The following is a 72089-nucleotide window of genomic DNA, read 5'->3' as shown; positions in this document are numbered from 1 at the left end:
TCTTCAAACCTAAGGGAGAAAAGAAACAAAAACGTAACAAAACACAAAAATAAAAATATTTTTGAAGTTTTGGATTTTTCTGAAAAAGAATAAAAACAAAAAATAAAATATTTTTGGAGTTTTGGAATTTCTAAAAAAAATAATAAAAACAGAAAATAAAATATTTTTGGAGTTTTGGAATTTCTGAAAAAAAAAAAATAAAAACAGAAAATAAAATGTTTTTGGAGTTTTGGAATTTCTGAAAAAAAAAATAAAAACGGTAAATAAAATATTTTTGGATTTATAGAACGAAGATAAAAGCGAAAGAACAGCAAGCGAAAAGATATACAAAAATATACAACCAAAACCAAACGTTAGAAAAGATGAAGTGAAATGGGTCGAGCATTCGGTTCATTTCGATCCCCAAAAATTCCGGAACCGAAATAGACCGAGCGTTCGCTCTATTTCGCTTCTCCAATTTTAGTGAGACGGAAGGGGTTTCGGTACTGACTCAGCTTTCATCATTCCCAAGCCTTGTAGAATTTTATTAAAGCTTGCTTCTGGTAAGGCCTTAGTGAAGATGTCAGCCAGTTGATCTGAGGACCGAACGAAGTGAACTTCAACATTACCATCTTCAACGTGGTCCTTAATGAAGTGGTATCTCAGTGCAATATGTTTAGTCTTGGATTGTTGCACTGGATTGTGACAAATTCGAATCGCACTTTTAGAGTCACAGTAGAGGGGAATCTTCTTCATTATTAAGCCATAATCTCTAAGTTGGCTTTGTATCCATATGACTTGTGATGTACAGGATGTTGCAACAATGTACTCAACTTCGGCTGTGGAAAGAGACATGCAAGTTTGTTTCTTTGACTGTCAGCTGACGAGTTTACCATCAAGGAACTGGCACCCGCCAGTTGTGCTCTTTCGGTCCAATCCACATCCACCAAGATCGGCGTTAGAGAAGGCTTGAACAAAGAAGCCAGATTTTGCAGGATACCAAAGACCGAAAGACGAGTTCGCTTCAAATACTGGAAGACATTTTTCACTGCAACCATATGAGGTTCTCTTGGATTTGCTTGAAACCTTGCACAATAACAAACAGAAAACATTATGTCCGGTCTACTAGCTATTAGATACATTAGTGACCCTATCATTTGACGATATAGAGTCACATCAACATCCGGCTTCCCCAGAGATGGAGTTAGCCTCATGCCAAATGCCATTGGAACCTTCACTTTGGAATCTCCTGTCATGCCGAACTTCGTCAACAGAGTCTTCGTGTAAGCCTTCTGCTTAATGAAGATGCCTTCTGGTCCTTGTCTAATATTCAGTCCAAGGAAAAAGTTAATTGGACCCATTGCACTCATTTCAAACTTAGTCTCCATCAACTTCCTAAATTCAGCTGTTAAGCTAGGATTCGTGGAGCTGAAGATGATTTCATCGACATAAATTTGAACTATCATTAAGTGTTCGCCTTCTTTCTTGTGAAAGAAGGTTGGGTCAACCGAACCTTGTTTGAATTTTGACATTTTGAGAAAGCATGTTAGAGTTTCATACCAGGCTCTCGGGGCTTGCTTCAAACCAAACATTGCTTTATCCAAAATGTAGCAATGATCAGGATACTTCTCGTTCACAAATCCAGGTGGTTGTTCTACGTACACCGTTTCTTTTAGTTCTCCATTCAAGAAAGCACAATTTACATCCATTTGGAAAACTTCGAAGTTTTTATGTGCAGCGTAAGCCAGAAAGATTCTTACTGATTCCAACCTTGTTATTGGAGAGAAGGTTTCTTAATAATCTATTGCTTCTTTCTGACAATATCCTTTTACCACCAGCCTCGCTTTGTTACGAATAACATTACCCTCTTTATCTAACTTATTTCTGAAGACCCATTTTAATCCGACTACAGATGCATCCTTTTTTGTGGGAATTAGCCTCCAAACACGATTTCTTTCAAACTCATGAAGTTCGTCTTGCCTAGCTTGCACCCAATCAGAGTGATCAAGAGCAGCATTTACCGTCTTCGGTTCAATTTTGGAGACAAATGAATTAAACATGCAAAATTCTACTTTAGAGAATAAAGCAATTTGCTTCGCTTTTAATTGAGAGCGTGTAAGAACTCCCTCCGATGATTCACCAATTATTTGAGTTTTAGGATGATCTTTTGTCCATTTTGTGAGAAGAGGGTAATTTGGATCATAGGCTGGGTCTAACTCAGCATTAATTTCTTCTTCATGTTCTGATTGCTCGCCTTCATCATTTGTATTATCATTCTCCCCCTCAAATGGGGAAGCGTATCCCATGTCATGTTCAGAATTCTCCCCCTCGGGTGGACTTGCATGAGTTGAGGTTTGTGATGGATTCTGCTGCTAGAGAGGCAATTCGGTTTTTTTTGGCGTAGTCGAACCCTCCCCCTAGAACATAGAGCTTTCTCATGGAGGGTCATTGGAAGTTGGATGATCACTTGATTCGAGAGGTTCGTTTTCTATGTCTTTTGCAGCTTCGTCGATAATATTCTTCAAGTTGTCTATTTTATTATCTGATGGTTTAGTTTCTGAGTGAATCGCCTTCTCTGGTTCATCAAAGAGCAGCATGTACTCTTCAAACAAATTGGAAATAGGAACCGAGACTTGACCTGATTTTGGAAAGATTTCCTCCGTTGGACTTTTGCGTGTTCGAATCTTCTTCATGTAATTATCATCAAAAGTAACATAGTAGGTTTCTTCAATCTTCTTTGATCGTTTATTCAAAACCCTATATGCCTTTGAAGTAAGCGAGTAACCAAGAAAGATCCCTTCATCTGCCTTTACATCAAACTTGTTTCGGTTCTCTTTGGAATTGAAAATAAAGCATCTTGAACCGAACACATGGAAAAACTTTACATTAGGCTTGCGATTATTCAAATCTCATATGGAGTAATGGAAAATCGCTTGTTGAGGAAGGATCGGTTCTGAGTGTAACAAGCAGCAGCTATTGCATCAGCCCAGAAATAGAGTGGAAGAGAAGCGAAGCTCAGCATGGTTCGGGCGGCTTCACATAATGACCGGTTTCGCCTTTCAACGATCCTATTTTGTTGTGGAGTATAGGGAGTAGAGAAGTTGTGAGTTACTCCCTTTTCTGCCAGAAAATCTTCAAAGTCTTTGTTTTTGAACTCTAGCCCATTATCGCTTCTTATGTTTCTTACCACCTTTCTCAGTTGCAGCTCCACTTGCTTGATAAAAACCTTCATCTTGGGAGTGGCTTTTGATTTCTGTTTAAGAAAGTAAACCCAGGTGAAGTGTGAAAAGTCATCAACAATAACAAGTATGTACTTACTACCACCAATGCTTTCGATAGCCAAAGGGCCACATAAGTCGATATGTAGAAGTTCAAGTTGTACTAACTACCACCAATGATATTTGTATTGATACGAGTAGGGTGACTCTTTCGGCTTTGCTTTCCCATCTCACACGCTGCGCACAAATGTTCCTTATCAAACATTAGAAGGGGAAGTCCTCGCACATGATCACCAAGCACCAGCTTGTTTATATCTTTGAAGTTTAGGTTCGAGAGCCTTCGGTGCCACAACCAACTTTCATCTAAGTTCGCCTTCGTCAGTAGGAAAACGGTTGGTTTCCCTCGAATTGGATTGAGATATAGATGATACATCTCGCATTTGCGCTTGGACTTCAACAGAACTTTCTTCGTTTGCTTTTCAATTATCTCGGAACCCTCATCATCGAATGAAACCTTCAAGCCAGTTCCCACAACCAGTTGATACATACTTATGAGATTGTGCTGCAATCCCTCCATGTAGGCTACTTTTTGTATTGAGGATTCACCGTTTGTTATCATTCCATACCCTTTGATCGTGCCATATGAGTTATTCCCATATTTAACACATCCACCATCCTTAAGGGACCGAAACTCCCTTAGCTCTTCCCTCCTTCTGTCATGTGACGAGAGAAGCCACTTTTGATATACCATTCATCGTCAAACTGCTCGTCACTAATAACCTGTAAAATTAAGCAGACTTAGGAACCCAAAGTTTCTTAGGCCCTTGTGAGTCTTTTACAGAATAGGGAATTGCAACTGAAAGATCAACCATATATGTTCTTTTTATTAAAGTGGTTTCATCTTTTCTTTTGATGGTATAGACTTTGATTTTATTTCTATCTAGTTTTTGTTGTGGTGATTCTGATGATTTATTTTTAGTTGGAATCTTAATGGAATTTGTCGTTTGAATCCTAGGGTTAGTTGACGTTTTCTTAATGTGAGCTTTATTATTCGAGATGAACTTTCCCTTTCCTTTGATAACCTTCACCAGGTTCGGTTTTGGCCCTTCTAACTACATGATTGGCAGTGGTTGCAAGAATGAGATGTGACTCTTGATTTCTCGTTTACCTTGAGATTGGTCGCCTTTTTAGAGTGAACATAATTAAGGTTTTGGGACTACCAAAACTGTTTTCTCTCATTGAGGCTCTTCATGTATCTCTTGTTCCTCTACCTTTTATGTTCAACGAGTTGCTCTTGAGACTTGTGAATATTCGCTCTAGGTTTCGGTCTCTCTTCATAAGCTTCAGTTGTTGTGGAAGATATATTGGATGCTTTCATCGGTTCGTTTGGTATCTCTTTCGTACCACTTGAACTTGGTTTATCGAAACTTGAAGGACTATTGATAGGTTCAACCACGTATCTATCTTTGACCCTCCATGAGATTCGCTCCGATATACCAATTGTTTCGTCTGCATTGTCAATGGGAGCAGACCAGAAGAAGTTTTCACAACCTTCAGCATTATCTTTATCAACCAAGGATGTCAACTCTATTGTTTGTTTCTTAGTTACTCCTTCAAAGGCATACACTTTGTTCGGAACTGTTTGCACCATTTGAAAAACAGCCTCCTTTTCTTTGAGGACCTTGGACTTGTCCTTGGATATGCGAGCGAACACAACAGAATTTTCAGATATAGGTGGTTTTGCTGATTTAGGTTCGCTCTTAAGAAATTCTGAACAATTGACCTCGTCTTCTACAGAGATTTCTCTCATCTCACTATACTCATCAAATTCAGAAGTGGTTTCTATATTCATTTTATGTTCTGAACTTAATTTAGCATTTGATGAGTCAAACTTCTGTATCGTCTCGGTCTTGATTTTTAAATTTTCATTTTCGTCCAGTAAATTCCTAAGCATGCATTTATGTTCTTTGGATTCAGTAAAGGCCTCAATTTTGTCTAGTCCATATTTGTACGTTTCTGAAACCTCATCTAAAGACACAATGGATTCATATTCAGAAATGACTTCGTCTTCCTTAAATTCAAGGAAGGGCAAAATCATTTTATGAATCTTCTTACCAATCTCACAATCTAAATGCAACTGAGTGATATTTGTGTATAAGCGTTTAGCTATCAAAAAAACATTCCTTTGTTTTAAAAACTTCAAATTGTCACGTTGCAAATAAATAAGTTCATCCCTAGCCCTAACTAACTCTGTTTCCTTCAGCTCTATCCACAACCTTCTCTCCTCGCTCTTGGAAGTCACCCTGTTGAGTTGATCAGTTAGGTTAGAAAATCTATCATCCTTTGAAAATAATACCCGCTTCTTAGTTGGAAAACAAAATTTTCCAAAAAATTCATTAAACCAACCGAACACTATTTTCTCTTTTCTCCAACTCTTAACATATTCACCTGAATGAAATTTTTTTTGAACATTATTGACTTCAAATTTTTCACAAGCATTGGACACTTGTACCTTGGGCATCCAAAGTTTCTTTATTTTATTTTTGTTCTTCCTCTTCTTCTTCCTTTTCTTATTTTTAGGCTTCAAAAACGAATTTTGGATCTGAACAACCTTTTCACCATTCTGAATCTGAACATTAGAAGACTTTGAGACACAAACTTTTGGAGTTTAATAAATCTGAATTTATTGAAGAATTGGCTTTCTGTAAGGAATCATTCCTTCAAAGATATCATCAGTACACAATAAGTCATTTGTTCTTGTTCCAATAGAACAAAATGTCTTTACTTTCATGATTTCCAAGGATTTTCTTTGAGATTCATCTTCAGAACAACTAAATTTGGATTGTAAGTCATCTGAAACACATGAGCCACTTGACTCCCCCTCAACAAGAACATCTGGAGTCACTTTTTCTTCAGAAACTTGAAGAATAACATCAACTTCTTTTTCTTTTTCAACCCTTTTCATCTTCAACATCTGTTTATTTTCTCGATCTAAATGTTCATAGATAATACGAAATTGTTCTACTATTCTCTCAATCTCTCTTAACTCGTGGTGATTAACAGATGAGTATCCAGATATTTTCTTATCAACAAGAAGATTATACAACTCAGGAATATCATTCAACATAGATCGACCACTGATTTGAAATATGGTCACTTTGTTAACACCATAGATTGGTGTAGTTACCTTTAATCCAAGTTCTAAAATGGAGTCAAACAATAAATTCATTTTATCCATTAGATCTTCAACAAATGATAGAACTTGAAGAGAGAGAAAGTAGATCTGATAAGATTTTTCTATAGAGAGAAAAACATATCTGAAAGGGTTTTTAGTGAGAGAAAACAGATCTAAGATGGATTTTAGAACGACAAAGTGGATCTGAACACGAAAATTCAAGTAAACACGAAAATCTTCTTCTAATTCTCTTCCAGAACACAAATTAAGAACAAATCATATGATAGAATGGGTAGAAGATAACATATCTGAACAAGATTTGGCAATAAAACAAAGTAGTAGACGTTTTCTTTTCAAAAAACTTACAAAACTTGAAGAACAAGGTGAGATTCAAGATAAAATTTCGCCATAAACAAGATCAATTCTTGCAAAAATCGTTGAGATCTACAAGAACCCGCTCTGATACCACTTGTTGGGAATATTGCGCTAATAGATCGATAGATTCCAAACAAATAAACAATATTGATGAAGTAAAGAACATGAGAATGGATAAAACGATTTCAAATGATTAATATTCTACACCTCAGAAGTGCTCGATGAAGAACTTCGACTGTAGATGTGTGCTAGGGTTACAATGCAGCAAAAGCTATTAATGAGAAGCGTAAAAGTGAAAACTATAAATGCATGCACTATATATATATATATATATATATATATATATATATATATATATATATATATATATATATATATATATATATGCTCACCCTAATAATAATCCACGGTTGGACAGGACCAAACCAGGTATTCAAAATAAACAATAGCATCAGGCCCAATGACGCAACATTGTTAAACCCAACAAACCGAACTTGGGGACTGTCCCCTCCTACTACCACTATCACATATAACATAATCATGCTAGCACATAAACATATCAGGTAGTAGCAAACCAGACAATTATCACAAAGACAATCATCTTGACTATAATCAACTACTAGTGGGTCGGCCTTGGTGCCTTAGACCCACTTCTACTAAAAGGTAACTCACCTCGATGCCGTGTAGTATCTGCACAGTCCTCAGCATGGGAATCAATTCGTTCTACTCCTTATTACCTACACAGCGGCCTTTCTCGATTACTATTACATACTTATAACCCTTATAAGGGTCAACCCAAATCCAAGTCAAAGTCAAGGTCAAATCCTGGTCAAAGTCAACTTCTAATTGACTCGAATCGCCGAGTTAGTCCACCAATTCACCGAGTCCCCTCGTCCCCTTACTGCCATAATCTCGTCCTTACTCGTCGAGTCTAGCAAGAGCTTGATGAGTTCACCTTCAACCACACCTTTTGACTATCTTCAACTAACTCGCCGAGTTCGCTCTTGAACTTGTCGAGTTCATCTTCATCCGAATGAATGAGTCTAGCCTCTGACTCGCCGAGTTCTCCATGAACTCATCGAGTCCGTGTTTATGAGGTTGGGACATTTCCTTGGACTCGCCGAGTCTTTTCATACACTCGCCGAGTACTATGATTTCCAGGTCCAAAACAAACCCCTAGCAGGCTTAGTTTTCCTACCACTCAACCAAAACCATTTCCAGAAGACGTTTTGGGGGGAAAGCTACCAGACTCACCGATTCACCCAAGTGACTCGCTGAGTCCTTCTTTGTCCAAAACTATATAGACAATTATAATGGGTCTTAACGCATCAAAACTATAGATCAGGCCTCCTAGGGTCCCTTTTCATGTAAAGCTACAAACTTGACGTCCAAGCATGGGGCTTTCGGCTCAAAAATCCATAAAAAGGGGTTTATATGATGCATGGGTCTCCCATGGCCATAAATTTGGCACCTTTATGCCATGGGAACCCTCAATGGTTCTAGATCTGAAGTCCTTATCCCAAAATCATGGTTGCATCCAAGAATGGCTCCAAAATGGCTTCCAAAAACCTTAAATTACTCCAAGAGAGTATCTAATGAAAGAAGAATCAAAGTCTGGACCTTTTACCTCCAATAAACAGGAAATAAAGCAAAACATCTGTGATGATAATAAAAACTATAGATCGATTAGATCTTTCATAGGTAAGAATATGAAAATCAAACAAGACAAACACAATAAGAATATGAAAACAGAATAGAATCAAATATGTGATTATGATTCCAATAAAGTCATGCCTCAACAGAGCTCGACTAAGAACTTCCACTGTAGAGGCGAGCTAGGGTTTTACAAGAACTCAATCAGAAAAATAATTAAAGCGTTAACTAAAAAGACCGCATGCATGCAGCTTATATACTAAACCCTAGAACAAAACATACATGGTTGGACAGGCCCAATACCGGCAATCAAAACTGGGCTAAGGACCGAGCCCATGACGCAACATAATAATCCCTACAATCTCCCCCTTTGCGTCAAATGAGGCGAGAGATTATTTCTTCTGTGTAGGCTTCACTGTCTTTATCACTTTGAACAGCCGAGGAATTATTGCAAGAAGTGTCTGCCGAAACTGGATATACCACCTTAGCATATCAATGAACAACTTCTTGTCAGCTGCACTGTTCTGATCACACCTCTGAATGATCTCCAAAATATGCTCCAAGCAGGAAGTTGAGAAGAGGTGTTTGTCAATGAGAGTGAACAGACATTTCTGACCTTCGCCTCTGACGAACATTACAGTGTGGTATTTCGAATCAATCTTCCCCTTGACCATTGTATTGACATTGCCTGCTTTGCCCATAGTCTTGATCGTGGTTCGCTTGTGAATGGCACAAGCAATCTCTTGGTCCATCTTTGCTACCTCATGAATGTAGCACACAAGCATTCGCTTGACATGGTCAATTATTGGCTGGTACTCCCGTGGATTTGACAATAGAATATTGTTAAGGAGTATCTAGTCGTGGGGATTAAGGTTCGGTAGATCAGCAAGTGTGAAGTTCTGAACTAAGCCTTCGGTTCCTCGAGTCACTTTGAATTTGACATTAATAAACTTCCCCGCTGAGTAGGGCTTCAAAACCTTGACGGTAGTAATTTTCTTCGAACTCCAGGTCAAGTACTGGGGTTGAGCAAACTCTAAGTAGAACTTCAACAGATCTCTATCTACCTTCGGGTCTGGAGAAGGAATGGTGGCAGTTGAATTAAAGCAATGAAAAATGAATGCCTTTCGCGTGATCGGCATGTCAAACTGCGCATCCTTGGAGTTATCGAGCCCAAATGACATTACAGGCTCAAGCCAAAGTATGCTAGGCTCATCAATGGCACACCTTTGAAGCGAATCTATAGTCCAAACAGGAAACATGGACTTCTTCTTTTCTAGGAGCTCCGCCTCCATTCTCTATTGCTCAAGCTCAGCCTGTTGTTTCTTGTACTTTTCTTCCAGCTCTTTCTCAGAGGACTTTTCCTTCTGAAAAGGCTTTTCAGGATTCTCAGCATAGACATCATCTTCATCGTCCGTGTCATCCTCCCCAATTTTCTTCTTCTTCTTCTCCTTATTACTGACCGAAGATTTATTACCCTTCAGTTCAGTGGATGGTTTTGGTGCAGGAGGAGGTTGAGTTGTTCCCTTTTCTCCCCCTTGTTTCGGCTGGACACCAGTCACCGGAACACCCTCAATATGACTTAGGATGTCCAATGTTCGCCTGAGCTTGTCAGCCAAGTGTCGTCTGATAGTAATGGTGATGACTGGATCATGCGCTTCAAGGAGATGAAGGAGGATGGAGTGAACATCAGCAACAGAACTTCTAATAACCTCCCTTTCTAACTTCAGGTCATTGAGCTCAGCAGTGGCAGTACGCAGCTTGTAATTTTGCATCTTCAGCTGAGAGGTTCGTCTGTCAAGCTCATCCAAAATACGATTCTCTACAGCTACTTCTGCCTAAAGTTGAGTCAGACGATCATTGTAACATACACGTTTTGAAATCGTGTTTTAAGTAAATAATATTATGAAATATTAAGTGAATTTGAATGTTGAGTTCTAACAGATAGTTTTTACTAGAAATGAAGTAAAACTATGTTTAGAATCACTCATAAAATGTTGGAAGTTTTATGAGATTCCAATTAAAAACCAAATAGTAAAATATAGCGAAAATATAAAATTGGGAATAAGTAAAATTTTATTATTGAAAGTTGTAGATAATCTCGTTAGAAACATTTAGGCGAAAACCTCATCGAAATCCGAGTTATAACGAAGAAGTTATGACCAAACGAAGATCCGTGATAAATCCGGAAAATACCTTGTCGCGTAAAAATTTAGTTTTCGATAAACTAATTTTTAGCCTTGGTGATATAAATGAAAGTTGTAGAACTCGTGAAAACAATCAACTTTCATATAAAGACCGTTTGAATCTGACTTCGTATGAGGAAGTTATGATTTTTCGAAGTTTCAGCTTAGCAGTAGACAGCTAAAAACTCGAATTTTAGATCGAGTGATTTTTAGCCGACACAACCTAAACGAGAATTGAAGGTCTCGTCATTAGTAGTGCAACGGTAAAAAGTCTGACGAAAACGGACTTCGGATGAAGAAGTTATGAATTTTTAACGGATTTTCCTGTCCCGGTCTGTTAAAAATAATAATATTAAAATTAAAGTCAAAATTAGCCGACGAAGTCTAAACGAAAGTTGTAGAGCATAATTTTAGCTTCGCGTGCATATAAAGAACGTCAAAAACGGAGCTCGTATGCGAAAGTTATGGATTTTACAAGATTTGGCACATTTTTTGAGAAAATTCGCATGAATAGTACTGCCACATCACCCTCGTATGCGAGGCTTCCACGTGTCAGACAGTTGTTTGCTGCTGATTGAACTGCAACCTTGCGTGTTGCCTTCTGATTGGACCAAGCCCGAGGACCACTAAGCTCGGAACACCTTCGCAGGAGACACCCCCTTGATCACCCTCGCACCCTCGTGTCATCCTCCCATTGGACCGAAGCTGCGTCCAATCCGAAGCTACCATCTGCGAGCCAGCTGTTCCGACCCTCGCACCCGAAGCCTCGCCCTGCTGCCACCTGGTCCGAACCTCGCAGACGCGTGCCTTCTTCCCTTCGCTTCGAATCCGAAGCTCGGCCCTATATAAGGGGTGCGAGCCCTCTCGGCTAATTTTAGAAAATTTCCACTTTCACCCCCTTTTTCAATATTTTTACTATCCCGACATTCCCCGAAGCCCCGGTACTGATTCCAAAGCCCGAAACACGCCCCGAGACTCCTGAGAAGCCCGAAAAATTTATCTTTTTGATTTCGAAGCTCTACCTTCGCAGAGCCCGTTTTTCAAGAAAACTCCCGATTTTCAACGACAAAAGTCATATTTAGAGCCGAAGTACTGCCCAAATTAATATTTTAGCCCCCGGTTATTTCACGGTGAGTTTAATATATAGAAATAATTGTATGTTATGTGTTATATGAGCTACGTGCTTTTCAATGTTATTATTCCGGGTTATTTTTAATTGCTATTTTTAATAGCAAAGAAATACCTTTGACCATGTGATCAGTGAAAGGACTTAGATTCACGTTGGTACTGGTATGTAGCCTCTGGCCATGTGGAACATCTCTTCGTAAGAGAATGAATTTTATTCTATGGTAGTGGCAGAAGGTTAGACAGGGCTATAAGCCTGAAATCTACCGAAATGTTAATCCGAAGTTGTATATCTTCTGTGTCGTTTGGGCCAAAGCTTTATTGATGTATATCAAGCAGGGAAATTGTTATGTCTCATTGATTGTATATCTTTAAATCAAATCAATGATTGATATGGAATGTTTGTCACATGATTCACATATGCCCTTGTTGTTCCTTGTTCCTCTTTGCTTCTGCCCTATTAAAGTATATATATATGGCATAACGTTATATTGTATCTATTATTGAACTCACTAAGCGTCACCGCTTACCCTCTCGATGTTTAACAAATTGCAGGAGATAAACATCCAGTATAGTTATATACTGGTAGAAGATTTTTGAATAGTTTGAAACTATTGTATCGATAGAAGCTTATGAATAGTTTGAAACTATTGTATTTCGCACTCCCATATGTATCAAACTATAGAATCCTGGGAAGTTATGTAATATATAACACTTTAAAATAGTCGGTTTGTATCCAGTAGTTTGTAATCTCTTTATCATTCTAAAATATTGTTTTTGTGAATATGCAAGTAGCATGTTTTGGAGTAACTATATTGTCGAGTATGAAAGTTTGGGTCTTACATAAATACGAAAGTTAGGGTCTTTCAATCATGGTATCAGAGCAGTAGTTTGAGTGAACTAAATTCCACGGATTGGTATTTAGACTTAAACTATTGGAAGTTCAATATATGAACTAAATCATTGTAAGTATAGGGATACAAACCATAGGAAATATATAAGTAAAAGTATTAGGTAATAATAAACCCTAATATTCTAAAACACAATGTTACTCCATATTGCAGAGCAATGGCTGAACAGGTTAGTAGCCATACCCCTGAGGTTGGTGGAGGTCCTCAACCCGAGGAAGTGAATACTCCAGTATCTCCTCGTGAGGAGTGAATCTTGGGTAAACTTACCGGTGTTATTCGACAGACTCTCGAAGAACACAAAAAGAATGGTGATAAGGGAAAAGAGAAAGCCACTGGAGAATCTTCAAAAGGAGAGGTGAAGCGTCCCTCGTTCAAAGATTTCAAGAGTAGTGGTGCTACAGAGTTTTCCGGTGTTCTCAATCCCATTATTTTTCTTACTTGGATCCAGAACACAAAGAAAGTGTTTCGTATTTCTCATGTGGATAATGAAGACAAGGCTAACTATGCTTCCGCAATGCTCACCGGAGAAGCCTTGGTCTGGTGGGAAGCAACATATGAAGCTCTCAACGGGTTTGACCAGGAGAATTTAGCCTGGGAAATGTTTAAAACTCGTTTGCTAGAGAAGTATTGTCCTCTAGACATGAGGAGGAGATTGGAGAAGGAATTCCTCGAGCTTAAACAAGGAGGAATGACTGTGAATGAGTATGAAACTCAGTTTAATCAAAGAGCAAGGTTTGCTACAAAGTATATTCCAACTGAAGACGAGAAAATCAGTTATTCATGGAGGGACTATGACATGAGATCCATGATTTCGTTGCCAATCGAGAAGTTATGTCATTCGATAAAGTCGTTGAATATGCTCGAAGACGTGAGCATGACATAGAAATACGTGGTGCCACTGTTACTGCTCCGAAGCATCCACGTACTGAAAGAACTGTTCCTTCTTTTCTACCAGCTCAATCCGTTCGGACTGAGCCTGGTAATCAAGTTCAAACTCAAAGTGTCTCTCGTGGACGCGGTAGATCACAATCTTTTTCTATGCAATCGCCTTCATGTTGTATTTGTGGAAGGAATCATCCGGGCCAATGCAAAATAGACAAGGAATCCATTGTCTGTTATGGATGCGGAGAAAAGGGTCATATAAAGCCAGCTTGCCCAAGAAAAGATGTTACTTGCTATGCATGTGGTATTACTGGCCACAAGAAGTGTTTTTTCCCTACTCTTACTAGTCAGATGACGGGAAGTCAAGCTTCTGTTCAACAATCGGCGAGAAGCCAAGTCCCTGTTCAACAATCAAAGGGTACTCCAACTAAAAAGGAGGATGTGCCAAACGCTAGGGGTCGTGCATTCCAGATTACCTCAGAGGAGGCACGCGAGGACCCGAATGTTGTGACGGGTACATTTCTTGTCAACTCTAGACCTGCTCACATCTTATTTGATTCTGGTGCCTCAGATTCTTTTGTGTCTTACGAATTTGCGCATTCCTTTCAAATTGCATGCTTTGTACTTGCGCAGCCATTTCACGTAGATACTGCGGGAAGTATATCATTACTTGCTGATAAAGTCAATAGAGATTGTGTTATAGAAATTGAAGACTATACTTTTCTCGCTAACCTGATCCCTATCTCCTTGCCCAACTTTGATATTATTCTCGACATGGATTGGTTATCAAAGAACCACGCAGAACTCTTGTGCTATGAAAAGATAGTACGTATTCCTATTGAAGGGGAGAATCCTATCTATGTCTACGGTGAACAAAGACTCTTAAAAATAATCTCTTTCCTTAAAGCTCATAAATTCATATCGAAAAGGTGTTCTATCTATCTGGCCTACACAGTTGATGTCTCAAAAGAGGAGAAGAAAATTGTAAATGATGTTCTAGTTGTTAACGAATATCCTGACGTTTTCCCCGATGACTTGCATGGTCTTCCTCCGGATAGGCAAGTAGAATTCCGAATTGACCTTGTGCCTGGTGCTGCTCCAATTGCAAAGACTCCTTATCGTCTTGCGCCAGCTGAGATGAAAGAAATGATGATCCAACTGCAAGAACTACTTGACAAGGGTTTCATTCGACCGAGTACCTTTCCCTGGGGTGCTCCGGTACTATTTGTCAAGAAGAAAGATGGATCGATGCGGATGTGCATTGATTATCATGAGTTAAATAAGGGGACTATCAAGAACAAGTACCCACTACCTCGCATCGACGATTTGTTCGATCAACTTCAGGGCGTTAGCTATTTCTCAAAAATTGATTTAAGATCTCGCTATCATCAGTTGAAAGTTCACGAGCAAGATGTACAGAAGACTGCTTTTCGTACTCGGTATGGGCATTATGAATTCCTTGTTATGCCGTTTGGTTTAACAAACGCTCTGGCTGTATTCATGGATATGATGAATCGGGTATGCCGCCCAATGCTCGATAAATCAGTCATCGTATTCATTGATGATATTCTAATCTATTCCAAGTCTGAAGTTGATCATGCCATTCATATTCGTGCGGTATTGGAACTTCTTCGAAAGGAGAAACTATATGCTAAATTCTCGAAATGTGAATTTTGGCTTCGCCAAGTTCAATTTCTCGGCCATGTTATTTCTAGTGATGGTGTATCCGTAGATCCTGTCAAAATCGAAGCCATTCAAAATTGGGAAGTGCTCTGTAATGCTTCCGAAATTCGTAGTTTCTTAGGTCTCGTGGGATATTACCGAAGATTCATTAAAGACTTTTCTCGTATAGCCGTACCTCTCACGAGTCTTACACAGAAAGAAGTGAAGTTCGAATGGGGTGAAACCCAAGAAAGAGCTTTCTCAACTCTAAAAGATCTTTTGACTCATGTTCCAATCTTATCACTCCCAGAAGGTGATGATGACTTCTCCGTATATAGAGATGCTTCAAGATTGGGACTCGGTTGTGTGTTGATGAAACGTGGCAAAGTGATAGCCTATGCCTCAAGACAACTGAAAGATTATGAAAAGAATTATCCCACTCATGATCTCGAACTCGCTGCAGTGGTATTTGCCCTAAAACTTTGGAGGCATTATCTTTTTGGTACAAAGTGCCAATTATTTACCGACCATAAAAGTCTCAAGTACATATTCAGTTAGCAAACTTTGAATATGAGACAACAACGAACCATGGAGCTGATCAAAGATTATGATTGTGAAATCTTATATCATCCTGGAAAAGCTAACGTGGTTGCTGATGCACTTAGCAGAGAAGTTTATTGCAATAGTGTGTGTTATGCCATTACTCATACTACAGTAAAGTTCACTATTTTAGATGAATTAGAGAAATGGCAAGAAGAGGCCCTAAAGCCAGAAAATGTGAAGAAAGAAGGGATGATACATTATAATGATGCTCTACTTGATGATCCGCGAGGATTAAAAGTATTCAAGAATCGGCTGTGGATTCCAAAGATCGGTGGATTGAGACAGAAGATTTTAGATGAAGCTCATATATCTAAACTGTCAATCCATCCTGGTAAAAGTAAAATGTACTATGATGTAAGAGCTGATTATTGGTGGCCTGGATTAAAGAAAGACATTGGAAGATATCTACAGGAATGCTTAGTATGCTTACAAGTCAAAGCAGAGCACCAAAAGCCTTATGGAACCCCAGAAAGTCTTAGTGTTCCTGTATGGAAATGGGAAGAATTGTCCATGGATTTCATTACCAAATTGCCTAAGACTGCTAGACAACATGATAGCATTTGGGTAATCGTCGACTGCCTGACTAAAAGCGCTCATTTTCTTGTCAGGCGTGAAACGGCACCAATGGAGAAATACGCACAAGTATACTTGGATGAAATTGTGGCAAGACATGGTGTGCCACTAAAGATCATCTTCGATCGTGATACTCGCTTCACTTCTCACTTTTGGGCGAGTATGCAACGTGAATTAGGATCTCGAGTTGCTCTCAGCACAGCATATCATCCCCAGACAGATGGTCAAATGGAGAGACCAATCCAAACAGTAGAAGATATGCTTCGTGCATGTGTCTTGGAGTTCGGTGGTAACTGGGATAAATACTTACCTCTTGTCGAATTCTCGTATAATAATAGTTACCACGCTTCAATCAAAATGCCACCATATGAAGCATTATATGGTCGCAAGTGTCGTACTCCATTATGTTGGCGAGACATAGGACAGAAGATCCTTGGAGGCCCTGAAATGATTCAAGACACCACCGACAAAATTCAAATCGTACGAAAAAGAATGAAAGCGACCCAGGATCGACAGAAGTCCTATACAGAAAAGAGAAGACGACCCATAGAATTCCAATTCGGTGATTTCGTGATGCTGAAGGTATCTCCATGGAAAGGCCTTATGAGATTTGGGAAGAAAGGAAAGTTAAGTCCTAGATTTGTTGGTCCTTTCAAAATCATCCAGAGAATTGGAAAGCAGGCATACCGCTTAGAATTACCTAAAGATTTGGCAAGTATTCATGATGTGTTTCATGTGAACTATCTGCGCAAATGCTTGAGCATCAATGATGAGACAGTTCCATTATCCGAAGTGAAATTGGATGAGAAGTTAAGATATGTAGAAGAGCCGGAAGAGATCGTGAATGAAAGAACAACTAATCTACGTAATAAAGAAGTGGAGTTGGTGCTTGTCAAGTGGAAACACCATCGAGGCCCAAATTATACTTGGGAAAATAAGAATGAGATAAGAGCCAAATATCCCCATTTATTTTAATTGATGTAATTTCGGGGACGAAATCCTCAAAAAGAGGAGGTATTTGTAACATATACGTTTTGAAATCGTGTTTTAAGTAAATAATATTATGAAATATTAAGTGAATTTGAATGTTGAGTTCTAACAGATAGTTTTTACTAGAAATGAAGTAAAACTATGTTTAGAATCACTCATAAAATGTTGGAAGTCTTATGAGGTTCCAATTAAAAACCAAATACTAAAATATAGCGAAAATATAAAATTTGGAATAAGTAAAATTTTATTATTGAAAGTTGTAGATAATCTCGTGAGAAACATTTAGGCGAAAACCTCATCGAAATCCGAGTTATAACGAAGAAGTTATGACCAAACGAAGATCCGTGATAAATCCGGAAAATACTTTGTCGCGTAAAAATTTAGTTTTCGATAAACTAATTTTTAGTCTTAGTGATGTAAATGAAAGTTGTAGAACTCGTGAAAATAATCAACTTTCATATAAAGACCGTTTGAATCTGACTTCGTATGAGGAAGTTATGATTTTTCGAAGTTTCAGCTTAGCAGTAGACAGCTAAAAACTCGAATTTTAGATCGAGTGATTTTTAGCCGACACAACCTAAACGAGAATTGAAGGTCTCGTCATTAGTAGTGCAACGGTAAAAAGTCTGACGAAAACGGACGTCGGATGAAGAAATTATGAATTTTTAACGGATTTTCCTGTCCCGGTCTGTTAAAAATAATAATATTAAAATTAAAGTCAAAATTAGCCGACGAAGTCTAAACGAAAGTTGTAGAGCATAATTTTAGCTTTGCGTGCATATAAAGAACGTCAAAAACGGAGCTCGTATGCGAAAGTTATGGATTTTACAAGATTTAACACATTTTTCGAGAAAATTCGCATGAATAGTACTGCCACGTCACCCTCGTATGCGAGGCTTCCACGTGTCGGACAGTTGTTCGCTGCTGATTGGACCACAGCCTTGCGTGTTGCCTTCTGATTGGACCAAGCCCGAGGACCACTAAGCTCGGAACACCTTCACAGGAGACACCCCCTTGATCACCCTCGCACCCTCGTGTCATCCTCCCATTGGATCGAAGCTGGGTCCAATCCGAAGCTACAATCTGTGAGCCAGCTGTTCCGACCCTCGCACCCGAAGCCTCGCCCTGCTGCCACCTGGTCCGAACCTCGCAGACGCGTGCCTTCTTCCCTTCGCTTCGGATCCGAAGCTCGGCCCTATATAAGGGGTGCGAGCCCTCTCGGCTAATTTTAGAAAATTTCCACTTTCACCCCCTTTTTCAATATTTTTACTATCCCGACATTCCCCGAAGCCCCGGTACTGATTCCAAAGCCCGAAACACGCCCCGAGACTCTTGAGAAGCCCGAAAAATTTATCTTTTCGGTTTCGAAGCTCTACCTTCGCAGAGCCTGGTTTTCAACGACAAAAGTCATATTTAGAGCCGAAGTACTGCCCAAATTAATATTTTAGCCCCCGGTTATTTTACGGTGAGTTTAATATATAGAAATAATTGTATGTTATGTGTTATATGTGCTACGTGCTTTTCAATGTTATTATTCCGGGTTATTTTTAATTGCTATTTTTAATAGCAAAGAAATACCTTTGACCATGTGATCAGTGAAAGGACTTAGATTCACGTTGGTACTGGTATGTAGCCTCTGGCCATGTGGAACATGTCTCCGTAAGAGAATGAATTCTATTCTATGGTAGTGGCAGAAGGTTAGACAGGGCTATAAGCCTGAAATCTACCGAAATGTTAATCCGAAGTTGTATATCTTCTGTGTCGTTTGGGCCAAAGCTTTATTGATGTATATCAAGCAGGGAAATTGTTATGTCTCATTGATTGTATATCTTTAAATCAAATCAATGATTGATATGGAATGTTTGTCACATGATTCACATATGCCCTTGTTGTTCCTTGTTCCTCTTTGATTCTGCCCTATTAAAGTGTGTGTATATATATATATATATATATATATATATATATATATATATATATATATATATATATATATATATATATGGCATAACGTTATATTGTATCTATTATTGAACTCACTAAGCATCACCGCTTACCCTCTCGATGTTTAACAAATTGCAGGAGATAAACATCCAGTATCGTTATATACTGGTAGAAGATTTTTGAATAGTTTGAAACTATTGTATCGATAGAAGCTTATGAATAGTTTGAAACTATTGTATTTTGCACTCCCATATGTATAAAACTATAGAATCCTGGGAAGTTATGTAATATATAACACTTTAAAATAGTCGGTTTGTATCCAGTAGTTTGTAATCTCTTTATCAATGTAAAATATTGTTTTTATGAATATGCAAGTAGCAGGTTTTGGAGTAACTATATTGTCGAGTATGAAAGTTTGGGTCTTTCATAAATACGAAAGTTAGGGTCTTTCAATCATTAACATTAGCATGCAAAGTTTCATTGGCAGCTTCAATCGCTTGGCGTGCAGCTTCAAGATTGGACCTTTCAGATTGAAGCGAACGTTGAAGGTTATCCACCGAAGAGTTGACAGTTTCAGCATTCTTCTTAGCAGCCTCCTGCAAAGAATATAGAAAAAGGTGAGCTTCAGAAACTAGTTTATCGACTTTTGCGGTTGCATCCTTGCACTCCTTGGTGGAAGCCTCAACAGCGAGAGAGGCTTGCTGAAACTGAGAAGTGGAGGCTTCAATAGCCTTAGCTGCAGCAGTGAGCGAGGCGTTGTGTTCTTGAACAACAGATGAGAACAAGGCCTTTAAAGCAGCTTTAGAGTAAGCTCCAGATGAAGAAGATGAGAGCAGTTGATCGAGTTTTTCGTTTACTGCCTTGAGATGGCGCTTTGTAACAGGCTCATCATCAGCATCGTAACTCTGTACACGGTAAGGACTAAAATACATGGAATCAAATTCCAAGTCCTCAACGCCTAGAATAGGGGTGGTTTCAGTAGATGGAGTAGGAGATAAGGGTTTAGAAGTGGTTGGAGGTTCGGTGGTTACTGGTGGTTCGGTTGTAACGGGTGGATTGGAAGCTGTAGAATGAGCCCCTGTGGTAGTAGTGGTGGTAGTAGTGTCTGTAAATATAGGAGTAGGGATGGGAATTGTAGTGGATGGTTGAGTGGTTGGAATAGGAAATATTGGAGGGATGGATACTGGGATGGTTACAGGTGGAGGTGAAGGAGGGTGGGAGCGAACTGGGATTTCTGGGGTAGGGGAGCGAGGCGGAGTATCACCTCGACCCGAAGCCTCATCATCAGAGCTTTCGCTCTCGGATTCTGAAGGAGGAGCAGACTTATGTTTGGGAGGAACATACTCTGAATCTGAATCACTGGAAGATTGGAGTATAAGCTTCCTAGCATGCTTCTTTTGCTTCTTCGGTTGAGGCTATGATGGAGCAGCTTTGTCATATTTTCACTTCTTAGGGGTTTGCCCCTTGGTTAATTTGGAAACATGTGCCTCCTTTTGAGTTTCAGTTTTCTTGCCCCTTTTCGCTGGCTCGTCAGCTTCTTCAATGGAGCGAACCATGGCTGGCGTAAGCTCCCTTGGACCCGAAGACGGAATCTTCTTGTATTGTTGAAGAACATTACTCGCTGCAGAGACACGAGCAAGCATGGTTTCAGGAACATATCCAATGAAGGAGTACTTGGTGGGATCTGTGAATATGATTTTGGTTGTGTGAAACGTAGTGATGGAGGAGAGAAGAGAATCCACCATGATTGGAACATGAAAGCGATCCATTGCCCAATTAGTGATTATGGACCAAAATCTCCCACAAGAAATCTCTGAGTGCCTGGATGAAGAGACCAAGCTTTGTACCAGTTGCTGCTAGATAATAGTACTGTAATCCAAATCTATCCCATGGTACAGTCCATATAGCACCGTCATGAAAGACTTGCTTGCCCCATCTGAGTCGGCGCTTCTCTCAGAGAGTCCTTTAAACAACAAAGTGAAAAGGCCATTCCATTGAGGAGGAAGACAGGACTTCTTGAACTTGGTTATTGTGGTGAGAATTTAAGTATACCCCATTTGATAAAACATTGAAAATAGTTGACCAGTAGTGATGGATTCAGGGTTTACCAGGGTTGGTTCTTGAGAAAGACCAATTAGGGAACAAAAGCAGTGCTTGGAGATGGAGGTCTTCTCATTGTGGATTTCAAAGTGAATCCTTTCATGAACCTTGTCGTAGTAAGCAGTGGAGTAGACAAGAGAAAGACAGGACACTGGTACGACTTCAACTTTGGTCAGAGCTTCGACGAGAGGTGAGTATTTGAGACACTCGACGACATATAGCATGTAGGGTTGATAGATAAAAGGAGTGAGATCGATGATCAGGTTATGTTGAGGTTCGATGGTGAGAAGGGGTTGATGAACAGAATTATCATGAACAGACGAAGAATCTGCCATTGTAGAAACTTGGATAAGATGATGAACAGTAGGAGAAATCACCTTTGTTCTTTGAGAGAAGTTAGTAAGTGATAAAAGGGTAAAGAGTATCGTTCCAATTGCTTTTATACGTACAAGGAGGAGAGAGAAAAATCCGGCTGAGATCTTGGATTATTTCAAAAATAGCGCTTGACTTGACGGATGAACAGTTGGCATACCGATGATGACGTAGGAAAGAGAAAGGACATTTCCTTTTTGCACGCCATTCCATAAAATTCACTTTTTCAAATCACCAAAACGATTAGATAACCACTGAGTCAGCTTCCACTTTATCCCAATCATCACCCCAAATTTCATTTGAATCGCTATTCCCTGTTGTGCATTATTGAACAGCCTTAGAAGAACCAGAGGTTGGAAAATTTAAAATTTTCGTGAAAAGAGTGTAAATGATAAAGAACTAAAGCAAACTTTTTGTGATAATTTGTGATGTCTTAAAGAGACATAAAACAATTGATTATAGGCACGAATCACTTCCTTCAAGTCAAGAGAGACATTAAAGTGCTTGTTTGGTTTCCCATTAAATAACGATCAATAACTTGTTAAGAAGTATTGAAAGGCATCTTTTTGAAGGTAATAAAGGGTGGCTTTCGCTTCAATTCATAATTTCGATACTGGACATAAGACCAAAACTGAATGAAGTACTTGTGAGATCAATGTGATCTGTTGAACAAGTAGGTAGGATATATTTTATAGTGACAAATGAAATTATAGAAATCTCAAAAATAAAAATAAATTGGATCTTTATGGAAAGAAAAGCCTTGGTTTTAGACAAATTCACAAAAGATCACTGAAAAATAAAAAGAGATTTCATTAGGTAACAAGTAAGATCTTGAATATGAGAATTCACCGTCAATTCATTATTGGTGTTGGATTGTGGGTTTCACTTAGTTCATAGTGGCATGAAACTAAGATCATTAACATAGATTTAGGATAACCATAAACCTCAGTGATATGTTCTGAGAGTCTCAAGGGTTATATTGGTGAAACGAAGTTTAATGGAGAAAGATGATGGAGATGGTAAAAGAAGCGAATGTACCTCTGCTATAAAGAAAAAGGACCAAGCAGAAAACTCTAAACTCAATGTGAGTAGAGTAAGGTAGCTCATGATTAGAGTGAATATTGCAGCCTAATTAGGGAAAACATGATTTGTATATATCATGTAATTAAGGCTTCACTCAAAATCTTTTGAGGCTTTAGTCAACATACAGCAGCATGCTTCTTGGGATGCCTAACTAATGAAAATTTACCTGCCGTAGCTTCACCATCGAGAATCACACTTATACAAAGAAAAACATTAAAAAAAATGAAAAAAAATAATTTTTGTATTTTGTGAGAATTGACCAATTGAACGAAAGAGAAAAATATTTTTGGATTTTATGAATATAAAAAGAAGTATTTAAAACAGTGTACAAAGGAATACAGTCAAAATGCCTGGATAAGAAAAAGAAGCGAACGAGTTCAGAAGGACCGAACCCGAAATAGACCGAACGTTCGGTTCATGGTCAAACTTCACCCGAAATAGACCGAACGTTCGGTTCATTTCGGTTCGCTCTATTTCGCTTCTTACCTGTATTGGAGCGAAGGCGATTTTGGTACGGATTCGGCTTCCATCATTCCTAGGCCTTGTAGAATCTTATTGGAGCTCGCTTCAGGTAAAGCCTTGGTGAATATATCTACCAGTTGGTCGGTTGTTCTGACGAAGTGAATTTCTACGTTACCATCTTCGACGTTATCCTTGATAAAGTGGTACCTCAATGCTATATGTTTAGTCTTTGAGTGTTGTATTGGGTTGTGACAAATCCTAATTGCGCTTTCAGAGTCGCAACATAGTGGGATTTTCTTCATGTTTATCCCGTAATCCCTAAGCTGACTTTGTATACATACCAGTTGAGATGTGCAGGATGCTGCAACAATGTATTCAGCTTCTGCAGTGGAGAGAGAGACACAAGTTTGTTTCTTCGATTGCCAGCTAACTAATTTGCCATCTAGAAATTGGCATCCTCTAGTGGTGCTTTTACGATCTAATCCACATCCATCTAAGTCAGCATCTGAGAAGGCTTGAACAAAGAATCCTGAGTTGGCTAGATACCACAGACGAGAGAGGAGGTTCGCTTCAGATAGCGAAAGATGTTTTTCACTGCTTGCAGATGAGGTTCGCGTGGGTTAGCTTGGGATCTTGCACAGTAACATACTGAAAACATGATATCAGGTCTACAAGCTGTGAGACACATCAAAGACCCAATCATTTGACGATAGAGTGTCATATCAGCAACTAGTTTCTCCAATGAGGGTGTAAGCTTTGTCCCAAAGGCCATAGGCACTTTCTCTTTGGAGTCTCCCGTCATCCCAAACTTAGCCAATAGTGTCTTGTTGTATGCCTCCTGATTAATAAAAATGCCTTCGGGTCCCTGTCTAATATTTAAGCCAAGAAAAAAGTTAATAGGACCCATTAAGCTCATCTCAAATTTAGTTTCCATCAAATTCTTGAATTCAGCTGTTAAGCTGGGATTCGTGGAGCCAAAGATGATGTCAACAACATAAATTTGGACTATCATAAGGTGGTTACCTTCTCTATTGCGGAAGAAGGTTGGGTCAACAGAACCTTGTTTGAATTTAGACATTTTTAAGAATTGAGATAGAGTTTCATACCATGCTCTGGGAGCCTATTTTAGGCCATATATCGCTTTGTCAAGGACATAACAATGATCTGGATACTTCTCATTCACAAAGCTTGACGGTTGCTCAACATACACATTCTATTCAAGTTCTTCGTTGAGAAAGGCACATTTGACGTCCATCTATTAGAATTCAAAGTTCTTGTGTGCAGCATAGGCAAGAAAGATACGAACGGACTCTAATCTTGCAATAGGAGCGAAGGTCTCTTCATAATCGATGCCTTCTTCCTAACAGTAGCCTTTGACAACCAACCGAGCTTTGTTACGAATGACATTCCCCTCCTTATCCATCTTGTTTTTGAATACCCATTTGAGACCGACAACCGAAGCATCTTTTGGAGTTGGAATAAGTCGCCATACTTTATTTCTTTCAAACTCATTTAACTCATCTTGCATCGCTTGAACCTAGTCTGAATGATCAAGGGCAGAATTAACGGTCTTCGGTTCAACTTTGGAAACAAAGGAGTTGAACATGCAAAACTCTACTTGTGAAAAGAGTGCAGCTTGTTTTGCTTTGATTTGAGAGCGAGTTAACACCTTTTCTGAAGATTCCCCAATAATTTGACTTTGAGGGTGATCCTTGGTCCATTTGATAAGCAGTGGGTAATTTGGATCACAAGAGGGATCCAATTCTGCATTGATTTCTTCTTCCAATTTTGACAGATTGTCATCATCATTGACGTTGGTGTTCTCCCCCTCGAAGAATGACAACTTTTCAGTATCTGGATTGGTATCACCTCCTTCGATATAATTCTCAGAGGAGCTTGAACATTGTGACGCTAGATTCTCCCCCTGGAACGATGAACCTTGATCATGTTGAAGTGATGGACCCTCCCCCTGGACATTAGGAAGATCATTTGAGGGTTCACTTGTTTCAGGTCTTTCGGTTTCCTTGGGTTGATCATCAGTCATCTTTTGAGCAGCATCGTTGATGATTTGTTTTAGATTATCAACTTTATTGTCTTTTGCCGTTGATTCAAAATCAATCGCTTTTTGAGGCTCATCAAACAGAAGCAAATATTGCTCAAAAAGATTTGAAATAAAGGTAGTAACTTGACCATTCTTTGGAAAGATTTCTTGCGTTGCCCTTTCTGTTGATTTCATCTTCTTAACATAACTATCATCAAAAGTGACATAGTATGTTTCTTCAATCTTCTTTGAGCGCTTATTCAGAACTCTATACGCCTTGGAATTCAGGGAGTAACCTAAGAATATTCCTTCATCAGCCTTAGCATCAAAATTATTTCGATTCTCTCTGGAGTTGAAGATGAAGCATCTTGAACCGAACACATGAAAGAATTTCACATTCGGTTTACGATTGTTTAGAATCTCGTAAGGAGTAATAGAGAATCGCTTGTTCAAATACGATATGTTCAGAGTATAACAAGCAGCAGCAATTGCATCAGCCTAGAAATACAAAGGCAAGGATGCGAAGCATAGCATTGTTCGAGCTGCTTCACACAGAGATCAGTTTCGTCTTTCAACGATACCATTCTGCTGTGGAGTGTATGGGGCTGAGAAATTATGAGTCGTTCCCTTCTCAGCAAGAAAACCTTCAAAATCTTTGTTCTTGAATTCCAAGCCATTGTCGCATCTCACGTTACGAACGATTTTCCTTAGTTGAGTCTCTATCTGTTTTATGTAGAGCTTAAGCTTTGGAGTAGCTTCAGAATTTTGCTTCAAGAAGAACACCCATGTAAATCGAGAGAAATCGTCCACTATAACCAGAATGTACTTGTTTCCACCAATGCTTTCAATGGACGAGGGTCCACACAGGTCAATATGTAACAGCTCCAATGGTTCTATCACTTTTGTATTTATAATAGAAGGATGGTTTTGCCTGATTTGCTTTCCCATTTCACAGGCAACACAGAGATGTTCTTTGTCAAATTTTAGAATTGGAAGGCCTCGAACATGATCGCCTAAAACCAGGTTGTTGATATCCTTGAAATTCAGATGGGAGAGTCTTCGATGCCATAACCAGCTTTCATCTGAGTGAGCTTTAGTAAGTAAGCAAACTACTGGTTTACCTCGAATTGGGTTAAAGTTCAAAGGATACATTTCCCCCTTTCGTTTTGACTTCAGCAGAACGTTATTGGATTTCTTCTCGACAATCTCTGATCCTTCATCATCAAATGATACCTTCAATCCAGTGCCAACTACCAGCTGTGAGACGCTGATAAAGTTGTGTTGGAGCCCTTCAACATACGCCACTTTTCTTATAGAGACATTGCCATTAGTGATCATTCCATAGCCTTTGATAGTACCAAATGAGTTGTTGTCATACTTCACAATACCACCATCCTTGAGAGACCAAAACTCCCTCAGCTCTTCCTTCCTCCTTGTCATGTGACGCGAGCAGCCACTATCAATATACCATTCTTCGTCAAACTGCTCGTCACGTATAACCTGCAAAATATTAAGAAGATTTAGGAACCCAATGTTTCTTGGGTCCTTGTCAGCCTTTTACAGAACAGGGAATAGTAAGAGAAATATCAACCAAGTATGTACGTTTAATTAAAGTTGTTTCATCTTTTCTTATTATTGTGAAAACTTTAATTTTGTTTGGTTTAGTAGGATTTGGATTTGTGGTGTTGACATCAGCATTCTTTTGGATCTCTTTTGGAATTCTGTTATCTTCTGGAAAGAGTTTTCCTTTTCCCTTTAAATCAATTGAAGGAAGAGATTTAGAATGTGAAGTGTTGGTTTCAGAAGTGGCATTAGATCTTCTATGTGTCTGATTGGACTTGTAGGGATGGGGACCGAAACTGCTCTGTCGGTCGCTGTTGGGTGGAGAGCCGAGACCGTTCTTTCAGTTGATATTGCTTCGAGGACCGAAACTCTCCTTTCGGTTCCTTTCAGTTGAGGGACCGAAACTCTCCTTTTGGTTCCTTTCGGTCGAGGGACCGAAACCATCCTTTCGGTTCCTTTCAGTTGAGGGATCGAAACCATCCTTTCGGTTCCTTTCAGTTGAGGGACCGAAACTACCCTTTCAGTTGATGTTTTTCTGAGGACCGAAACTACCCTTTCGGTTGATGTTGTTCTGAGGACCGAAACTACCCTTTTGGTACCTTTCGATCGAGGGACTAAAACTCTCCTTTCGGTTCCTTGATTCCTTTTGAGATTTGTGCTTCCTCTCGATCCTTACAAAGTGAGGATTTTGTGATCTCCAAAACTGTTTTCTTTCTGAGAGATTCTTCTTATATCTCAGATTTCATTGGTGTTTTCGATCAGCCACCTGTTTTGGATTTCTGTGGATGTTAGCCTTTTTCTTTGAAGCAGGAGCATAGTTGTCATTCTTTGTTGATGATGTTTCACTAGTGGTTTGCGAAGGATCGCCCAATGAGGTTTTGGTTCCACTTGTGCTTGGAACATCATATCTTGTAGGCTCATTTAGTGGTTCGGGTATATACCTACCTTTCACTCTCCATGAAGTCTTCTAAGATAGGCCCTTCGTTTCATCAGCGTTGTCTATTGGTGCTGACCAGAAGAACTCGTCACATCCGGCGGCGTTATCTTCTTCTACTATAGTTGTCAATTCTGCAGTTGGTTGTGGAGTGACACCAGGGACCGTGTAGACTTGATTTGGAGTGGTTTGTACCTTTTGGTACACAACAGCTTTTGCCTTAAGAGTTTTGGTCTTGTTTCTTGACGATCGAGCGAACTCAACAGAATTTTCAGAAATCAAATTTTTACATGTTTCGGGTTCGCTCTTGAAAAATTCTAAACAGTCCACCAAATCTTCTACAGAGATTTCACTCAGATCATCATCCTCATTAAGTTCAGATGCATTTTCAACATCAATTTTATTTTCTAAACTTAATTTGGCATTCAAAGAGTCAAATTTCTGCACAGTTTCGGTTCTTAATTTCAATCTGTCATTCTCGTCTAACAGATTTTTAAGCATGTCCTTGTGGTCTTTGGACTTAATGTAGGATTCAATTTTTTCCAGACCTATTTTATATGCAGGAGGGACCTCATCGGAAGATACAACGCTTTCACAGTTGTAGGCTTCAACATCGATTTCATCCTCCTTTAACTCAAGGAAGGGTAAAATCATGCGATGTATCTTCTTTCCTATTTCACAATCAAGATGCAACTGAGTGATATTAAAATAAACTCTTTTAGCAATCAAACAAAACACATTTCTTTGTTTAAGAAGTTTAAGATTGTATATTTGCAAATAAATTGAATCATCCTTAGATCTAATCAACTCTTTCTCCTTCTGCTTTATCCACATTCTCCTTTCCTCACTCTTCGACGATATCCTGCTGATTTGATCAGTTAGGTTAGAATTTGTGACGCGGGTTTGGGTGAGACTGCTACTTATGCTTGAAAATTTAGATTTTAAGTTATTTAATTCCTTTTCATAGTTAGTAACATGTGTATTTAGAGAAGCAAGAATATTTTGTACCTTCTTGATCAACCCATCACATTCGTTGATCTGTGCACTGATAGGTTTAGCAGCTGTGACAACCCAAAACTTTCCATTCTGTTCAACCATTCACTTCAATATGAGTTAAAACTATTTCTGCTAACTTTCAAACTTTTTGGAATAATTTTGAGTGGTTTAAAGTTAGTGCTTCAAGAGATATCAGGAGAGTGGATACCCTAGGGTGTACTATGTAGCAAAACATGCCCAAAACTTCAAGAGTTTTGAGTTTACGGTCCAAAATGGTATTAGGGCCGTAAACCCAAAAGACTATATAAGTGTGACTTAGTTATTTTAATCACTTTTTCACAATTCCAAAAACTAAAGCCATTTCTCTCTCAAGTACCATCCCGTTTTTCTCCAAGATCTTCAACTAGTAAGTGCTTCTAGCCTTAGTATGTTAAGATCAAGTGTTAAACTCCATGAAATCATCAAAATACCTCAAGAACAAGGTGTTCACGGCCCAAGAATCTTCTTGGACCGTGAACACTAAAAATGGGGCTTAAATGTGCCCTTTGTCCCTTTAGACCTTTGAAACAAGCATAGAAACAACCCCTAACATGTTTAAACCATAAGAGCCTCAACAAAACACCCAAATACCACAAGGATAAGGTGTTTACGGTCCAAGAATCTCCTTGGACCGTAAACCCTATTAAGGTTGCTAAAAGTGTGCCAAAGTGCCTTAAACTCTTACCAAACCCTAGAAGCAAACATGGAACCTTCCTTGGATGTTTTTAGCACATGTAAACCACAAAAATGTCCCATATATACGTGTGTACGGTTTGGGGATCTCCCAAAACCGTAAACACCTCTTAGACATGTTTTGATGCCCCAAACTCATTCCTTAAGCTTAGAAACTAGCCTAGACCATTACCTAGAAGTGTTTAGGACCTGAAAACTTCATTTGACCATAAACCATTTGATTTTACGACCGTAAACTCAAATTCATATGGTCCAAAAACCGTAAACCCTATAAAAGGGGTGATATGATGCCCTAATCACTTCCTAAGGCTAAAACTTGAAGTTAGGATGCTTCAAAAGGACTTCTAGGACTTCAAACCACCATACGGTCAAATTACCATGAGTTTACGACCGTAAACTCATGGTTTTACCACCGTAAACTCAAGTAGAGTGGGTTACAAAACCGTAAACACCATTTCGTGCCATTTCACTTCCCTTTGTTGAATCACATGTGATTCCAACACCTAGCCAAGGTGTTTCCTAGTCCCGGAAGGTGTTATCTTTCATATAGTTGTTTCCTAGTCCCGGATGGATCAGATCGGACCTACGTGGGGCGTAACCTCTTCGGACGCGGGGCGTACTGCGAGGATGGCGTGTCACAATCCGAAGCGAAGCCTTGATCAACAAGCGACGGCCCAGATGCAGCCACGTCATCCATCTCGCATCAGATTTCGCAATTTCCACTCCCGACTTCTAAAAATCATAACTTTCACATACGAGCTCCGTTTTCGACGTTCTTTATATCCACGCGAAGGTGGGAACATACTCTACAACTTTCGTTTAGACTTTGTCGGCTAATTTTGGCTCTATTTTAAATTTTATATTATTAACGGGCCGGGACACGATTGGTCCGTTAAATCCTCATAACTTCTTCATCCGACATCCGTTTTCGCCCATCTTTTTCTCGTTACGCTACTCTCAACGAGATCTTCGATTCTCGTTTAGGTCGTGTTGGCTAAAAACCACTCGATCAAATATTCGAATTTCGGGCTGTACACTGCTAGTCCGAAACTTCGAAAAATCATAACTTCTTCATACGAAGTCAGATTTGGGCGTTCTTTTTATTGATGATCTTAGTTTAACATATTCTACGACTTTTGTTTAGATCGCTAAGGCTAAATCTCGCTCTATCGTAAATTGACTATTTACGCTTCCCGGTGTCGTGCCGGTTTTGCCGTAAAACTTCGACGGCCATAACTTCTTCGTTATAACTCGGATTTTGGCGTTCCTTATATGTACGGAAACCTTGTGACATATACTACAACTTGGTTAAGATTATTTATTATAAATAATCTTTTGTCGAAAAGGCGTTTTTTGACTCCTATTGCCTCTAATTTGATTAGCCCGGATTTGCGGGCGTTACAATTATCTCCCCCTTAGGATGATTACGTCCCGGAATCATCAACGAAACAGGGTCGTATAATGACTCCATACGTCGTCTCTTCATCCTAGGTAATAATTATAACTTCTACATTCCTTCAAGTCTATCTCTCAGACTTATTGACTTTATGCAGTACTCGATCGTGCACCTGCTCTCTACCTCAGGCTAGACTCCAAATTATGACCTTCAAGTCAAAATCTCGATCCTTACTGGATACGAACTTGAGATGACTTCTTTTATTACTACTATGGATCGATGTGTCATATTCTAATGACCTATCATCGTATGTTGCAACACTTAGACTTAGGTCTCTTAGAGTTAAATTCTAAAACAGACTATGCCTTCCTTCATGTTCTAATGTGATATAATCACACTTTAACATTAGGCATTTCTAGCTACCAACTTCTTTAACAACGAGCGCGATATTTCTATTGATCGCTTTGATTTCAATCGTTTGGTTTAAGTCGGACGCTACATCAAACTTGGTTCTCTAAACCACACAACATACTCATCGTAGTCGGACTCGATTCGATATGGCCACTAGGGTCGGAATACCAACAATCTTCTTAGTCATTACCGAAACGATGGTAACAACACACTTGAATAAAACGAAATCAATTACTAGCTTCTTCGTAACCTTGTGACTTTCCCTGATCCAAGTGTGAGTCCTGTGCTTCCGGTAGTATAGGCCTCTACTACCATTCACACCTACTCATACTCGTCCCAAGTATTGTCTCGCAGTTTTTCCAAGTCATCATACATCAAATCACACAACAACTTAACACATCAGATAACAAAACAAAGGTTTTATATTATTTCTTGAAACGATTACATAGGTGTTCAAGTTCACCCTAGACTTTGCCTCTACTAGGCTACATCATACGAAACTATGGCTACTGCATAATTTGATCTTCGGGTAAGAAGTCCTCATTCTTGATTCCTCGCATGGTTCTCTGCTTCGTCAAGGATCATGTGAAATGCTCTTGCCTTTGGCGGAATGTTTGGTTTTGCCGCCTCTTTCTTTTTCGGGCAATCCTTAGCAACATGCCCTTCTTCACGGCATTCATAACACACCCTTTTGCACTCGTTGGCGTAATGTCCGGTCTTCCCACACTTGTAGCAAGTCACTTCTTCGCTACATTTTCCAAAGTGATTCTTCTTGCACTTCTCGCACCATTTCACTTTGTTTCCTCCTCCGCTAGACTCCTTTGAACCATACTTGATCTTCTTATTGGGCCTCGTAGATTCCTCAAACTTCCTCTTTTCGCCAACCTCAATCTTGTTGGTAGCTCTTCCCTTAATCATATCTTCCACAGACTTGGCAGCCCAGATAGTTGTCTCCAGAGTAGGTGCCTGACGCACTGGCACCGCGTACTCCCATGGAAGTCCCTTTGCGTACTTGTCTATTTTCGTCAGCTCATCCGGAACAAGGCGCAAGGCAAACTCCATCTTCTCTGTGAAGTTGTTGGTGTATTCATCGATTGACATGCTTCCCTTCTTCAGGGTTAGAAACTGGTTCTCTAGCTCGAGCAGGTTTTGGGCTGAGCAGTACCTACGTTTGAACTGCACCAGAAATTCTGCCCATGTTAGTTGCAGGGGCTCATTGGGGCTCAGAGTTTTCCCCAAGGTATTCCACCAACGTACAGCGCCTCTTCGAAACTGACGCACTGCAAATGTGGTCTGTTGTTTTCCTCTGCAACCGCACGTCATGAAAGCTAACTCCATCTCCGAGATCCAATCCATGACCCCGATCGGATCCTCCTTTCCAGTGAAAGTCGATGGCTTGCAAGTCAGAAAATCCTTGTACTTGCATCCATTCCTCTCGACTTTGTCATCTTGGTTGTTTTGTCGAACTATTGGCGGGTTGAATTGACCAACAGTCCCACTGTAGTTCTCCTCCTCAGTCTGCCCTTCATTCAACTCGGGCCGTTCGATCTGAATAGTGGCTTCCTCTCGATTTTGCTGGAGCAAACGTCTAGTTTCCTCCATTTGACGATCCAACATCGCTTGGATCATCGCTTGCACTCCGGCCATTGTGACTGGCTCAGCAATGGCTTCCATCACCGGTATTTGCTCAATCACTGGGGGCTGATCTCGGTTCCCATTTGCATTCACGTTTCCGCTACGTGTTCTTACCATCTTGATCTATACACCTAATAAGGTGAATCTAGACCTTTACTTAGGATTGACGTTTAAATCATCCTTATCACTCTGAAACGTTTATATGCTAGTTCTAATATCGTAGTCGTACGTTTAGAATCCTACACACATAAGGTTTCCAGATCCGGTCGGCAACAGACCATAGATCCGAACAACTAACAGCATATCAGGCACAAGTATTTAGCACATAAAAGCATTTTAGACATCATTCCTAAAATAAGCTAGTGCTCACACCTCACAATCATCGCTTAGCATTCTAAGTTTAAGTCTAGAAATAAATCCATATTCCTAGTTCGCTTAAACTAATGCTCTGATACCAACTGTGACATCCCCAAAATCACGGCCAGAAAAGACCGGTTTGTTTATGCTTTGTTTAAAAATCAGAGTACTTCATTTCATAAAAATGTTGCGGAATTTGTTCCCAGAAAAACATGGTAAATACGTTATTAAAACATTTTCGATGAAACGTATTTATTTCATTTTAAAACGTTTGGGATGTCATCGTTAATATAGAAACATAAGCATAAACAGAACTTACAATTATTTTCACTAGTGATCTACATCTCTTTAAATCTCTCAGTGTGGTGTCACTTCATATCAACACCTGTGATATAAATAAACTGAGTGGGTCAGGTTGGGAAACCTGGTGAGTACATTGGGTTTTCAACCCACAATAATATAATTATTATTTTTAAACATCAAACAATCAACCCAATTACCCATTCCCGTTATCCTCACATTACGTCCCTAAAACATCTAACACAAGGGACCTAGTCAAAGGACTATCATTGGGATGGAGTATACCTGGTGAGCACACAGTTCGAATAAACACACAGTTCGAATAAACACACAGTTCGGTTAAACACACAGTTCGAATAAACACCTACAGGTTGCGAGCCTGCTAGTGTTCCACTGGACTGTCTAGAATAGTCCGTGGTCGTCATCTATACTCCGCTAGATGACTAGATCATCAAGAACAGCTATAACGAGGCCTCTCATTATTTTATTTTGTCACACAGCAACTATTATATCTACCCGTGTTTTACCCCGCACATTATGTAGATATAAAATACTTATACAGTTTGAATCACCGAAAACATGTATAAAACGTTCTTCCAATATAGATAGCAAGTATACAGATAATATACACACACAGCACGTAAAATACTTCATATCTATGTGTAAGCTGAAAGTAACTATGCACTCACCTGAGTAGGTGGTGACTCAGCACTCGGACAGCGCTTCGATACTCTCAAAACGATATTCCTTCGATAAAACCTAGTACCGATACCACTAGGGTTTAGTTTAACAATAACCGCGACAAATTAATTAGTCTGACTATTATTAAGCGTTAATAACGCTCAATATAACTCGAAATAATAGCCCAAATAATTATTTTAAGGACCTAATAACATTCCTATAATTATTTGAAAGCTATATAAAAAAATTGCGTAAGCGTAGCACACTTACAGCGAATTTTATCGAAAACCGGGACTTAATTGGAGCAGCGTTTCGAAACCGAAAAACTCCTTTTTCTCGGGACTTCGGGAGCCTCGGGGCTTCCCTAGGGTGCTAGGGGTTTAACTAGGGCTTAGGGGGCTCCAAAAGGGTTAGAGAGAGAAAGTAGTTTAGAGAGAGAAGTGAAAATGTGTGAAAAATCCGGAAGAATTCGCATGGTATTTATAGGGACCGAAGCTCGGAATTACGCTGGGCGTACCGAGGGTACGCTGGGCGTACTCCTCGGATAAGATCACCAGCTCGGACCCAGCTGTCTCGCACCCATCGGATGGATCAGATCGGACCTACGCGGGGCGTAACCTCTTCGGACGCGGGGCGTACTGCGAGGATGGCGTGTCACAATCCGAAGCGAAGCCTTGATCAACAAGCGACGGCCCAGATGCAGCCACGTCATCCATCTCGCATCAGATTTCGCAATTTCCACTCCCGACTTCTAAAAATCATAACTTTCACATACGAGCTCCGTTTTCGACGTTCTTTATATCCACGCGAAGGTGGGAACGTACTCTACAACTTTCGTTTAGACTTTGTCGGCTAATTTTGGCTCGATTTTAAATTTTATATTATTAACGGGCCGGGACACGATTGGTCCGTTAAATCCTCATAACTTCTTCATCCGACATCCGTTTTCGCCCATCTTTTTCTCGTTACGCTACTCTCAACGAGATATTCGATTCTCGTTTAGGTCGTGTTGGCTAAAAACTGCTCGATCAAATATTCGAATTTCGGGCTGTACACTGCTAGTCCGAAACTTCGAAAAATCATAACTTCTTCATACGAAGTCAGATTTGGGCGTTCTTTTTATCGATGTTCTTAGTTTAACATATTCTACGACTTTTGTTTAGATCGCTAAGGCTAAATCTCGCTCTATCGTAAATTGACTATTTACGCTTCCCGGTGTCGTGCCGGTTTTGCCGTAAAACTTCGACGGCCATAACTTCTTCGTTATAACTCGGATTTCGGCGTTCCTTATATGTACGGAAACCTTGTGACATATACTACAACTTGGTTAAGATTATTTATTATAAATAATCTTTTGTCGAAAAGGCGTTTTTTGACTCCTATTGCCTCTAATTTGATTAGCTCGGATTTGCGGGCGTTACACACGGCTTGTATGGATTTGCTAGGGTCGCGTTGGGTTCCGTCAATCTCCTTACATAAGAGCGTTTAGTAGGGGTTCTAGTTTTCACATTGTGACCGTAATAAAACAAATATGTTTTTAGGTTAATAGTACCTCCGCATGTCATTATAAATGACATCAGGGTACTCACTTCTCCCATTACTTTCATAAAGTGTCGGTAACACTTGAAGGTTAATCTATTTTCTATTTGAAATAGTTATAAACTAGGGAGAATAAACTTTACATTTGACAAAGGAACAGTCGGGTTTAACTCATAACAGAAGATGCCTTGGTAGAAGGCTACGATTAAAGGTTAGGATCATAGTGCTACCTTTATGATTCCTTAATGTATACACTATAGACTACATATATGCCAATAGATTCCGACAGCTAATAGGATGTGTGCCTTCGCTTCATTTCCTGTTCTCGTTTGATGTGGTCTTGAACCGAGTTCCCCCAATCTATTATCTACCCGAATATATATATATATATATATATATATATATATATATATATATATATATATATATATATATATATATATATATATATATATATATATATATATATATATATATATGCTTAGTATACATTAAGTCATCATAAGGGTACCAAGTATGGATCAGGTTATAGGACACAGAGTCAAAGCATAGTTTTTCTAGTACAGAACTTACTTATCAAAGTCAGTGTTTTTGATAGACAAAACTAGAGATTTCCCAGAAAAGGGCTTAATTCATTTTATTAAGGAGTACAGTTTTAAAAGACTTTAAGTGAGTTAACTCTATAATACCTTAGTTTATACACCATGTTTATATATAGAACTAATATCCGATAGATAGTTAAATGTGTGTTTTCCCCCAACGTCCTGTTCTCGTTGGATTGTGGGCATAGGGCAGATTCCCCCAATTAACTATCTACCCGATATCAGATTATATATAGCAGTATAAACAAAGCTATTATAAAAGTAATCATCGTAGTCATTATTTTACTATAAGAAATATAGGTTTTCTTAAAAGAACTCTCCATTAGATATAAAGGAACCATTACAAATAACTCCATGAGTAACAAGTGAATACACCAAGGTTATATATGACAACGATCTAACAACCAATGGAATGTGTGTTATCCGCCTTACTTATTGTTCCCCGTTGGGTTGTGAGTTTAGGGCAGATGCGCACAATCGATTGTTTATTTACTCTAAGTATATATGACTTGTACCCACTTAGTATGCATAGAAAGGCTTGTAGTTTCATTTTACTTAACATTCATTAAAGTAGGAAATATAGGATTTTCTAGAGGAACAGGCGATCATTTCAAAACAGAACTTACAGCTTACATCACATGTGCTTATACATTTTCAACCACAAATTTACAGCCTACTCACATCACTAAAATCTTATGAACTCACCAGCTTAATTGATGATCAACTCTTTCAAATAACTTGTATTCTCAGGAGACTATTAGACAGGTGCTCGTGCTGGGACTTCAGAAGATGGAGCATTATAGCTTCAAGTCTTGTTTTGTTATTTGTTTATGACTACTAAGTTTTGTGAACCCATACATTGTAAACACCTTCTTTCTAAATGAAATGGTTGTTCATTACTTGCTTACCATATACATATCTCGTGATACTTGACATGACGTCCTCCACCCCCAAACATTTCCGTCGTTCCGGTTTGGGGGGGGGGGGGGTAACAGCAGCAAAACACCTATCCTCTCGCTCCTTCTCATCTTCTATTCCCTCATCGGTTGTATATCCTCTCATTTGAGACACACCTTCGGTCACCACAAAGCACCTTCCTATTACAGGTTCTTCTTTTGCCAGCATCGCCTTCCCATGAGTGGGCTTTCTGACTTATTCATCCTCTGAATCTGTGGACCATACTTCCACACCACCAAATTCATCACGGTTGTCTGTATCCTGCACAATTAAAGTATTCATAGTAGTATTGTTAGCAGCAGACTTTCTTTTCTTGATTTCCTCCAGTCTTCTCAGGAGGCTCGCTTCCTCATCGTCATCATTTATATTTTGTTCTTTCTTTTTCAGCATACAATCTTTTGCAAAATGGTTCTTGCCTCCACAGTAATGGCAATCAAATCCTGAGTCTCCACCAACTTTCCCTTCTTTCTTTGACTCTTCAGACTTCGACCCCACATCTTCGGTTCCTTCTTGATCTTTTTGGCGCTCTAACTTCCCTGCTAGTTTCGGTTCTTGTTGGCTGGGAATTTCTTCTTAATGAATTTTCTGGGATTGGATACCATCATGGCATATTCTTCACCTGTTAGATCATAATTGGCAAGATCCAATTCCTCTTCTTCTTCAACTGAGCTTTTTCCTTTAGAGACAAGGGCTAAAGAACCCAAACTGGAAACCACATTCGTTTCCTTAGACAGTGCACTTTCGTGGGATTTCAAAATACCCACTAGTTTCGCCAAAGAATACGACTTGAACTGTTCATGTGCTTTAACAGTAGATACAACTGCCATCCATTCGGATCTAAGACCGTTCATGAAAGTTATAACCTTTTGTTCAATAACTTTCCATTCAATCCCTTGCTTTATCATCTTACTTAAAAGATGATTAAAGTGATCAAAAGTTTGAACCAGTTTCTCTTCGGGCTTCTGCTTGAAATCACCAAATTCAGAAAGCATGAGAGTTTGAATTGAATGTTCCAGGTCTTCATCAGTGGAATACAATTCTTTTAATCTGTCCCAAATCTCTTTAGTAGTGGTACAAGAACTTACCAAACGAAACGTATCTGACTGCAAAGCAAACCTAATCATCCTCAAGGCCTTGATGTTGCATTGAAACTTTTCCTTCTCGTCTTGAGGAATATCTTTGACATCGTTAACAAGCTGATTATACTCCTTCTAAGTTTTGACAATCTTTGAGGTGCTTGAATGAGAAAATGGGCCAACAGTGATCGCTTCCCAGATCAAGTACCCATTATCCTCCGATCCAATCACATAATCTTCAACGTGATGCATCCAAACTTCATAGTCTTGAGTATACAAGATTAGAATCCTTGTTGTAGAACCAATGCTATTGGAGATACTGATTGGATTGGTTTGTGAATCATCCATGGACATTGTAATGATTTTTGATCGATTACCTATTAAAGATCAAACTTGTAATATATCGTTAGGGTTAGATCAACGACTAATGAGATACGTCAATATGGAATGACGGCTCAATTAATATCAATCAATGCGGAATTAGAAACCCTAATAATTTCTTCGACAGAAGAGATGTGTATAAATTACACAGTCTCCTGCTCTGATACCAATTGACGAGAATAAAAACTTTAGATCGATTAGATCTTTCATAGGTAAGAATATGAAAATAAAACAAGACAAACACAATAAGAATATGAAAACAGAATAGAATCAAATATGTGCTTATGATTCCAATAAAGTCACGCCTCAGCAGAGTTCGACTAAGAACTTCCACTGTAGAGGCGAGCTAGGGTTTTACAAGAACTCAATGAGAAAAATAATTAAAGCGTTAACTACAAAGACTGCATGCATGCACCTTATATACTAAACCCTAGAACAAAACATGCACGGTTGGACAGGCCAATACCGGCAATCAAAACTGGGCTAAGGACCGAGCCCATGACGCAACATAATAATCCCTACAATCTGGATCTCCTTGCTCCTTCTGAAATCCCAAGCTCCTTTTTCTTCTCTTCAACCTTCTATCTTGCACAAAATGGCACAAAGACCTCAAATCACTCAAAAACGGCTAGGGTTTCGTGGGGATGGTCTGGGGGGTGTTGGAGGCTTCAAAGGGAACCACTTAAGGTGTTTAAATAGGGTGAAAAACCTAAATATTAGGGTTTTGTTCAGACGGCTCCTACTCGTCGAGTTGTTCTCCCAACTCGTTGAGTAGGTCACTTAAAATCCGCACGAAAAGTCGACTCTACTCGACGAGTTGGGCCTTCAACTCCCCGAGTCCCAGGGTAAAACACAATAATACTTGGAATTAAATACATACCAGGAACCGGGTGTTACAAATCTCCCCCACTTATTTTAGACTTCGTCCTCGAAGTCTGCTACTGGATCTGGAAAACGCTCGGGGTAGTACTCTATCATCTCGTCCTCCGGCTCCCAGGTCCATTCTGAGCCTTTGTGGTGCTGCCATTGCACCTTCACTAGTTCTACCCTCTTGTTTCTCAGATCCCTCGACTTCCTGTCGAGGGTAGCTATTGGCCAATCGATGTAGTTCAGACTGTCATCCACCTGAATATCCTCAAAAGGCACCACTGTTGAATCGTCCACCAGACACTTCCGCAACTGGGAGACGTGAAAAGTACTGTGAATCTGGCTGAGTTCGGCAGGCAAGTCGAGTCTATATGCCACCTTTCCCACCCGGGCTACAACCCTGAAAGGTCCAATGTACTTGGGGCCCAACTTGCCCCGCTTCCTGAACCGAATGACGCCTTTCCAAGGTGACACCTTCAGGAGCACCATATCCCCGAGTTGGAACCCCAAGTTCGAACGACGCCTGTCGGCATAACTTTTTTGCCGACTCTAAGCAGTCTGAAGCCTGCTCCACACCTGCTAGATCCTCTCCGTCGTCTTGAGTACCACTTTAGTACTCCCCATGACCCTCTGGCCAACCTCACCCCAGCATATCGGGGTCCTGCACTTCCTCCCGTATAACATATCGAAGGGAGGACGATCAATACTCGCATGATACTTGTTATTATAGGAAAACTCAGCCAAAGGAAGGTAAGTATCCCAACTACCTCCAAAGTCTAAACACACGCCCGCAGCATATCCTCCAGAGTCTGGATGGTCCACTCACTCTGACCGTCCGTCTGCGGGTGAAAAGCAGTGTTGAAGTGCAGACGAGTACCCAATTCATCGTAAAACTTCTTCCAAATCTGGAAGTAAATCGTATGTCTCGGTCCGAAATCACTAAAACTGGCACTCCGTGTCGAGCTAATACCCCTCGTATATAGATATCGGCCAACTTGAGGTATTATTTACGATAGTAGAAAGGTTAAAGAAGCTTAGACAAGAGCTTTAACAGAGGATACGAAGAAAGAAGAACATTTGGGCAAGACGTTAGTGTTCGAGGAAGAAAATCAAGGGTTAAAGGTATTAAAAAATCATATTTGGGTGCCAAATATGGGTGGTATACGAGATCTTCTCTTGGAAGATCTTCTCATGCTTAGCTCCTACAAAGATGAAGGATTTACAACTCCAAAAATTATTGGAAAAATGTTTCATCAAATCGATTTCATCACCCTGGGGAGCTCCACTACTGTTTGTAAAGAAGAAATGCAGTGTGATAAGAATGTGTATTGATTATCTTGAGCTAATCAAGGCTACGATAAAGAACCGATACCCACTACCTAGAGTAGATGATTTGTTCGATCAATTACAAGAATCAACTTTCTTTTCCAAAATTGATCTCAGGTTACGATATCATCGGTTGAAGGTAAGAGAGCAAGATATTGACAAGACAACCTCTAGAACAAGTTACGGACACTACCAATTCCTTGTTATTCCATTTGGAAGAACAAATGCTCCAGCAACATTCATGGATTTTATGCATCGAGTTTGTAAACCTTTTCTCGATAAATCAATAATAGTGTTCATTGATGACATCTTGATTTACTCGAAGAACGATCAAGATCATGGTAAACATTTTCGAGAAGTATCAGAATTCCTAAAGAAGGAGAAGCTTTACGCAAAGTTCTCCAAATATGATTTTTGGATTCAAGAAATACAATTCTTAGGACATGTGGTCAGCCAAATAGGTATAATGGTCAACCCAACAAAGATCAAAGTTGTTATGAAATGGGAGACGCCACAAAAGTTCATAGTTTTCTGGGATTGGCAGGTTGCTACCGAAGATTCATCAAAGATTTCTCTTCTATTGTTGCTCCACTGACAATCTTGACTCGAAAAGGGATTACTAACATGTGGAACGAGAAGCAAGAAACAAATATTAGTGGACTAAAGAAGCGATTATGTGAAGCACCAATCCTCGTCCTACCAGAAGGAATTGATGACTTTGTAGTATTTAGTGATGCTTCTAGATTTAGGTTAGGATGTGTTCTTACCCAAAGATACAAAGTGGCAACTTATGCCTCGAGAAAATTGAAGGTTCACGAACAAAAATATCCAACGCACAATCTAGAGCTTGCGGCGGTAGTGTTCACATTCAAGATCTGGATACACTATCTTTATGAAACTAAACGCAAACTATTTACATATCATAAAAACCTTCAATATCTCTTTACTCATCAAGAAATAAACATGAGGAAGAGACGATGGTTGGAACTACTTAAAGACTACGACTGCGAAATACTTTATCATCCCGGTAAAGAAAACATTATAGTTGATGCCTTGCGTAGAAACGTAAATCCAAAATGGAAAAGAACAAGGTTGTTGAAGATTAAGGTAATCTCGATGATAGTATTAAAGATAAAAGAAGCTTAGAGAAGAGATTTAGCGGAGGATACGAAGAAAGAAGAACGTTTGGGAAAGACGTTAGTGTTCGGGGAAGAGGATGTATACTTGAGATCTTCGGTGTGGAGTACCCGATAGATCTGGTCCCAATTGCGATGGGGGACGTATGTGTCATAGTGGGCATGGATTGGTTGAGCCGATTTGGAGCTGTTATAGACTGCGAGCGTCAGTTGGTGACGATATGAGACCCTAGTGGGGGAGTACTTACGGTGTACGGCGAGGGTACCCGATGTGGGTCAGCGTTTTTTTCGGCTGCCAGAGCGAGACAGAGTTTGCAGCAGGGCTGCAGCGGGTTCGTAGCCTATGTGATGGACACACAAGTGGCCTCTGAGAGGCCAGGTTCGATTGATGAGGTTCCGATCGTGTGCGAGTTCCCGGATGTTTTTCCTGAGGAATTGTCTGGTGTGCCTCCCTAGAGGCAAGTAGAGTTTCGTATCGATTTGGTTTCGGGGGCAGCACCTATCACGAAGGCACCTTATCGCCTTGCGCCACCAGAGATGCAGGAGTTGTCCTCGCAGCTTCAGGAGATGCTGGGGAAAGGGTTTATTAGACCGAGTAGCTCACCTTGGGTAGCGCCGATCCTTTTTGTCAAGAAAAAGGATGGTTCACACCAGATGTGCATTGATTACAGGGAGTTGAACAAGTTGACGGTCTAGAACCGTTATCCGTTACCGAGATCTTATCATGGAAGATCTTGTTAAAGGTATTTAGAAATCATATTTGGGTGACGAAGATGAGTGGTATACGAGATCTTATCATGGAAGAGGCTTATAAAATGTTATATTCTATAAACCCAGGCAGCACTAATATGTATTAGGACCTTAAACCTTATTACTAGTGGCCAATAATGAAGATCGGTATGGCAACATACATGGATGAGTGTGTAACTTATTCGAGAGTAAAAGCACAACATCAGGAGCCATATGGGGACTTGGAACCTCTATTGGTACCCATATGTAAGTAGGATGACATTACCATGGATTTTATATCCAAGTTTCCAAATATGAGAAAAGGCCATGACACGATTTGGGTTATAGTAGATAGGTTGACGAAGAGTGCACACTTCCTAGCCGTACGAGAAACATGGTCTACGAAAAAGTTGGCAGAAACCTACGTAAAGGAGATTGTCAAGATTCATGGTGTACCGTCATCGATTGTATCAGACAAAGATATTCGATTCACTTCCAGATTCTGGAAGAATGTGCATGAAGAAATGGGTACGAAACTATGTTTAAGTACTGCCTACCATCCACAAACCAATGGACAAAGTGAAAGAACTATCCAAACATTGGAAGATATGTTACGTGCATGTGCTTTAGAATTCATTGGTAGTTGGGATAATCACTTACCATTAGTAGAATTCACCTACAACAATAGTTGTCATTCAAGCATCAAGATACCTCCTTATGAGGCATTGTACGAAAGAAAGTGTCGTACACCATATTTTTGGTTAGAAGTTGGAGAAAAACACTTTCCAGGGCTTGAAATCGTTCAACAAACTGCTGGTAAAGTGAAAATCATTCGAGAAAGAATGCTAGCTGCTTAAAGTTGTCAAAAGAGCTATGCAGATTTGAAGCAACGACCTGTGACTTTTAAGGTCGGCGATCAAGTGTTACTAAAAGTCTCTGCATGGAAGGGACTTATCAAATTTGGTAAATGTAGGAGGTTAAGTCCTCGTTTTATTGGACCATTCAAAGTGCTTCAGAAGATAGGGAAGCAAGCATACAAGCTAGAGTTGCCAGCTAAACCGGAAGGTATTCATAATACCTTTCATGTTTGTTTTGAGGAAGGGATTGGGAGGAGATCTTGATATGATTCCATTTTCAAAATTAAGAATTAATGAAAACAAGAGGTTAATTGAGGAACCAACCTAAAGCGATTTTCAATCATAAAAGGAAAAAGTTGCGGCACAAGATGATTGATTTGGTACTTTTGCGTTAGAAGCATACTATTAGGGAAGACCTTACTTGGAAAACAGAATGTGACATGAATATTCACTATCCATAACTTTTTTTTGATGCATGATTCGGGGACGGAATTATCCTAAATGGGTGATAACTGTAACTCCCACATTTTTCGTTAGACATATCGCCAATACATCCTCATTTACGTTAGTAAATTAATGAAAATTGTATTATAAATAAATAAGAAAATTTTCTTAGATGTTACGTGTTTACAAAATGTTATTTGTATATGATCACTTTGTATATGGTATACGGATAAATATTTGTTAGACATATCGCCAGTGTTTTGATTTGGCGTGTCCTTTTAAATAGAATCTTCACTAGGTTGGATCTTGGTGGGAGAGGTATTGAGGTTCATTCTTTGTTATGCCCGGTTTATGATCAGTGTGTTGAAGATGCAAATCATGTGTTTCTGTTCTGTTAGGTTGCTGCCCAGATTTGATCTTGGATTGAAATATGGCTTGATATTAATTTACCTATGTTGATTATTGTTGTCCAGCTATTGACATGAACATATACAGTTAATACAACGGCTACGAAGAAGAAGGTTCTGGAGGTGATCATATTGACCGCTTTCTGGATGCTTTGGACTTATTGTATATATTTCAATCGTTCAAAAAAAAACAAAAAAAAAAAACAAACATTACTTTTGAAAAAAATGTAATTTATTCTTTTGATTGGTTCTCGAGTAGAAACTTCATAAGTAGACTCAACTGGATAATATGGTTACAACTTATTATTGTTTTGTAATATTTTGTAATTTCTTTTCCTCTGTCTTCTTGTTAGTATTTTTTGAATGAAGTTTACCTTTAAACTATTCAAAAAAATATAATTAAATAATTGGATATATATTAGATAATAATTAAATTAGATTGGTTCGGTTTTTCATTGGAGGTGAATTGCCATCTAACAATCAAATGAATTAATTTGGGTATTGAAATTTTGAAACCCTCCGATCAAATTATATAGGGATATCCAATGTTTTAAAAACTGGTTTAAACCAGCCGGTCGAACCGTTTGGACCGGGAACCGGGAGAAGGAGCGGTTCAACTATTACCGGTTTTACATTGATTTCTGAATCGGATTGAACCGGCCGGTTTTTAGAAAAAACTGGTTGAACCGCTCAAAATAAACCGGTTGAACCGGTTAAACCGAATAAAAACATATGAAAAAGAACCATTCACATAATAAACTTTGGTGGTTTTTTTTCAAATTTATTTATTTTTCTCTAAATAAAAACATATGACAAATGTTATAAATTTTTTTAATGTGTTTGTATTCATCAAAAACTATATTTCTTTTCGGTATTATACTTTATTTTCTTTTTGATGTATATGGTGATATAAAACACTAAAACTTGTGGTTATGTGTTATTTTAATGTATTTGTATTCATCTACAACTTATTTTTATGTGTATTTTTAATATTTGAATTTGTAAACATCAAATTCATAATTTCTATATGTATGTATGTGTAGGATAATAGAAAAAAACATGAAAAATATAGAAACCAGTTCACCCGGCAGTCGAACCGATTGAACCGTGAACCGGTCACCATACCGGTTCAACTAAAAAACCGGTTTTTAAAACATTGGGGATATCTCATATGTATTAGTCAGTTTTGAATTAGATTGCTTGGTTTGGATTTGAATTGTATACATTTATACTTTGGAAATATGGAAAATCATATAAATAGTACATATATCTACCCAATTTCTATTTTTAAAAATATATCTTAAAAGTTAACACTTCAAAGTTTATATTATAAGTTTATAATATCAAAAGAAGACAAGTAACCAAAAATTAATTTGTATTCTAGACAAATAGATCACTCATTTTATTATAAACTTATAATATATTATTGATTCTAAAACACATTACTACCCTAAAATGAAGAATGAATAAAAACGTTTCTTGCATCAAATTTCCCTTTAAAAAATACTATTATCATCTTTCTCGTTGTTAATGTGCTGGGAAAAAATTCATATCATCATTTTCATACGGGCAAACTTACACGTCATCCCAATGGCACGATTCAAATGCTATAAAAGATATAGTTTCCCATATGTTTATGTTTATAACAGTCGTTAGATCATCTAAATAAATCATTTGTTTTAATTATGTAATGTCCAATTTAAGAAATATGCTTAATTTGTCTTAAAATAATATATACTAATCAACTCGATCACTTTATTATAAACTAAGTCATGAAATTTACAATTTTGTTAGAGTTTATGTTCTTCAACCATTCAAATAAATTACTTTTTCATTACTAAATTAACTTTTTGTGTATATATTAAAAAGTAAATAAATGTTAGATAAAAGTTGAACACAAATAATATTTCTATAGAATAGCAGGACCGGCCTGAGAAGGTGTCGGGTGTGCGATAGCACAAAGCCCGTGTCGTGAAAGGTCCCAGAATTTTAATTTTCCGATAATCCGTTACTAGTCTGTTGTTAATCTGTCGTTAATCCATTCCAAATCCATGGGAATCCATCGTTAGTCCGTTCCTAATCCATCGTTATCTATTGTATCCGTAGCCATTGCTAATCTGAAGTTTTAAACATTCGTTTTTTACATTTTACATGAGGTTTTCAAAATCAATAGATAATCTCTATGAAAGAGTTAACTAACCTAAAGTGATAGTCTTTATTACTAAATAACTATTCATACACTAAAAAAAATTCAGTTTTTTTCTTTTTTCCATAAGATCGATTTTTACGAGATAATGATTGTCATTTCGTTAGAAAGAAAGAAATCATATTGTTTTTGTAGTGAAATGATTTATAAAGCAATTTTGGAATTTGTATTATTATTTTAGGAAAAATACATTGTGGCCGTTTTGTTATATTTGTTTAGTGAATATTTACTTTACAAAATGGTCTGTTTCGATGGATCAGCTCTATATGATTACTTGTTTCAACGGATCAACTATATTCGATCTAATCAAATTGAATCTAACTATTCATTTTTTCAAATATGGATCTGGATAATCTCCATTAAATTAAGATCCGATTCAAATCAACAAAATTATATTTTGATTCCATGATTTTTCACAATTTAGTTTTCAAAAGTCAGGACATTAAAGATGTAAAACTTTTAACTTTAACAAGCTTGATTTTTCTACTTTAAATCCACAAATTATTATTCCATGTCATCTTAATCAACTTTAATAAAGTAAATAAATAAAAATCTTGCGAATCAAAATTTATACTAATCAAGGCTTTTTATTTCAAACACTGTTAAAAATATATTATCAATGATAAATAAATTTATAAATAATTATTATTCAGTCTGTTTGGACTTTTGATTATTTTAATAACAAAAAAAAACAAGACTAAAGTCCAAAATAATAATTTAGTTAGATGAAAAACCAATCCAAGTATGAACATAAAATCTAATCGGATAAAATTCTCACATGTTTTGATTATTTTGGTGATTATTTATGAAAAATTATTTATAAATTACCAACACAACACAACATAACATGTTTGATAACTCTAAAACCGACATACGATTCTTATTTCTGTGCATTTGTGATGATTAATAAGTTGTGTGCTCCTTCTGACAACAATGCTTTATGATGTGGTGAATTTTTTGTCATGCGCACCTCATCTTCCCCACATTCTAATAAATCATTGTCCTCACCTTCTTCTCATCAATTTTTTTTAACATCAACTTGTTAATTTCCTTTCCAAAATCTCCCATTCTTTGGTTGGTCCAAATTGCTATCGTCCTTTTGTCATCAAACCGAACTAGACCGTTATGAAAAATACCAAATTACTGGTCTTTTTCATAACAAATGACAAAGTTGGTTTCTTTTGAAACCAACCGTCAGTTTTTAATAGAATTTCAAGAAGACATTAAAAAAAACTTGATTAATATAAAAAAACTCTAAACCGATTTTTTCACAACAATAACCAAGTGGTTTCTTCTGAAACTAATCCTCGATCATGGGCTTTAAACAAACTTTTATAAAGGCACGAGGGAAGGGTCCTTTACAAATAATGGATCATCAAATTGTTGTGAGAAAGACCAAACACCCGTACATTTTTCACGTCGTCATGTGATTGGTTTCTTCTGAAATTAACTATCCATCATAGGGTTTTAACGAACTTTCAAGAAGGCACGAGGGAAAGGTCCTCATTACTAGATTGTTGTAAAACTGTCAGTTATTTTTCACAACAGTGGTCAGGTTGGTTTCTTTTGAAACCAACCTCCGGCCATGTCTTTTAACGAACTTTCATGAAGACATGAGAAAAAAGTCATCTACAAATGAGGAGTAATTAAACCAGAGTAGACTGCAGTGAAAAAGACCAAATAACCGGTCCTTTTCACAACAATGACCGTCTGTCTGTTTATCTATCTGTCTGGGTTGGTTTATTCTAAAACCAACCCTTGATCATGATCACGAGCTCTTAACGAACTTTCAAGAAGGCATGAAGGAAGAAGGTCCCCTACAAATGATAAGTCACAATCTTCATTGGCTGTGTTTCATCTTATATGGTCCCAAATCCCCAACCAAATTCGGGGCAACGTACAATCAGTCCCGCCAGCCAGAAAAAGCACTAGCGAGAAATTAGGACCACCATGCACCTTCCAAAACCAAACATAAGTCATAAACAGACACTAAAAAACGTACACCTTTTCATGCATGAGGTACAACTCAACCTATAACAAACACTTCATTAACCCATTCCAAAACCAAGCACGAGTAATGTACGACTTTCATAGTACAAAGACACAAGATACATCCATTATACTCCCTCGTCTTTTTAGAAACTTCAAGAGAATGAGACAACATAATTGAAGGACAAATAATCCAAGGGTGTAAAATGTAAATAGTTGTTTCAGATGGGTCATTTTCAAGAATATGAAATTTGGCATTTTAAGCTTTTTTATGTGGGGGCAACGTTATAAATATCAAAGAAATTTTTTTGGTATCATTATTCCTTACAAACGTACCAAAATTCGCTAGGGAGGACACAACACAACACATAGTGTCACCATGTTCACAGGGCACAAAGCGACCTTATCTTCTTCTGTTATCACATTTCAATGTCTATAACAAGATGACACGTGGCACACGTACAATTTAAGACCCGAAAGCTACATAATTCTACCAATTTTTCAGAGCGCCATTTACGCAAAAATACAGTTGGTATAATACAAATTTACAATAAGACCAATTTAATGGCACATGCCCAAGCATTATATTATATACCTATGGACCCTTGTTCCTATTGTTGCTAACAAGTAATGATTACGACTCCAAAATCATAATCAGATTAATCAAATTTATGTCGATTGTACTTTTTGCGATTTTAATTTTTCATGTTTAGTAGTTAGTTATGTATAGCAACAAAAAAAACATAAACAAGATAATAATTTAACTAAATAACTTTTTATTGATCATTTTGTTTACCACTTACATTAGTGAAAAGCTCTTGCGGGCTCATTGCAAAGAGGCTACCAAAGTTGTTATCTTCGGGTATTGTAGGTAGTACCCGAAGATGGTCATCCCAGATATTATATTTATATCTGGGATCATACGCTGAACTCTCTAGGTTAACCACTTTCCTCTCTGCCCCAGGAGCTCGGGCCTGTGGGCCCGGGCTCCTGACTGGTGCAACAGACAGTGACGACAGTGACGGTTCCTCTTTGACCAGAGGAACCGTACTGCGTTTCACCGGACTTTTGGCCCGAACATGTTGACTCAAGGACAATTCCGCGGACCTTTTCGGGGTCAAAGATGAAGGCGGTGACAATGGCGATGAAGGTGTCGAGTTACTACTATGGCTACTCGACACTTCAAATTGGCTAATTAACCCAGGATTGGAACCGGACACACGTTTCTTCTTTCTACGTCTTGATTTATCTTTTCCGGTTTTAACCGTAAGATTCTCGGGCTTTGCCGCCTCGACCACCGCCACTTCCTTGGCGGTTTCCGGTGGTTGAACTTTCATTTTCACGGTTTCCGGTTTCGGGCAGACATCCGAAGAACAATCTTCCTTCCCGGAGGGCATTTTAGACAAATCGCCATCTCGGATAACAAACGAAACCGTACAAGAACACGCCATCAAGATCAAAAAGCCGAAAACCAAAACCGCAAGAACAAATTTCTTCAGTTTCATCAAAACATGTGACCTTTTGCATATCGTTAGCATCGGTGAAGAAATCCCAACTTCCACGGGCACTACAAGGATCCCGCCCGACATCACAAACTCAAGTTCCCGGCGTACAATTCCCGCACAAAAATCTGCCCGAAACGACACCATAACATTCCGCGATTCCCCGGGCAGCAACCCGAACCCGTTACAATCCCTCACGAAAAACCCGTCCAACTCACACTTTGTCCCGGAAACCGAAACTTTCTCGACTTCCACGGGCAGGTCTCCGGTGTTCTTCGCGAAGAGAATTTTCACCGACCGCTGCCCGAACCCACGATGCTCGAGTTTCACAGTATGAACCGGAACCGGATCCGGATCCGACCCGTTTAGTAAAACCAGACCGGGGGACCCACCGGAGCCCCGTAAGGATACCCATTCGACACCTGAAAGATTGTTTCTTACAAGAGCTGAACTTTTCCACTCACATCGACTCGATGGGTGGAAGAAAACGGGTCCCAGAATTGCTTTTTTGTGAGGGGGAACATAGGCTTCGGTTACTGCGTGTTGTGGGATTGAGAACCCGTATCTTGAGGGGGTGATTTGAGAATTGAGGAAAGATGAGGGGTGTAGAATTTGATCTGATTTTTGGCAGTTGGTGATGATTTCTCCTGAGTTTAGAAGGAGTTGCATGATGACTGGTTGGTTGCTAGGGTTTATGACATTGATGTATTTTGATTGGTGGGTGTTGACGTGGACAATTGGGAATGTGAGTTCGTTGTTATTGTTGTTGAGTATTGACATTTTGTTATTGGTTCCTTGAGATTTCCAGTTTCCTAGTACTGATTCATCGGATTTTGTTGTTTCTGTTACCTTCAAAAGAAATAAAAAAAATAAAAAAAAATAGGGTTAAATAAGTCTTTTCCCAATATATGCAAGAGTGGTTTTTTAGACTAAATATGCAATCATGTTTCATTCCATGAATGCTTATTTATGCAAATGTTTCACTTTTTCCCCCAATTTATGCACGAAAGTTTCACATTTTCCTAATTTATGCAACAAAGTGGTTTCTTAAATGAAATCTCATGTTGGATAAAAATATGCAACATTGTAACCAAAATATGCAACAAAGCTTCATTCAATAAATGATTGTTTATTCAACAGTGTTTCACTTTTCTTTTACCAATTTATGCAATAATGTCTCACCTTTTTACCTATTTTAGCAACAAACTTTCACATTTGTTTTTCTAATTTATGTAACATGGAACATTCTAACCAGAACTAAAATATTTCACTTTTTTAACAATTTATGCAACAATGATTCACTTTTTTACCAATTGATTTAAAAATGTGTCACTTTTTTTTACCAATTTATTTAACAATATTTCACTTTTTACCGATTTATTCAACAATGGTTTCACTTTTTTACAAATTTATGCAACAATATTTCACTTTTTTTACCAATTCAAGCAATAATATTTCACCTTTTTACCAATTCATGCAACACTAATTTACTTTTTTTACCAATTCATGTAAAAATGTTTCGCGTTTTTTACCAATTAATCCAACAATATTTCACTTTTTTACCAACTTATATAACAATATTTCACTTTTTTACCGATTTATTCTACAACGTTTCACTTGTTTACAAATTTATGCAACACCGATTTATGCAACAACGTTTCACTTTTTTACAAATTTATGCAACAAAATTTTGGTTTTTTTTTTACCAATTCATGCAACAATGACTTACTTTTCTACCAATTCATGCAAAAATGTTTCACTTTTTTTACCGATTAATCCAACAATATTTCACTTTTTACCAATTTATGCAACAATATTTCACTTTTTTTACCGATTTATTCAACAACGTTTCACTTGTTTACAAATTTATGCAACAATATTTCACTTTTTTTACAATGCAATTTTTACCAATTTATGCAATTCACACGTATTACACATCCATAATTCAACCAGTTAAACACATTACCACATAATTTGGGAAGAAAAACGTGAATCTTCATCGCACAAATTCACATTTAACCCTAAATTTAAACCAATTATATAACTAAAACAAGATTATAACAAGAAACATGAAAAGAAATTACATACCTTGATTCCCAAAAGTGGTAATACACGATCCACATTGTCATAATTCAACACTCCATCTGATTTTTCCCAAGAACAAAGCCCCACAATATCACTGCAAGAAATCTCAAGATCAGGAGCATCCGATTTATTAGTTTCCACAAGTAACTTGCAATGCAAGTTTGCATCTTGATTTACAACATATGTAACTATTCCCACTTGTGTCACACTATATGGAAACAATATCAATCCTTCAACAAATTTAGTCTTTAAAGACTCAAAATTGTCACCAATTTCACGAATCTTGAAAATCTTAACAACTTCAGGACCATCATTTTCCACCATAAGAGACACAGTAATCGTCCCATTTGCATCACAAGGGACTAAAACATTGAGAGAAACCAAAAGACGAGATTGCCCTCCAAATTCTTCTTCAACAACAATTGTATCCAAATCTTGTAATTGAACACAAAAAGAACCGAATACGGTTTTTGCTTGTGAATTATACGGAAACTCTAACTCCAAGATCGATTCATCCCGATTTGATCCAACGGTCCATTTTTGTGGTCTAATCGCGATTATGGGTCGACCCGTTTGACCATGTTGACCAATTTTGACTTCTAACCACTCCTCGAAGCTAAATTTATCCGAATCATTGTGATTTTTAACACTGCAAACACCCTTTATGGAATAAGAAATGTTTCCGGAAGAAAATGATACCCGAAAACTTACTTCTTTCAAATGCAACACTTTTTCAGAAGGATTGAAGATTGAAACAAAATTGTTAAATTTTCCACTAACTGAAGGGTGAATAGTGTAAGGAGATTCAATTGCAAATCCACGGGTTTGAATCAAGAATCCACCTAAGTTTGTTTGTAGTATGAGGTGACCTGAAGATAATCCTAAAGATTTGGGGAAAAATATGAAACATATGGAAGCGATTTCACCAGGGCTGAGGTTAAATTCAGTGTTGTTGCAAGGGTAGAATTGTAAATTGGTACTATATGGTTCGAAGATGTTCAAGAAACTATGGTTTTGTAGATTTTGGAGAGTTAGAAAGGTTATGGATGGGGAATGAAGATACTTTTGTCCCCAATCGAGTATGTGATGACTGATTTGTATATGGGGTGATGAAAAATCATTCACATGAGTTGATTTGATTATGAAAGATTCATCTTTTGTATCATTTTCATCAATTTGGGGATTTTCTTGATATTCAAGTGAACAAGAAACTATGTTTCCATTTGGTAACTGAAAGTTACCATGGTTGGTTGACCAGGTGAGGTTATTGACTGATGGTGTTGACTTTTCAAGTACTGGTTTGACCCGAGAAAGACCTGAAAGATTTGCTTCTTGAGTATGAAAATCGGTAAAGAAACCGGATAATGTTGATGGAAAACAGAATAAGTCTGAGCGTTTACAGATGTTTTCAAGGGTTAGTTTTGGTAATGAAGTTTGAGGTGGAAATTGGTTGCTATTCTCACCAGAATTCAAGTCATATGCTATTGGATTGTGGGTCCCGGTTATAGTACATGGCCCGAAAGTTGAAAGGGCAAAAAGGGCACATAATGTAACAATCTTGAAATGCAATGCTTCAACATCATGGTAAAAGCCCCTGATGAAATAGGATAAGAACACACACAAACATTAGTAAAACATATAGAAAGATGGTATGTTGTATGCAATAAAAGATCCCAAATGATTCAATAACATTATGGGAAGAATTTGATAAAGGTTTTTAAAGAAACTATAAATAGAAAAATTGGTGGGGGTGACCTGTAAATTTGAAACATAAAATTACCAAATTGATACAAATATCAAAGTGGCGCTTCTTCTGTGTTCTTTCCCAAATAGAGTGAGATGTTAATATGTTATGTATCTTAGTGCTTAGTAGCTTATGATGTTCATAAGATGGTGATTGAATAGTTAAACGTAACGACGATTAAACAGGGAAATCAACAACTCCTGATTTTGTGGAAGTTCGAAACAAAATCTCCATTTAATATTCTAAACTTATGAACCCAAATAACGATAGCGAGGAATCCCTAAATTTGATCGATTTAAGAAGTAAGTAACAAACGGCAAAACTATTGATGATCGTTAGAGAGCATATTAACAGCGAAAGGCTTCAGTTCAACTAACTATGCTACTTCAAGAAACTACAAAACAACACCACAACCACGAAAACGAAAACATTGATTAATCATGAAGCGAAGAACAGATAACGGATGGAGTTACCGATGGTATAACATGGCGGAAAGCTCTGTGCTATTCGAACTGCTGATGATCAAGAGCTGCTGCTAGGTTTTTAAAAGACTAATCTTTCGTACGCAAAATGAAACATCTGATGAAGTTTTTCTAGGGTTTGTGAGGGTTTTTCAAGCTCTTTTTCCCATCAAATATACGCTTAGAAAAGAAGCGCAACTCAAGAACACACACTCACACCTTTTTACACACACTGATAAAACACCCAATGGCCTCGAAGAACGAAAGGAAAAAAAATAGAAAAATGAAAGAGGAAAATGGCTCTTTGGAAATTACGCAAATACCCTTGGAAAATGCTTAGGGTACGCTTGGGATTAATGACCAATTAGCATAGGTTGCTGTGAGAAGAGGTGGTGCCAAGATAGGTATTACGTAGGGGTGGCAGGAAATTAAAAAATATTAATTATTTATTTAATTCAATTGTTTGAGGTTTGAGGGTTTTGTTCTTGAAAAGACACATTGTCACGGTTATTTTAAATAAATTGTAATCCTTTGTGAATTAGTTCAAAACATGAAAGTTTTACATAAACCTTAGTTTTGACTTTTGAGTTTTGATCTAGGACGTTTATATTAAGTAATTGTATCTTTTCAAACTTCTAATTAAACCCTAATATGAATCATATCAAACAAGTTTTTGATTTGATTTTGATTTTTTGTTCGTTTATTATTATTATTACTCTTCTTATTATTATTATTATTATTATTATATTATTGATATTTTTTTTTCTATAATATTTTTTTATGTTGTACAAAAAGTTGTTTAGATTTATATAGTCGTTTCCGTTTTATGTAATTGTTCCAATAATTGATAAACTTCAAATTATTATTAATATCATTTTGTATTTCCAATAACAATGCAAATTAGTTAATAATTTATAGGTGTTCTAAACTTCAAGGACCATTTATGTAAAAATAGTTAGCAGGTTTCATAATTGGATCATGGCTTTCATAATCAAATAACAATGCGAAACATTTAGTAAATGAAATATAGTTATATGAGAAAAATGTAAGGGAAACTTTGTATATATGGGGTATGTACTAATCAAAACGTTCTGATGGATAAAAAATATTGTATAGTATTCGATTGGATGTTTATGTCTCGCATAATATGCATAATATATGCATAATGCATCATACAATTGTAATACTCAAACTATCAATATATGTGATGATTAATAAAAACAAAGTTTGATTTATTATTATATTCTATATTAGTGTTATTTATAATATCTTTTAATAAAAATAATAAATCATATATTAATAAAAATATTAAAAGACAAAAAAACACAAAATATACTAAAGGCAAAAAAACAAAAAATTAAAGAAGATGAGATATAATTTGTAACGATGGTGTGTATATATATACTCACTCATTGGGTGTATATTAGGTTAAGAGTATATACAAAATTCGTCTTTGTATTATTATGGAAAATAAAGTGTCTTTGTATTATTATGGAAAATAAAGTAAATTACACATTTGGTCCTTATGGTTTGTCAAATCCATATATTTGGTCTCTATGGTTTGCCAAAACCGTATATTTGGTCCTACTATTCTATTTTTGACATAAATGATGCATGTGGTTTGTATTTGTTGGACCAATGGTTCCTACGACGTTAAAATAACAACAAAGTTGTTACTTTTTATAATATAACTAATTTGTCATTGTACATGCTAATTAGAACTACCAATCACTAACCACTACTAATTAAAACTATTAATTACAACTACCATCACCACCAATATAAGAATCATAACCATAACCTCCATCCACAACTACCATAATTATTGTCACCACTATCACAACCACCATAACACCACTCCTGTCACCTCACCGCTCTTGCCACCACTACCACAACACCACTCCTGTCACCACAACCACAACACCAATCTGACCATCACCATCACAATCACCACAAGATCACTCTTTCCACCACCACCGTTACAATCATCCCTACCGATTTGAAATCCCTAAACTCTAACTATTACATCCCTTGTTACTTTCATACAACAAATAATATACATAATACCAGATCATAATACATTCTCTTAACTTGCACCATTTTTATATTGGAATGAAATTCATTTTAACATTTTAGCTAACCATAATACCATTCTCCACAAACAAGTAATCTATGTGTTCTGAGTTCCACACCATTAATTACCAACAAAGCACATATGCAATCAAATGAAACATGAAAAACAAAAAACATGACACAACCAATGCAAAGAAGAATTGATTTTCTAGTCAAAAGCATTACCAATAAAGCTTAACTGAATCATCCATCGCTCTTGAAGGTTTATATCTCTTATTCTACATTTCTTTTAGTTGTTAGATCTTTTGTACATTGGATCCTCATTTGGAAAAGGATGACTAAAATGTTTTAAGCTTCTGTTGCATGCATTTGTTTTAGTTCTTTTGAAAGTCATATTCTTACATCAAATCATACCTTCTAGGTTTTTAAATGCAACACTTCTCATACAGACGCCATACTTAATGCAACTTTTGTGAGTTTAGATATAGAGTTGTAAATGCATATGAAAACGGGTTGAGGTTTGTTGGAAATATGCTCATTGACACAAAAAATTGTAATACAAAATACATATTCTGGTTGGTGTTACACACATAACTCAATTATGTAAAAAATAAAAGCAAAGACTAAAATTTTAATCATCTAAAAATAAAATGAGGCAGATTTATTTGTATTTATCCAAATTTAAGTATTAGAATAATTTAATTAATATAAATATATGATAATCAAATTATTTCAGTAAGTATTTTATAATTAAAACCAAAAGGAACCTCTAGGATTTAGAAACACTATAAATATGGGGCTCTTATAGCCTAAAAAGGCACACTAATATTTAGAAAGCCCTAATATTTCATCCATTGCCCATGTTGGCAGTGCTAACAGTCAAAGAAAACCCTGAATCTATGATTTTCAAAACTCCAACTTGAAGCCTTCTTAATCTTTCATGTTTGTTGTTTGTTGTCATAGGGTGAAACATGGTAGTGAGGTTCTATTTTAAGCCTTCTTAACCTTTTGAACCTTTTGAATTATTCTTTGATCTTGCTTTCCCCTGAATAATCATTTCTGCCATCGTCCATTGTCTTCCCAAACCATTGAGAAACTGCATATTAGTTTCACGGTTACTTTGTATGGTACATGTGTTTGAAAGTCTTGTGACAATGAGGTCGAATCTTTTGAAAAAGTCATCAAGACTCTCACCAGGAAAAGCTTTGAAGTTGTTTAAGTCATTTAATGTCGTGGTTAGCTTCTTGTCTTGAGCTTGTTCGGTCCATTCATACATATTCTTGAGAATATACTAGATCTCCTTCGTCGATTTGTAGTTGATGACGAGATCATAAGTATTAGCTGGAACACCACATGATATCTCATGAAAAGCGATCTCATCCTTTTCCATTTTATCAATTTCACTGTTGGTAGGACTGGTCATTGTGGTTTCGCCGCCAAGTCTGGTATGAGTTTCATTAATGACATGTATGAGGACAGGTACATGGGCTCGTTCTTCAACATATCTCCAAACTTCTTTTCCATGTCTCCTTAAATATCTATCCACTCCTTGAGACAAATGATTATATTCACTTGCAACAAGTATTGGAGCTCGATTAGAACCTCCAACACTATTAAATATGTTTAAAGAGTAATGTTGTGCCATTTTCCATGAATTTTAAAAATAAGATGAACTAAGTAGTATGGAAGGCTTTCTAAATCAGAGTTTTTCTAAAAGATAACAATGTTTTTGAGAAAAATTAAAAAGCAATCACTATGTATCTAATACCAATTGTTGAGAAAAGGACTTAGGTTATGAGATTATGGTGCGAAATTAAGTTAATCTCTTAGATCTTTAACTAGATCAACAATAAAAGATGTGAAATGTAAGAACAAATTATATCGGAAGGCATAACAACAACATAACTAAACAAACATAAAAAAGTAATAAACTACTTTGTTGAATTGTAACTTGGCTTGCATGTAAGCTTGAAGTTAGTAAATGATGAACAACAAAAGTAAAGATGGAGATGAAAGAGATTCGTATTTCAGTGAAATGATTACAAAGAAGATATGAAGATTAGACACACTTTTGAACAATAACCAATACCCTTTATTTATAGCTAAATAAAGTACTAACTATTGACCGGATAAGACAAAAGGTATGGAGAACAGGCGGCCATGCTTGTTACACCTGTTTTGACAAAAATCACCAAACACTCTTTTGTAGAAAAAGTTGACTAATGTACTTTTCTTCGCAACAAGTCATGAAAAATGTAGCTTTACCTATTTGCACAACCACTTCCACTCTATTCTTCGCATAATCATCTTCCAGCAAACTCCTCGCAATACATAAAAGAACTTCATCACATCTATCACACATACTCTTCGCATCTCCATCCACAAAAGGTCTTCGCACACCAACATAATAACTTTTTATTTGTTGAGGATCAGTTCATGTACCGACAAAAAAATCATGTACCTTATATGGTTGGAAAGCTCTGGATGTGTAGTTTTCAATGAATAAAATGGAAAATATTTTGGAGTTTTATAGAAGAAGTTGTGACTTTTTTGCTAGAGGTTGTGCAATGTACAAAAAATGTTTGGTGGTCTGAAAAATAGTTTTGGACCAACTTCAGTGGGAAGTTGTAACATCCTGAAATTCAGGTAAAGATATTTAACCCTTCTCCTTTCCCAAGTTGTCAAATTAAGTCCCTTAAGTGAAATATTAGGCTTGTGAGTACGTTGGGCGTACTGAGGAGTACGCTGCGCGTACTCGCGCGCTTATTTTGGACGCGGACCCGCCTGGGTACGCTGGGCGTAGCGAGCCCAGGTGTAAACCCTAATTTGGGGCTTGTGTACTATAAAAGGAATGCTATGGCCTTGACCTTAGCCTCCATTCCAGAGAGTGAAACCCTAAAAGAGTGCCCTCCATCGTTTCTAGCTAGAGTGTTGGTATTCTAAGCTTCTAAGTGTCATTTCAAGGTGGTGGAAGAGAAGAAGAGGCTATTTTGGAGGCTAGAAGCTTGTGGGAAAGATTAGATTTGAGCTTTTTAGAGGTTGGAGCTTCTTCCTGAGGTAAAAAGTTCAAATCTTGTCTTGTTATTTGTGTTGTGTGCTTCTTGGACCAATTTATAGGGTTTTTGGTCCCAAGATGGAGACTTTATGAGTAAATGGTCTCCATTGGCCTAGATCTATCATATTTAAGGACTATAAGTGTTGTGTGTTCATAAAAATGCAATCTTGGACGTAAATATGGAGCCATGCATGAGATTTAGACCTTTGGAGGGAAAAAGGAAAGAGGTTTGAGGGTGTAGGGACCTTTACAGCCATGCAAAGGCTTAAAGGTTCCGACTTTATGGAATAAGAGGTTGTAAGAGAGTCAGATCTGGAAGTTGAAGGAGTGTCTTAACTGTTTAAGACCAAAATCTAAGAAATGGCTGAACTGGGACTTACGTTGGGCGTAACTCTCAGTACACGCAACGTAAGGGGTTGAGGCCCCAATTGTGGTTCACTGGCGTACGCCCCGCGTACAGAGAAGGTACGCGCTGCGTATTGCCTTCTGTTGACTTTCATTGACTTTTAGGGTTTTGGTCAACCTTTTGACTTTTGGGTCAGGGAGGGGTAAAATGTTCTTTTACCCTTCTGTGGAAATTGTAGAATGGTTTTAATCTAGCCTTTGAGAGCCGTTATTTATTTGAGAGTATTTTTAGGTGTCTAGGTTGGGGCTAGACCAGTGTGATCGAGTGCGAGAGTATCCGAGATACTGAGGTGAGTCTTCTCACTATACTGTACCTGGAAGGGTACCTATGTATGACCGGAAGGTCTTGTATGTTATAAGATATATGTGCTATATGCTGATATGTGATATGTATGTGTTATGCTATGTATGATAAGGACCGGAAGGTCAAGATGATATGGACCGGAAGGTCAAGAGGACATGGACAGGAAGGTCATGAGGTTACGGACCGGAAGGTCGATACGGGTAGGACCGGAAGGTCGACCGGGATTCGAGACGGAAGTCCCCTGAGACACTTGGACCAGAAGTTTCCACAAAGTTATGGCCTGGAAAGGCATATGTGTTGTATGTGGTATTTTGGGGAACTCACTAAGCATTATGCTTACAGTGTTGTGTGATGTGTTTCAGGTACCAGTAAGGATTGCGAAAAGGCGCCTACTTGATCAGTTCACACATATGAGGAGTTTTATATGTTATGATCTTGGGATGTGATGTTATGGATTGTTATGTGATACAATGACATTTTTATAACAATTATGAATGAAAGTGTGTTTTTAAAATGTGAAAAATTGTTTTGAAATTTACGTCATTACAAGTTGGTATCAGAGCCTTGGTTTGAGGGATTCGGGTGCAACTTCGGATGTATCCGAACTCAAACTAAGGATTTGAGAAAGTTTTTCATAAATAAACAATTTTTCTAAGAGAGTAAAGGATTTTGGAAAAAGGCAGAACGGAGCAGTGTGTACGATCAATCAGTGCCCGAACGGTGATTTCCCAAAATACCCTTACATTATGTGTTATGAGATATGTTATGATATGATATGCATGCTAGAGTAGGCTAGGTATTCATATTAGGACTAGAGTGGCCTGATTTGTGATGCCTTAGCCTAGGAAGATTTATGCTGCTTGAGAGTGAGTAGATAGCAGTGAGGAGCTTATGAGAGATCTACCGAAGGGTAGTCTATGATAGTGAGGTGTAGAGTACTTGTGATTTGGGATCCAAGGAGGAGGACTTGGGGTGAATACTAATGCGGTGTGGGCGGTAGTATAAGGGCCCGTACTACCGAAGACACCGTATCAGTGCGCAGTCCAAGTAAGAATCCTTAGGGTACTAGGGAACAAGTAGGGATGTGTTATCGAGTGCGAGTATGCTCGAGCGGGTCTCTGATATTTTATGTTGTATTTCAGAGAGACATCATGGTTGGGACACGCCACACACCTGAGAGCAGTGGTGTTAGCGAGGAGGAGATCTGCAGGCTGATTTATGAGGGGGTGGCTGCTGCCATCTGAGCCGAGATTCCAGAGATGTTTGGGTCTATCAAGACCACATTGATTGAGACCTTCGATGAGCGGTACGCAACAGTGACTGAGGCTGCAGCTGCTGCAGCTACTGCCGTCGTTGCTGCTGCCAGGCCTTAGGGAGGTGACTCGTTGTTGTTTCGGGAGTTCAGCAACACTAAGCCACCAGAGTTTGATGGGAATCAGGATCCGATCGCCGCGATGAGATGGATTTCTGATATCGAGGGATGCTTCTACACTTGTTCTTGTACAAAGCATCTGAGGGTACGGTTCACACTGAACCAACTTTGCTTGGGAGCGAAGGACTGGTGGAAGTTCGTGACGGCGAGCTTCACTCTTGCGGAGATTTCTGAGGTGACCTGGGAGAGGTTCGCCACCATGTTTAGAGACGAGTATGTCCCCCCTGTGGAGAGGGAGCAGTTGGATCAGGAGTTCTTGACCCTCAAGCAAGGTACTGATTCGGTTACTGTGATTACCAGGAAGTTTCATGAGAGGGCAATGTTCTGCCCTGAGCAGGTGTCTACTGAGCAGGCACGCATGAGCCGATATCTGAGCATTTTGAGGAGGGATCGGGAGTTCGTATTGAACTCGACTTACCGGACATTTGCTGAGCTTCAGGAAAATGCTCGAAAGAGGGAGATTGAGTTGGAGATGCAGGCTAGGGAGGAGGCCAAGTCTCAGGGGATGGACAGGTGGTTGGCAGAGTCACAGCCGGCAGCCAAGCGGGCAAAGCCCGCCGATTCGAGATCTGGAGGCCAGAAGGGCCGCACTTGCGAAAAGTGCGACAAGGGACACGATGGGGTTTGTCGATCTGGTGCTTGCTACACATGTGGCAAGAAGGGGCATATAGCCAAGGACTACCCTAAGGGATTCATGGTTTGCTTCCATTACAACCAGACGGGCCATCGGAAGGCCGAGTATCCGCAGCTGCGGGGGACAGCACAGGGAGCACAGCAGGGATCTGCCCCTGCCGCCGTGCGCGCTGCTGAGGTTCGGCCGGTGAAGGCCGAGGCACCGAAGGCTCGTGGGAGAGCCTTCCAGTTGACAGCGAAGGAGGTCTGTGCAGTGCCCGATGTCATGGTCGGTATGTATTTTTCATTTATTTATGATTGAGTTTGAGGTGTTGTGCTTATATTATGATATGCGTAGGTACTTTTCTTGTGAATTATGTACCTGCCTTAGTGTTATTTGACTCGGGTGCGAGTCGGTCATTTGTTTCCTTGGCATTTAATCAGCACATCAGTATTCGACGAGAGGTGTTGAGTCGACCTCTGCGAGTTTCTATAGCTGATGAGCGAGCGGTGTATGCTACGGATGTGATTCGAGGATGTATACTTGAGATCTTCGGTGTGGAGTACCCGATAGATATGGTCCCAATTGCGATGGGGGGCGTATGTGTCATAGTGGGCATGGATTGGTTGAGCCGATTTGGATCTGTTATAGACTACGAGTGTCATTTGGTGACAATACGAGACCCTAGTGGGGGAGTACTTACGGTGTACGGCGAGGGTACCCGATGTGGGTCAGCGTTTTTTTCGGCTGCCAGAGCTAGACAGAGTTTGCAGCAGGGCTGCAGCGGGTTCGTAGCCTATGTGATGGACACACAAGTGGCCTCTGAGAGGCCAAGTTTGATTGATGAGGTTCCGATCATGTGCGAGTTCCCGGATGTTTTTCCTGAGGAATTGCCGGGTGTGCCTCCCGAGAGACAAGTAGAGTTTCGTATCAATTTGGTTCCGGGGTCAGCACCTATCGCGAAGGCGCCTTATCGCCTTGCGCCACTAGAGATGCAGGAGTTGTCCTCGCAGCTTCAGGAGCTGCTGGGGAAAGGGTTTATTAGACCGAGTAGCTCACCTTGGGTAGCGCTGATCCTTTTTGTCAAGAAAAAGGATGGTTCACACCGGATGTGCATTGATTACCGGGAGTTGAACAAGTTGACGGTCTAGAACCGTTATCCGTTATCGAGGATCGACGATCTGTTCGATCAGTTGCAGGGGGCGTCTTAGATCTCCAAGATAGACTTGAGGTCGGGATATCATCAGATGAGGGTTCGGGATGAAGATATCCAGAAGACGGCATTCAGAACTCGTTATGGGCATTACGAGTTCGTGGTGATGCCTTTTGGGCTCACCAATGCACCAGCAGCGTTCATGGATCTCATGAACATGGTGTGCAGACCGATGCTGGATTGGTCAGTGATCGTGTTCATTGATGATATTTTGGTGTATTCGAGATCTAGAGAACATCACGAGGAGCATCCGAGAGAGATTCTCGGGGTATTGAGATCGGAGAGGCTTTTCGCCAAATTCACCAAGTGTGATTTTTGGTTACGAGAGGTCCAGTTCTTGGGACACCTCGTTAACCAGGATGGGATATTGGTCGATCCGGCCAAGATTGAGGCAGTTATGAGATGGGAGGTGCCGAGATCACCCACCGAGATTAGAAGTTTTCTAGGGTTGGTTGGCTATTATCGGAGATTTATTAGGGATTTCTCCAAGATCGTCGTGTCTCTCACCAGGTTGACCCGGAAGGGTGTTGCTTTTTCATGGGGTCCAAAGCAGTAGACCTCATTTGAGACACTTCGCCAGAGATTGTGCGAAGCCCCGGTGCTAGCCCTCCCGGAGGGGATGGAGGATTTTGTGGCATCTTGTGACGCATTGATATCGGGGTTGGGTGCAGCACTTATGCAGAGGGGGCATGTGATAGCGTATGCGTCGAGGCAGCTGAAGCCTAATGAGACGAGGTATCCCACCCACGATTTGGAGTTGGGGGCAGTGGTGTTCGCCCTCAAGATCTGGCATCACTACTTGTATGGGGTTCGGTGTACCATCTACACGGACCACAAGACTTTGAAGTATTTGATGGACTAGCCCAATCTGAATATGCGGCAAAGAATATGGTTGGATGTGGTAAAGGATTATGATTGTTAGATCCTGTACCACCCGGGCAAGGCTAATGTCATAGCTGACGCCCTGAGCCATAGGGCGGAGAACGCCCCGATTCGGGATATTTGTATGCGGTTGACAGTGATGACTCCAGTGTTGGACACCATTCGGGAGGCCCATGCAGAGGCTATGAGACCAGAGAACCGGAAGAGGGAGCTAGTGATCGGGTAGGTGCGGGAGTTCATTACCGATAGTCGTGGGCTGATGACCCTTCAGGGCCAGATTTGGGTTCCATATGCAGGCGGAGCGCGCACCACCTTGAGGAGGCGCATAAATCTAGATTTTCGATCCATCCCGGGGCTACTAAGAAGTATTTGGATTTGAAGAAGGATTATTGGTGGCCATGTATGAAGAGGGATGTAGCATGGTTTGTTGAGAGGTGCTTAACCTGTCGCAGGGCTAAGGCTGAGCACCAGCGACCGCATGGCCTTTTGCAGCCACTTGAGGTTCCCCAATGGAAGTGGGAACAGATTTCTATGGATTTTATCACCAAGTTGCTGAGGACCGCAAGGGGTGTTGACGCAATTTGGGTGATCGTCGACCGGCTGACGAAGAGCGCTCACTTCCTTGCTATCAGTGAGAGCTTTTTTGCTGAGAGGCTGGCAGAGTTGTATTTGAGAGAGGTGGTATTGCGACATGAAGTGTCGATCTCGATTGTATCAGATCGGGATGTACATTTTACTTCCAGGTTCTGGAAGAAGTTCCACGAGGAGTTGGGCATGAGGCTGCATTTCAGTACCGCTTACCACCCACAGACGGACGGACAGAATGAGCGGACGATTCAGATGCTCGAAGACATGCTTCGGGCATGTATGTTGGACTTCAGAGGGAATTGGGACACGTACCTGTCATTGGCTAAGTTTTCTTATAACAACAATCACCATTCGAGCATTGGTATGCCTCCCTTTGAGTTGTTGTATGGGAGGAGGTGTTGGACTCCCATCTGTTGGGGAGAGGTAGGGCAGCGAGTGATGGGAAGCACTGAGATTGTGCTTCAGACGACAGAGCAAATACAGCAGGTCAGGCAGAGATTGTTGACAACTTAGAGTCGCCAGAAAAGTTACGCGGATAGGCGACGATCCGAGCTCGAGTTTCAAGTCAAGGATTTTGTACTCCTAAAAGTGTTTCCTTAGAAAGGAGTGATTCGATTCAGGAAGAGGGGCAAGCTGGGGCCCCCGTATATTGGGCCGTTTAGGGTGATCGCTAGGGTGGGCAGAGTAATATATCATATAGGGCTACCTGCGGAGTTGAGCCAGATTCATGATACCTTCCATGTGTCTCAGCTGAGGAAGTGTATGGTCGACGAGTCGGCAGTGGTACCGTTGGAGGATATCCAGGTGGACGCGATTTTGAATTATGTTGAGAGGCCGATCGCAATCTTGGATCGGAAGACCAATGTTCTGAGGAACAAGGAGGTGCCCCTGGTTCAGGTCCAGTGGCAACATCGGAGGGGGTCTGAGCTAACTTGGGAGTCGGAGTCAGAGATGCGGTCCGGAGTTGTTTTCGGCATGAGACTTCGAAGGCGAAGTCTGGTTCTAGTGGGGGAGAATTGTAACATCCCGAAATTCAGGTAAAGCTATTTAACCCTTCTCTTTTCTCAAGTTGTCAAATTAAGTCCCTTAAGTGAAATATTAGGCTTGTGAGTACACTGGGCGTACTGAGGAGTACGTTGCGCGTACTCGCGCGCTTATTTTGGACGCGGACTCGCCTGGGTACGCTGGGCGTAGTGAGCCCAGGTGTAAACCCTAATTTGGGGCTTGTACACTATAAAAGGAATGCTATGGCCTTGACCTTAGCCTCCATTCCAGAGAGTGAATCCCTAAAAGGGTGCCCTGTTTCGTTTCTAGCTAGAGTGTTGGTATTCTAAGCTTCTAAGTGTCATTTCAAGGTGGTGGAAGAGAAGAAGAGGCTATTTTGGAGGCTAGAAGCTTGTAGGAAATATTAGATCTGAGCTTTTTAAAGGTTGGAGCTTCTTCCTGAGGTAAAAATCTCAAATCTTGTCTTGTTATTTGTGTTGTGTGCTTTTTGGACCAATTTCTTGGGTTTTTGGTCCCAAGATGGAGACTTTATGAGCAAATGGTCTCCATTGGCCTAGATCTATCATATTTCAGGAATATAAGTGTTGTGTGTTCATAAAAATGCAATCTTGGACGTAAATATGGAGCCATGCATGAGATATAGACCTTTGGAGGGAAAAGGAAAGAGGTTTGAGGGTGTAGGGACCTTTACAGACATGCAAAGGATTAAAGGTTCCGACTTTATGGAATAAGAGGTTGTAAGAGAGTCAGATCTGGTAGTTGAAGGAGTGTCTTAACTGTTTAAGACCAAAATCTAAGAAATGGATGAACTGGGACTTACGTTGGGCGTAACTCTCAGTACGCGCAGCGTAAGGGGTTGAGGCCCCGATTGTGGTTCACTGGCATATGCCCCACGTACAAAGAAGGTATGCGTCGCATACTGCCTTCTGTTGACTTTCGTTGACTTCTAGGGTTTTGGTCAACCTTTTGACTTTTGGGTTAGGGAGGGGTAAAATGGTCTTTTACCCTTCTGTGGAAATTGTAGAATGGATTTATTCTAGCCTTTGAGAACTGTTATTTATTTGAGAGTATTGTTATGTGTATATGTGGGGGCTAGACCAATGTGATCGAGTGCGAGAGTATCCGAGATACTGAGGTGAGTCCTCTCACTATACTGTACCTGGAAGGGTACCTATGTGTGACCGGAAGGTCTTGTATGTTATAAGATATATGTGCTATATTATGATATGTGATATGCATGTGTTATGCTATGTATGATAAGGACCGGAAGGTCAAGATGATATGGACCGGAAGGTCAAGAGGACATGGACCGGAGGGTCATGAGGTTACGGACCGGAAGGTCGATACAGGTAGGACCGGAAGGTCTACCGGGATTCGGGACCAAAGTCCCCTGAGACACTTGGACCGGAAGGTTCCACAGAGTTTTGGCCTAGAAAGGCGTATGTGTTGTATGTGGTATTTTGGGGAACTTACTAAGCATTATGCTTACAGTGTTGTGTGATGTGTTTCAGGTACCAGTGAGGATCGCGGGAAGGTGCTGGCTTGATCAGTACACACATATGAGGAGTTTTATATGTTATGATCTTGGGATGTGATGTTATGGATTGTTATGTGATACAATGACATTTTTATAACAATTATGAATGAAAGTGTGTTTTTAAAATGTGAAAAATTGTTTTAAAATTTACATCATTACAAAAGTCTGGAAAGATCCAAAAGTTTTAAAAAAAACCATAGACCTTATATGCCTGGAAATCACTTTATGTGTAATCTCCAATGAAAAAATGGCATGTCTTTTGGAGTTTTATGGATGAAGTTATGACGTTTTTGCCAAGTGTTATCCGATGTACCGAAAAATGTTTGGTGGTTTGAACTTTTTTGGACCAACTTCAACATGAAGTCTGGAATGTTCCAGAAGTATAGAAACATGTATTTTATATGCTTGGAAAGCTCTGGATGTGCAGCTTCCAATAAAAAAATAGCAAATCTTTTGGAGTTTTGTGGAGGAAGTTATAATGTTTTTCCACAGGTTGTCTAGTGTACAAAAAAACTTTTCAGTTGTTTGAAAAAAAAAATTAGACAAACTTCAATGCAATGTATGAAACGACCCAAAAGTCCAAAAATCATGTATATTATACTTTTGGAAAGCTCTGGATGTTTAGTTTTGATGAAAAAAAATAATATGTGTTTTGAAGTTTTGTAGAGGAAGTTATACGTTTTTGCCACAGGCTGTCCGATGTACAAAAAAATGTCCAGTGATCTAAAAAAATATTTTTGGACCAACTTCAACGTGATGTTTAGAACGATCCAAAAGTAAAAAAAATTGTGTATCTTATATGTTTAGAAAGCTCTGGATGTGTAGTTTCCAATAAATAAAATCGAAGTCTTTTGGAGTTTTGGTGGAAGAAGTTATTTTATTTTTTCCACAATGTGTTCAGTGTATAGATGAATGTCATGTGATCTGCAAATATGTTATGTGCTATGAAAATATATTCAATGGTCTGAAAGTATGTTTAATGATCTAAAAATATGTTATGTTGTGTGAAAATATGTAATATGATATGAAAATATGTTCTTATGTGTAAGATCAATAGCCTCTTGCCATGTTCATGGAAGCCCCATCACCTAAGTTGTTTCGTTATAAATTAGAAAATTAATAAACCTAAAGATGAGTTAACGAAAACATCCAACTAGATATATTTTCTTGATTTTAATTATATTGATATGCGTCTGTATATGATATAATTGTTTCAAAGACAAATATCGTCGAATTCGTATTCACATGGAGATATCACTAAATTAATCATATCTCCTATTACAATAAATGACTCTTGTTGTCCACGCGTCCATCCTATATTCAGTTTTCCATCTAAGTCAAATTCCTCTTTTGCCTATATGTAACTTATATGGTCTTTTAATCTGATTTGTATTACATACCTTTTTAACGTACCTATGATATATAGTTTCCTCTTCTCCTCCCTCAAATCAAAATCATAATTCAAACGAAAATCCCCTAAATCGGCAATAAATCATCAACAAAAATGAGAAGTCAAACCAGATTTGTTCATGAAGTTATGCAGGGAATCTGATTAGGGTATGAACATGGATTTCCTTTTGCGTCTATTATGCAATTAAAGCATTGGTTTATACACTCCATTGAATGTTGCTCTCTCACACACGTACATATATTTAAGCCCTAATCATTTGTTTTACCCTCAGTTGTGACATCCCCATTTTCATGGCCAGAAAAGACTGATTTTGTTTATGCTTTATAAAAATCAGAGTATCTCTTTTAATAAAAAGGTTTCGGAATTTTTTCCCAGTAAAACATGATAAATACGTTATCAAAACATTTCTGAAGAAAAGTATTTTTGTTCATTTTAAAACATTTGGGATGTCATTGTCAATACATAAACATAAGCATAAACAGAACTTACCTTCATTATCACTAGTGATTTATATCTCCTTAATCTCTTAGTGTAATGTGACTTCATATCAACACTTGTGATATAAATAAACTGAGTGGGTCAAGTTGGGAAAGCTGGTGAGTACATAGGATTTTCAACCCACAATAATATAATTATTATGTTTAAACATTCAAACAATCAACCTAATTACCCATCCCCATTATCTTCTTTATTCTACCCTAAGAATTCAGCTATTCCTCGTTTATTTATTCCTATGGGTTATCCTAAGGAATAGGCATGAAATCCATCGTTGCCAAGGTTTACTCAACAGGCACTAAATCCATAGTTACCAAGGATTATCTCGTTTATTGACAGTATCGTTTCCGAGACTCCTCTCGCAATACATGTCAATGGGTTTTATCTCGTTTATCGACGATATCGTTTCCGAGAATCCACTCGCAATACATGTCGATGGGTATTTAGAGTACACCTGGTGAATACACAGTTCAAAACACCTAAAGGTTGCGAGTCTGCTAGTGTCCACTGGACTGTCTAGAATAGTCCGTGGTTGTCACCCATACCCTGTTGGATGACGGGGCCAACACTAGGGTAAAAGGCTTCTCTCATGGTTCACCTCTCACCCTTACCTCATGGTTTATATCACCTAATCATCATTTTATTTTTGTCATACAGAAACTATTTCATCTACCCATGTTTTATGCAACACATGTTGTAGATATAAAATACGTATACAGTTTAGATAATTTAAAACATGTATAAAAATCTTTCACTCAGCACAGACAGCAAGTATTCAGACAATATACACACATAGCACATAATTTATATAAAATACTTCATATCTATGTGTAAACTGAAAAGTAACTATGCACTCACTTGATAAGGTGGTGACTCGGCACTCAGACAGCACTTCGTTACTCTTAAAACAGTTTTCCTCGACAAAACCTAGTATCAATATCGCTAGGGTTTAGTCTAACATTAACCGCGACTAATTTATAGTCTAGCTATTATTATTATTATAAAAGCGTTAAACAACACTCTATATAACTCATAATAATAGCCCAAATAATTATTTTAAGGTCCTAATAATGTTACTATAATTATTTAAAAGCTATATTAAAAAATGCATAAGCGTAGCTCACTTACAACGGGTTTTATAGAAAACCGGGCTTCGCTTGGAGCAGCGTTTCGAAACCGAAAGACCCTTTTTCTCGGGACTCCGGGAGCCTCGGGGCTTTCCTCGGGCGCTAGGGGGTTCCCTATGGGTTTAGCGGGTTAGGGACCTTTAGAGAGAGAAAGAAGTTAGAGAGAGAGTGAGTTTTTAGGGTGAGAAAGAAGGCAGCCTCGCTCGTCTATTTATAGTACCCAAACCTCGGATTACATTGGGCATAACTCCGAAGTATGCTGGGCATAGTCCGGATAAGAGTGCCACCTCGCATCCAGCTGTCTCGCATGTGGCTCGGAAAAGATAAGGCCAAGATACGTTGGGCGTACCCAACCTCAGACGCAAGGCGTAGCAAAGGGCGACGTGTCCTTCATCCGAAGCAGGTCCTCCGATCAGCAATGGGCGGTCCAGATCAAGCCACGTCATCACTCTATGCATCAGCTTCGCAAATTGCACACTTAACTTCTAAAATCCGTATCTTTCACATACGAGCTCCGTTTTCAACGTTCTTTATATCCACGCGTAGGCGGGAACGTACTCTACAACTTTCGTTTAGACTCCATCGGCTAATTTTGACTTTATTTTAAAAGTTATATTATGAACAGGCCGGGACAGGATTGGTCTGTTAAAATCTCATAACTTCCTCATCCGATGTCCGTTTTTGTCTGTCTTTTTATCGTTATGCTACTATTAACGAGATCTTCGATTCTCATTTAGGTTGTATCGGCTAAAAACCGATCGATCTACTATTCGAATTTCAGGTTGTACACTGCTAAGCCGAAACTTCGAATAATCATAACTTCCTCATACGAAGTCAGATTTGGGCGTTCTTTTTATGGACGCTCTCGTTTAATGTATTCTACGACTTTCTTTTTGGTCGCTAAGTCTAAAAGTCGCTCTATCATAAATTCACTATTTACGCTTCCCGGTATTGTGCCGGTTTCGCCGCGAAACTTTGACGGGTCATAACTTCTTCGTTATAACTCGGATTTCGTCGTTTTTTATATGTACGGAAACCTTGTAACATATACTACAGCTTGGTTAAGATTATTTATTCGAAATAATCTTTTTCCGAAAAGTCATTTTCGACCCCTATAATGTCTAAATTGAGTAGCCCGGATCTGCGGGCGTTACCATTATCTCCCCCTTAGGATGATTACGTCCCGGAATCATCAACGAAACATGGCTCGTATAATGACTCCATACGTCATATCTTCATCCTAGGTAGTAAATATAACTTCTATATTCCTTCGACTCTATCTCTTAGACTTATTGACTGCAAGCAGTA

At 38.9% G+C, this 72089-nt stretch overlaps 1 protein-coding gene across 3 annotated transcripts; it reads right to left on the bottom strand.

Annotated features, from left to right (window-relative positions):
* Positions 1–48187: 48187 nt before the first annotated feature.
* On the bottom strand, positions 48188–54908 carry LOC145097611 (uncharacterized). Of its 3 annotated transcripts, XM_079035209.1 has the most exons (5): positions 54654–54908; positions 53900–54030; positions 52440–53752; positions 49653–51200; positions 48188–48816 (listed from the first exon to the last, which is right to left on the bottom strand). In XM_079035209.1, exons 1-5 carry the CDS (start codon positions 54665–54667, stop codon positions 48715–48717), a joined length of 3108 nt encoding a protein of 1035 aa, XP_078891335.1. In that variant the 5' UTR covers positions 54668–54908; the 3' UTR covers positions 48188–48714. The 3 variants fall into 3 exon arrangements, with proteins under 3 accessions (XP_078891335.1, XP_078891333.1, XP_078891334.1); XM_079035207.1 differs by having other exon boundaries at positions 52440–54030; XM_079035208.1 differs by lacking the exon at positions 48188–48816 and having other exon boundaries at positions 49609–51200; positions 52440–54030.
* Positions 54909–72089: the final 17181 nt, after the last annotated feature.

Source organism: Lactuca serriola, chromosome 4 (genome assembly GCF_051521515.1).
Source record: "Lactuca serriola cultivar US96UC23 chromosome 4, Lser_US96UC23_V15, whole genome shotgun sequence".
Classification (NCBI taxonomy): Eukaryota; Viridiplantae; Streptophyta; class Magnoliopsida; order Asterales; family Asteraceae; genus Lactuca; species Lactuca serriola.
The sequence above is the reverse complement of the archived record's forward strand: the minus strand, read 5'-3'. Positions and strand labels throughout refer to the sequence as shown.

What these genes read in the sequence shown, in the direction of transcription:
- LOC145097611 (XM_079035207.1), bottom strand. An exon ending in TACCACTTTTGGGAATCAAG is followed by an intron (nt 51,201 to 52,439) that starts GTATGTAATTTC and finishes TTTCTTTTGAAG; the next exon opens with GTAACAGAAACAACAAAATC. An exon ending in CGCAAGAGCTTTTCACTAAT is followed by an intron (nt 48,817 to 49,652) that starts GTAAGTGGTAAA and finishes TGGTTTTGGAAG; the next exon opens with GTGCATGGTGGTCCTAATTT.